The sequence below is a fragment of the Adiantum capillus-veneris genome, chromosome 7 (genome assembly GCF_014529385.1).
Source record: "Adiantum capillus-veneris isolate H3 chromosome 7, ASM1452938v2, whole genome shotgun sequence".
NCBI lineage: Eukaryota > Viridiplantae > Streptophyta > Polypodiopsida > Polypodiales > Pteridaceae > Adiantum > Adiantum capillus-veneris.
In genome coordinates, this window is record NC_140937.1 from 7,566,486 (window position 1) to 7,638,574 (window position 72,089).

The window sequence follows — 72,089 nt, forward strand, 5'->3', positions numbered from 1 at the left end:
ATTACTTCATAAGATCATAAAAGAGACTGTTGTTTGAAGCAAGTTACAAAGGGAAAGTATTCCAAATAGGTTGAAACTTGGTGAGTAGTATCTCAAGAGAAGGGGGAACTCAAATATATAAAAATAGTTGAAAAGCTGTATCCCAGTAACACTCTGGTGAGTCTATCGCGATAGACTCAGAAATTCACTGTAGAAAAATCAAAATTCAAATCTGACTTCATATTTGGGTTCAGAAGGCCCATTATACCCTGTACACAAAGTTTGAGTGCATTTGGACATCTGCAAGGGGTACTTGGTGAGCCTATCGTGATAGACAAGTGAGGAAAAAATTTTGAGAAAAGTTTTTGAAACCAAGTATACCACTGGGTTTATCATTGCCTAAGGAGTGCACACACCAATTTTGGGCTCAAACTGACCACTTGCAAAAACATCAGATAGAGCAACTTTCCAAATTACATCTCACTGTTTTGGTCATAAGTTTCACATACGGACTCCGATTCCAAAAAAAAATTTATCAAAACGTAGCTTGAGAGCAGCACTACAGATCTTAGAGTAAATTGATGAAAATTTTGGTCAGTTTTGAAAAAACACTGTTTAAGGCCTCAAAATGCATCCGGAAGTCAGGGGGGTCTAAAACCGACAATTTGAGAGAATTGTGAGAAAATGCTCACGGTTTTGGACATAGTTTTGGATTTTCCCTGAACAAAAAACTTGAACACACTAAGAGAGGTATTACTACAGCAAGCTAGAGCTATTAAGCCAAGAAGTCATGTCTACATCAGACTCAGACTCAGCTTATACAAGCACATGGATTGCAGGGATAGATGAGCACCCGCCCAAAATAGATCTTCCAAACCTACAGTACATAAAGACCAATTTTGTGGAGAGAGTTTGGACGTATAACCATGAAAGTGAAGGACTATATAGGTATATTAATGGAAATCAATTCAACCTTTACAGTTGCTTAGAGCCTTACCCAGATGAGTTGATAGAGTACAAGCTCTTATATGTCTATACATACGAGGTCGACCGACAATGGACATCTTTATTTGTTGACAAGTATGGACGAGAATATAGAGATGTAGAAAGCACAATCCGCGAACCAAATTAGAGATGAGTGGATATTTGGTCAATGAAGGACCTCAGATAAATCCACCAAACACAGGAACCTCTAAGAGAATTCCAAAGAGGGGACCACCACCTGGATTTCCTCTTAGAGCAATAACGAGAGATGAAACGATACTAGAGAGGAGTATGGTTCCATAATTTGCACCCCAAAGTATAAGACTATCTCAGCTAAGAAAATGGGTAAATAGAAAGTACAATGGCATAGGAGACCCATACACCCATGTCTCGGCTTTCAAGCAAGTCCTACACGAGTAGAGGACTTCCACACGCATTTTGAGGGTTTTGGACTTACATTGGAGGACAATGCACAAGCATGGTTTGAACTATTGAACCGGAGAGAGTTCACAACCATTGAGAAAATGTTGGATGAATTTGTTCAAGAATTCACCAAGAGGGGCATAAAACATAACACCCTTCCTAAGATTCAGGAATTTAAACAAGGCGAAACAGAAACATTGCGACATGCAATACTGTGTTTCAAGCAATATGTTGCTAGATGTCCTACCCAAGAGTTACCCACGCCAGAACGTCAGATCCTATGCTTCATCAGAGGGCTTAGGAATGAGAATCTCCAAAAGGGCCTATACGTGAAAAGATACCAAACCTTGGAAGATGTGACCAAAGCGGCAGTTGACCTAGTTGACAATTGCAAATTCTATGAAGATGGTCAGAAGAAGATGAATGATGCGAGTGAGAAAAAGAAAACCGCTGATCTTGAGGATCAAAGAGGGAATCTAGGACAAAACCAAGTAAATGTTGAGAAGCAAATCATAGAGAATGTGATGCAATGCATCAACCACTCTGACAGAGTACCATCCTATAGAGTTCCATAACGACGTAGGTGCATGACATGTGGATGGCACCATCCGACGCAACATTGTCTTGACTATAGACCTAAGACTCCACCAGGGTTTGAGCATGTTATGTCTCAACCGCCTAGATATCATCCTGTAGCGGAACAAGTGTTTTTAAGTGAAAAACCCATAGCTGCTAGAAATGCATATGAGAGTCATGAGCTTCAAATAGAAAGATATGTGGTAGATCAGAGGCCACTTCAAGGTCAATATCAAGTATTGCCACAACAACCAATACGTCCATGTGACAGATGTGGTACTAGTGATCACTTGATTAAGGATTGTCCACACCATGATATCATGATCAATGTATATTGTAATGAGTGTGCAATCACACATATGATTTTGGATTGTCCTAAGAATCCAAGAAAGAAAGGTAAAATGCAACCACATGTTACCTTTCCTTCTACCAGCAAATCATAGAAAGAACGAGCTGCAACAAAAGGAGAGACGACAACAACAACAGAGCAAGAAACAATTGCAAAAGAACAGGTGCTTAAAAAACAAGAAGATGAAAGTAAGCAAGTTGCTCCAGTAAACGTTGTCACAAGAGCACAAGCAAAAGTGCAAGAGCAGAAGCCTACAGATGGAGAGACTAGTAAGAGTTCCAAAAGCCGTAGAAACTCTAGACGAGCAAGAAGGACTAGAATGAAAGCGAGACTAGAAAGGGAGAAAGGAGAAGAAAAGGCTGTTACAGTTGAGTTGGAAACAACTAAAGAGCAACAGACACAGCAAAGGGAAGTTGAAACCCTTAAACCAGTTGAAGCACCCAAGAGTGCTAGTTCAGGAGGATCTGTCTTAGTGGACAAAGTGAATGAGCCTTTAGACGCAATTTTACAGGCTTATGAGGCTAGATTGGCAAATAGATAGACCTTAGAACAAAGATGGGTGACCCATCCTTATCCTGAACTAGAGAAGCAAAGGCTATAAATGTGTAAGAAGCTCATTAAAATTGCTCAAGCATTGCTAGAACCACCTCCACCAGAATTGAAGGATAGGATAGTCACCCCAGTGCACAAAGATGAGAGCATTAAAGTAGACGAATTGCCTAGAGAAGAGGTAGATCATAGGGAAGAACCACTGCCAAGGTCGCAAGACTCGAGGGTAGTCCAAAATACAACAGATGAATCAATGAGGGATTTCCCACCCTTTGTTCCTATAGTTGAGGAGCAGTGGCCAAAGGAGTTATGGAAGGTTGTCCGAGATGCCCAAAAAAGAGAAGAGGATGCTGGACCAGGACCATTTCCTGAAATCACATTAGATAAACCACAAATGAGTGTTGATGCGAGGTCATATCATGGTGACGTAGGATCGATAGCCTCCGAAGACAATAGACCTGCATCGTTAAGAACTTTGCCAGAGTACATGGGAGATTTTGAGGCAAAGTCTGAGATTGTGAGAGTTCCTTCATAGAGGCTAAGAGGGACAAACTAATTGGACACAAAAATTTTGACTGACTTGCTATCCACGCTAGTGAAGTGCACAATTACGTTGGCAGAACTTTTGAAAATTAGGCCAAGTATGTGGACAGATATAGGAAAATGCTTGGAAAAAATTGGGATCAAAAGCCCGTTAATGTTCCTGGAAAAAGAGCTAGATGAGATCAAGAAGCCTAAATCAAATGTAAGACAGGTACCTCTGAACAAAGTAGGAGAGTACTGTGAAGGAGAAGATGGTAATGCCACTTTTCCTGTCGAGTACAATGGGATTGAAACAAAAGCTATACTTGACAGTGGAGAAGGAATTTCCATAGCAACAAAACGAATATGGGAGAAATGGGGTAGGCCCGCCTTTAGAACAACCAGAATAAAATTAAAGTTAGTGAATGGGCATGTGGAAAGACCCATGGGATTGCTAGAAGCGATAGTGGTGTCTTCTTGTGGTATAGAGTATGCGCATAGTTTCGTCATAGTTAAATTTGGCAAGAAAAATAACTATGAAATCATCCTTGGAAGACCATTCATGAGGCAACTCAAGATGGTACAAGATTGGGGTTATGATTATCTATACTTGAGACATTTTGAAACCACAACACGTGTAAATATGAGAAATCATAGTTACCAAGATGTAACTAGAATGCCCGTGGAAGATTTTGATTCTGCAACACAAAGTGGATCAACAGACCATCCGTGGATGGGCAAAAAGAAAGAAATCTGGATGTGCGGAGCATCGGAGTGTAGTGACTTTGGGAGAAATGAGAATTCCTTAGAGAGGGTCTTAGAAGATGATTCTTACATAAGAGAACCTTTTCCGAAAGAGGGGTTAGAACCACTAGAGTGGACTCAGATATTGGCTACTTTGGATGTCTGTGTTAATGAGAGCACACCAACAAAATTTTGCGATGAGAATGGGTATGACATAATCCCCTACTACATGCTAAGGGTTATGTGTGAGACAGATGAAGAATTTGAGTATGAGTTCGAAATAGGGTTATCCGCTATGGGGATAGCACAAAACCAGATACCTAGCCCGAATACTGGTCATATAGAAATAGGTGCTCTTTGTGATCAGTGTGCGATAACACACTTGATTACAAACTGTCCAACTCGAATGCATAATACAAAGGAGGAGCATCAAGTCAACAAATCAAAGTTGCAGGAAGAAGGACTAAGATCCAAAGAAGATGCTTCAGATCCACCACCTAAAAACGAGCAATATGAAGACTTGGAATCGATCAAAGAAGAGATGCAGCAAGTGATAGGAAGTAAAGACACTATTGGTGACATTTCAACAGTTGAAGTCGAGGAAGAAGAGCCTATGAATCTACAGGAACCAAATGCTGATTTTGTCTCTCCAAAAGAAATATCAGAGGAAATGGTCGTCAAGCAGGAGCTAGAACACACAGATGAACTTAGAAGTGTGAACAATGAAGAAGAAGAAGACGACAAGGAGTCCAGGACAAAGATTGCTCAAGTCACTCAAGAGAATACATGCAATCTAGTACCAAAGAAGATCAACTTTTTGCTAAGTGCACAAGACGAAGTCAAGATGAATTTTATGGTAGAAATTGATACAAATTCCACGACTAATGTCATGTCATATGGCATGTGGTTACTTCTAGGTAAGCCAAAGCTTTATGATATTCAGATAAAGGTAAATCTCTCACCTGAAGTGGACCTTATAAGTATGGGGATTGCAGAAGCTACTCTCCAACTACACTCACAGAATGTCAAAGAAAAATTCTTGGTGGTAGATTCTCGACAAATGGGAACACACTTGATTTTGTCCAAGCCATGGGCACAAGTCTTTGAAAACGAGCCTGAATCTTCAACAATGGTCATCACGACAAGCTATCAAGTGGCAACAGAGGTCAATCCTACAACAGTTCAAAGATTATTGGCTATTGAAAAAGGCAAAGCTAAAGTAAGCCCACAATCTCTAGCCCAGCCAATGTAAGTGCAAGACAAAGCCTATACATCAAAAGCCAAACCATCAACAAAACAATGGAAACCCAAGAAAAAAGTCTATCAACCAAAGTTTCCATCGCCCGAAAGTCTCCAAAGGAAGTCAAAATAGGTCAACCAAGTGCTAGTATCCAAGGCACAGATTAAAGTTAATGATCCAATTTGGATACAATCACAGGAACAACCTCAACAAGAAAAGGTAACAGGATGGATCACATCAAGCAAGTCAATTATTGCACAAGGCTACAAGAAAGGAAATTCAGATGTTTGGGTCAACAAGCCCAAGATAACAGCCTGGCGATATCCATCCCATGACAACCACTCAGTCAGGAATCAACAAAGCCGTCAACGTCAATCACATAACTCAACCAAGAGAAAGGACAGGTACAAAAAGCAAAAGAGAAGGTCTTCCACTAGACAAACCATACGACAAGTCTGGGTAATGAAATCAAAATTCTACCAGACTATCCAACAAAGTCAAGTGAAGATCACCTCCAAGCAAGTCCAAAGATTCATTCCAGTCGAGTTACTCGAAGCGCCAGGATTCTATGAGGGTAACTTTCAAATATGGTTACCTAAGGTAGTAGCTTATCAAGGAATCACCCAGGAAAAGCACGAAACATCAAGAAATCAAGAGCAGCCACCCACTACACCCAAGAGTACTACAACCTATAGATGGATCCCTCATCAATTACTACAAGAGCAAGGCTTTTACAAAAGTAACAGCCATATTTGGAAATTAAAGACAAGGTACCATCAAGTCAAAGAAGAAACAAGGCAACAAAGGAGATCACACCAGGCCCAAGAACAATGTGGGTTCCAAAATCCACGATTGAGGCTCAACAACAAGAAAGATACACAACTCCTTTACAGCCTCTTAACAACAAAAAGAAAGCAACGGTAAATGCAGACGTCACAGTTTTGAAGAACACTATCTGGAAGAAGAAGACTTCATCAACCATTGCTTCAACATCAATACTTGTCTCATCAAGCAACCACAATTTGCTACCAAGGAATGAAGAGCAGATATATGACAATGTATTGGACAACATGGCATCTCAAACAGAAACCAACGAGAAAGGCCTAAACATCAAAAGCATATGGAATTGGATTTCAGGCCGTGATCAGGTAAGTCCAAGTCGCCATTAAACTTACATGGCATAAGAGTCTAGAGTCGGGCAGCTAAGCCACTAAATGAGCAAAGTGTTAGACCCAAGCTTCAAGTTAATATTTTTATGTGGTCTATGAGTCTAGATAATAGGTATAAGCTCAAGCTGGAGAGTTGAGCATACATAAAGTCATGTCGCTCATGCTGGAAGAGGTGAGCATAAGAGTCAAAGTCCATATAATATATAAGGTGGAGAAGGCGGAGTAGTCCAAAAAAAAAAAAAACACTCACGCACTTGAAACAGTGAGGAAGAGTGGAGAAACCTCGACAGCAAAAACCCTTCTTGTGAGTAGTGAAAGCTTTTGAAGCACTCATGCTATATGTTTTTCTCGCTACACTAACTCCATGAAGAACCCATCAATACTCTTCTCTCGCACCGCATCTTGTTTAACATGCATAACTCTGTGCAAGCATATAGATGTCCCATCATTGGACATATGCATTAGGCACTCTTTTTTATTCCACCCATGCACTTACACTAACAAATGACAATGACCAAGCGGAAATAGGTTTTATGAGTCTTTGCTCAACAACAATGACTCTGACTTCAAGCTGTTAGGAAATAAGACGTAGCTAAATAGATAATTGAGTAGATTACTTAATGGAGAGAGACAAATTTATATACACGAGATTATAGAGGAGAGAGAGAGAGAGAGAGAGAGAGAGTACACACGGTGTACGTGGTTCACCCAATGTGGGCTACGTCCACGGGAAAGCAGCCACTCAATGGCTTTAGTACTTCAAAACAAGAAGTAGTTTACAAAGGGATTATACCCTTAATGGAGCTCCCGCCTTGCTTCACTCTCACCACCTCACACTCACCTTGTTGCATCAACTTCACAATATGAAATGTGTGTAGAAATGGCCTCCTTTTATAGGCCAAAAGGGCTGCCCTCTCTTAGGAGAGACAGCCATGTGTAGCCGCCCTTGTGCGAATAAGTCCAAATCGGACCCTCCAATCCGCCCATGTGTGGCCGCCCTTGAGAAGACAAGTCCGCTTTTGAATTCGGCCACCGGCCATCGGCCATTGACCACCGGCCACCGGCCAACCGACCGGTTGTTTTCCGACCACTTTCCGGCCGCCGTCCGGCCATAATATTCCGGTGAAAAAGAATATTCCGGCGAAAAAAAAGTCTCGGGGGCCTCCGCTTCCGAGGCCTTTAAAGTTGCCCCTGATTCTTGTCCGTGAAAATTTTGGTTTCCGGTGAGTGATTTTCCTTCACGCACGATGGCTTCTCCTCATAATGGGGGCCTTACAAATGTGCGCTTTTACCACAGAAAATTACAAGGATAAATCAGGCTCCATACTTAACACAAGCTACTATACCCTTATCCATGTATATCAAGCCCATACTAGTGTCCATATGGCCATATGTACTTTAACTCAGCATAACTCTATAACATCAGAACCTAAGTATATATAGCTTCACATTTAATTATGACTAAAGACATTTTTTCCCACTCGGTTTTTCCCTTTAGTCTTATCCAGGTCTACAAGACCTTCATTTTGTATATACGCTATATTTTACTTTTACTCTTTTATTTTTTATAAACAACAAAAACAAGAAGAACCACGATATCCACACACTACTAATTGCAAATCTACTGACAAGTCAAAAGGGAGAGGCCAAAAAACAGCTTGACAAAGCTTCAAGTCAACTTACAGGTACGACTTCCAAATAACAACCACAGGAAAAGAAAACTAGAGCTACAATGACAACAACCTGCCGCACCAACAAGTCGATACAACCTCATGCAATTCAAGATACAACAACCAATCGGAGGGGGAGAGTTCCAGGCTTTAGATACACTACAGGTACAACTTCAAGGCATCTTTAATATCACGCAAAGCAACCAACTGCAGAAGAGGTTGCCACAACAACTTCAACCAACACCAAGACATCAAGAACTCGTCAAGGCCAGCAAAGACATAGGGTCTTGTCGGGGACGACAAGAATTCGGAGGGGGAGAGTGTTGAAAGGACGCCCTTTCAACAACGTTTCCATAAAGATTCCATTTAAGATTTCTCAAAGATTCTGTAAAGATTTCACATGAAGATGGTGATGAAGTAATGAAGATGAAGATGGATGTTGCAACATGAAGATACGAGTTCATGGACGTCATCGAATATCTCGTTATTATTATTTTGAGCCATTACGGTCACTTTTGTAATTTTTACGGGAACCTCATATTTTAAATCGACACTTGTATTTTGGCCGCAGATGCTTGTATAGTGAGTAAAGCCAACTCAGTTTCTTGTAATTAAGCTCTGTAGAAGCCTAGGGACAATTCAGGTCATTTGGCCGGACATTAGGTTTGAAGGCTTGGTATATAAGCTGAAACCTAAAGCTTTGTAAAAGACACATGACGTTATCTCAAATAATATACAGTTGCGGGTTTTGCAGCACAGAGTAGTGATCTTTACGCACGCACACTGTCGCGCACACTAATCACATTGCAGATATGAGAGTAGGAGCGTGTTAGCATCGAGGAGCTCTCCGCATCGACGCAAGCACTGCAAGCCGAGGACCACATCGGGAGCCCGCCTGCTTTCGAGCTATATTTGGTCGTAAGTACCTCGAACGACATCCGATCTGAATGATCAAGTAGTCATTAGAATCAGGGTGAGAAGCTCTTTGTGTTGATGTCTTTGTAGATCAAATCCAAAAACTTTGGAAATTGCTATTTTGAGTCTATCGCGACAGCGATTAGAGGTCTTACAGTTACGGTTTTCAGGGTTTAGGTGTTTGGCCATATAGGGTACATTAGGAAAAGTTTGGACTAAAAAATGGGCCTTGCAAGAATTGTTGATGTGGCATAGCTTTCAAAAAGTGGGGATTCGTAAATTTTTTGCAAATAAGATCCAAAATTGTCAGAGGTTAGATATTTAGAATCTACTCTTCAAATGCTATCTAGTGATATATAGCATGCATGTATCGGACATTTCCTTCGTGTAGATCTAGAAAAAGGTGATTTTAGATGACCGTAACGGTAACAAACCCTGGCTGAAAAATGGCATAACTTTCATAGAAGTCATCCAAACTTTTTGGACCTTGGCTCTTTTGAATCCATTTTTCAAGAACTTTCCAATGATAGGTCATATCATGGGGTTCTAAGCAATATTTAGAGGGATCTACCGGGTTTCTTTCTTTTGTACAACTTTGATGATGTGGCACTCTTAAAAGGCCCAAAAATGAGTTCAAAATTTTCCTAATGTATCCTTGTGAGTCTTGCCCTCCGATTTTGAGTCAATCCGATATGATTTGAGACTGTTTCGAGCTTGTAGTGTTTTGTAGGATGCGTTGTCTGTTTCTTTGCTTTATGGTAGTGTTGTGGTAGGATTAGTGACTGTAGAGTGTTGTTCATGTCTAGCTCAGGGTTGACAACCCAGAGATTTCCTCCATGCCCTAGTCGGGTCAGCTACGTCTTCGGATTGACAGTTTGTTGGTCTGTGTTCTCGCTGTGCTCCATCGTCCGTCGCGGAGTACCCACTAACACGGTAGCGTCGTCACTGCAGCATCGTCACAGCTCCATCCAGTCACCCAGTTACTGCAACCGTGGAGCAGCTCGAGACAGAAGTATATGCGCCATGGAGGAGCAACTATGCGTGGAGTAGCACGAGAACCCAGGGATGTAAAAGTTGTTGTGAGAGGTTCACTATAGCTGCTGTTGAAGTCGTCGAGAAAGGCGGGCGATGGTCTTACAAAGAAGCGAGGGAGGTGCCGAAGACGAATGTTGCCGCCGCTACTGCGTTGAGAGCCAGACGCTGTTGAAGTCGTTGTGAGAGGCTGTGATAGCCTTTCCGAGAAGCCAGGGAGGATACGACCATTACCGTGTGTAGGGGCCTACACTCGTGAGAGGTCTGTAGCGACGTCAAGCAGATGACACAGTAAGGTAGTGTAGGAGATTAGCAAGTAGAGGCAATAGGGGAACTGTAGGAGATGTGGGAGGTATGTGATTTGTGGCTAGCTATGGGGGAGATGGTGCACAGAGTGAAGGGGGGATGGTGGAGAGAGTGGGAGAGTTGTTGGATATGGTGTGAGGTGGAAACAGTGTCGAAAAAGGAGAGCAAGAGGCGAGCATGCTTGCAAATATGGGTTAAGGCGAGCTATGGTGAGCAGCTCCTTGAGGTGAGCAAAATCGGGGTGCGAGAATCCCTGTTGGGAGCGCAGGATGAACATGTTCTGAGCACAGGGGAGAGCCCGAGGCTTTTCTATAAAAAAAAATTATTTTTTTTATGTTGGTGAAGTAACATGGCTTTAAGTGGTCAGGGTTCTCCTTAATACCCAAAGTCCTCGAAAAAAATTATTACCCAAAGCCTAAAGCTTAGGGAAAGGCTTATAGTCAAAGGTTAAGGACTTCCCTTGAGATGGGTTCCTGCCGGTGAGAGACAGGAGCGGGGAAAAGGGAGGGAGGGTGCACGGGGGGGGGGGGGGGGGGTGGAGAAACAACGGGGAGGATAAGAGAAGTAGGGAATTGATAGAACGCAAGTGCTACGCTAGTCATCATAGAGGGATAATTGAAGCTCCTCTAGAACAAAATTTGTAATAAAACATTAGGAAGAGAATGGAGTCTAGGAGTGCCTCTTTATTTGGCAGTTTAAGGGAGTCAAACCTTTAATATTAAGAAAATAATCAAAGGACGGCTTTTGAATTCAAATAGGCAAAACAGCTAGTTTATTTGAATTCAAATTTCCCTCCCCAAAATAAAATTTAAAATCTAGCCGGCAAAAGTATATCATATAGCATACCAATGAAAGAGCTCGGCGTGTAGATTCAAGATCTATAATCTCCACTCAAATCGGAGATCATGCATAGGAGTTATGGAAGGCCAAAAATCATAAAGTTGTCCGCCTTCTTTTTGGGGGGAAAAGTACATCCTTTGACCATCCTTACACCTCTCTTACACACCCACCATTCATGCACACATGGTATACATCTATTATTCAAAATGTTAATCACCTCCATAATCTCATGGCAAATAAAGAGGCCCTTCTAGACCCCATCCTCTTCCTAATGAAGAAATCATAGCGAGCGAGTCTTACGAGAGAGGATACAACAAAGGAGGTGGGGGGTGGGGTGGTAGAAACAAAAGTAGTCTACACCAAATGTGTTTCGCTTAATAAGCTCTTTAGTGGTGTAAACAATAGGGGGATATGGAGGGGGTATAAATAGTGAGGTGTGGTGCAAAAAACTACATCTGGTACCATTTTGAAGAGCGGTAGTACCTACTGAAAGATAGGTTATGACCAAACTTTAAGTGGGTACTCTACAAAAAAAAAGGAGGGGGAAAGGAAGGGAGTTGCTAGGGTAATAAAGTTTGTGGAGGGTTTGCAAAAAGGAGTGGTCAAGATTGTACAAAAAAGGAAAAAACTTTAAGAAAGCTGACCCTGTCTAGGGAATGGGTGGATTTTTAGAGGGGTTGTACATATCCAAGAAACCACAGATCATCGAAGTTAGCTGCGGTACGGTTTAGTCAAAAAATAAGGGAGGGCGGAATTCTATCATGGGGAGGGGGGGGGGGGGGGGGGGGGGAGAAGGGGTGTAGAGAGTAAAGTGCTGAGAATGGGTGCATTCATCCAGCATATCAAAGGCTTAGATAAGTGTGCGAGGTCGGTGTTGGATTTAAGAAGCTTTCTGACGGGTTTGATAGTGGAACGGGACAAGTTGAGATGGCATATTAGAGGTGAGAAAGGAATTTTAATGATGGTTGGAGTGGATTTAGTTTTGGACACCGATTGGAGGAGAGAGGGTCGCAGATTGTAGGAAAGGTAAAGAAAGCAGTCTTTCAACAAGGGAGAGGGATAAACCTTAGCTCTTAGGCTAGAAAAGAAAAGGTTACGAATGGAGATAAATCCTAAAAGAGAGCTTTCTCTAATAATGTACCACTTAATCTTTGCGAGAATAAAAGCGATCATTTGGTGTGTAGTGTGCCACGATTGCCAAGGGATGTAATTGTAGGAATAAGGCTTTTTTGACAGCAACCGGTGTCAAGGAAACCACAAGCGACGAAAAAGGGTCCCTTGAAAAAATGAATATCCAAAATAAAGGCTTCATGCGAGGAGATTGCAGCGGAGATTTTGATATGCTCTTGGAGAGGGTGTCCATACTTATGGAGGAGCTCGTTTAGGCTAGAGAGAGGACCACCCCATATTCCGAAGGCATCATCTACGAACCTTCTAAAATAGAGAAGGGAAGGGGAAGATAGGAGATTCATGCCTTCCTCTAAAAAGCAAAGAAAGAGGCGGGCATATACAACCGCAAAGTTTGACCCCATAGCATTGCCCTTAATTTGGTGCCAAAACTCTCCATTAAAAGAGAGATAATGGTGGTTGAGGATAAGAGAGGCTAGGGATAAAATAAAGTGGGTCTTAGGGAAAGTGAAGAACCCCTTGATGGAATGTTTAAGGTCTAAGAGGCCATCATGTATAGGGATACTGGGATAAAGAGGCTCCACATCAAAGGTGAAGAGGATAATGTTGGGAGGAAAGGAAATAGAAGCTAGGTCTAGAATCAGAGTGTGTGAGTCTTTTAAGTGTTGGGTTTTGGACAAAAGAATAGGGTAGAGTTGCACATGGAGCCATTTAGAGGCGTTCTATAAAATGTAACCTTTGTACGAAAAAATAGGACGACCAACAAGGGTGGGTTTGTGGATCTTAGGTAAAAGAAAAAGGGGCAAGATTTAGGGTTTTTATGCGAGGAGGAGAGGATAAAGGTTCTTTCGTTGCTAGGAAGAAGAGGTAATTGGTGGTAATAGAGGAAAGGAGGGAGTGTACAAAGGGTAAGGGGGGTGTGGAGATTTTAGAGCAGGTGAAGGGGTCCATGAGATGAAACAAGGCTTCATTACAATACCAAGACCTACAGAGGATTACCAGACCTAAATTTTTATCCGCTGTTTTGATAATGATGCTACGATCATTTCTTAAGGAAGAGATGGAATTCATTAAAAGGGGATTCAAGTGAAAAGGAGGAAGAGAAGAGAGAATATTTTTAAGGAGAGGAAAGGTAAGCGCAAAGGTTTGGCTAAGAGATGTGGAGGAAGAGGGAGGATTCCAAAGAGGTTTAGAGATAGAAAAAGAGGACGGAGGAAGAGAAGGTTCATTTTTAAAAAACATTTTAAGTTGTAAACACCTTTCTAAATGGGAAAATGCTTGAAGAAAAGAGGAGAGGGGGGAAGGGGGAGAGGGGGGAATATAATTGATACCAAGGCCTACAATCCTTTGTTCGGAGGGGGAGAGAGAGCGATTGGAGAGGTTATGGTAGGAGAGGTTAGTAACCTTGTGCTCAAGGAAATACGTGGTAATTTTGCTAAGAGTCAAAATCTTAAAAAGATGAGGGTTAGTGATGGGGAGCCAAAATTTAAAACGCTTCCTACCTGAGAAGGGAAAGTGGGAAAGAAAAGGAAATAGACAAGGAGGAGGGGTCAAGATTTGGGGAAAGAGAGGGGCTTGTGAAAAGAGCAAATGGACCCAAGTGGTAGGGTGCCCATTCCCTACTTCACTCTCCTCCATTGCAAGTTTCTTCAAGTTCTTGGCAAACTATGCTTAGGGTGTAGAGGCTTGGTTTGTGGTGCGAGAGAGTCGAGGGGATAATTGGGGGTTTTGAGTAGAGAGGGTAAGAAGGTGGTGCTAGATGAGGATGAAGGTGGGAAGGAGTTTTTGGGGGTATTTAAAACCGGAGGATTGTAAGAGGGAGAGGTAGAGTGAGGGTGGCCTCAAGGGGGCAAGGTTTTAGGCTTTTTAAAGGGTTGATGGGCATTGTCCTCATGGGGGGATTCTATTCAAACGGAGGGGCTTTTTGAAGGTTTGTCGTGTTTTATTTCCATGTGAGTTAACCTTTGGAGGAGAGGGTTTGTAGGAGGTTTAATGGTGAGGGTTGTTAGCAGGTTTCTTTCGGGGGACGAAAGTAGCTTTTTCATTTGGGTGGTGACATCGTGAAGCACCAATTCCCCCACTGTCTCCTCCTTAGGTAAAGACTCCACTTCTTCCAAGATGGAGGATTGTGTTCTTTTCCTAGCATTGTGTGCCGCTACGCTTAAGCAGGAGGCTAAATGGGCTTGGAGAATCTTGTTTTGAAGATGTGCATCAAAATTATTGAAGGAGGTTTGCTTCCAAAGTAAGAGTTGATTTGCCCAAGTCGCGGGTTGCACTCTTGGGAAAGAGATAGGTGCAAGCTTTTTGGTGAGGTCCTCAAGTCTCTCTTCCACAAGATTGTGGTATTCACCAAAAGATTTTTGGAGGTTATTGACAAGTAACTCTTTGGCTTGGATGTAAGCTTTAGTGCAATCTAATTGGAATTGGATATTGAGAGTGTTAAGCTTGGCGCTTAAAAGTGCTTGAGCTTGAGAGTCTTCTATGGTAAGGCGAGGCGGTTTCATACAAAGGCTATGTGGTGCTTTCTGAAAGGAATGAAGGTTTTGTAAGTGAGAGAGGTGCGATTTGCCTTTGCTAAGCTTGTGGTTGAGTGCTTTAAACTCCACCAAGGAGAGGGAAACAATTTTATTGAATTCTAAGGGTTTTTCGATTGCTGGTAGAATGGGAGAGAAAGGAGAGGGAACTACTTCAAGGGAGGAAGAGCTTGTGGGGAGAGAGCCAAAAGAGGAAGGGAAGGCAAGGGGAGGACTAGTGAGGAGGCCGCATTGAGAGGTGCTAGAGAAAACGCCACCATGTATATGTTGTGGATAGTAAGTAAGGCCGGGATGATGTGAGGGAGAGGGGTAAGTGAAGCCGATGTTTTTAGTCACGGGAAGGGAGAGTTGATCAAGATCTTCAAGCGGTAGGTTAGCGCTGAGGCCTAAGATTTCTTCCGGGCTAAAAAGGGTCTTTTTCGAGGAGGTAGGAAGAGATGACATTGGAGAGGGTAGGTTGATGAGGTTTGCCGCCGTGGTAAGGCCGGGGAAAGTAGATTTACCCTTAGAGACGGTGTTGGGTTTCACGGGAATTACAAGGGCCGGGGAAACGAATGTGAGTGTTCAAAGAATTGTGGTGTGGGCCGCCATATTGGAGATAGGGGAGGCCAGAATGGATGTAGCCGGAAGCGAAGGAGACGAAAGTGAGGCATTGGGGTTACCGTCTATTGTCATTGGGGTAGGGTTTGATACCAAAGCCAAAGCCGAAGCGGGGGAAGGATTCTCCATAGGGATTATATAAAAAAGAGGAAGGGTTTGGTAAGGAGATTCCTTTGCACCCTAGTTACGGGTGGGAGATCGGAGTGCCCGGGTGGGAACGTGGCCTATGCTTACGGGTGCTCAAAAAATTGGATACAGGAGACTTTGTAGAAGAAAGAAGCACTGGTGGCCTTGGTGTGTGAAAAAGAAAGCTTCACAAAAACGCCCATGGCGTGCCGCAGCCTGCACAAGGGGTGAGGAGGAATGATGGAGTGGTCGATTGCTAATCAGTGGCCTTGGTGTCTGAAAAATACAGCTTCACAAAGTGCCCATAGCGTGCAGCAGCCTGCAAAAAGGGGTGAGGAGGAATGATGGAGTGGCCGATTGCTAATCACCAGTCCCAATGGTGGAGGTCCAATTTGCTGCTATGTGTAATGCTAGGGAGACTTGCCCGGAGACTTTGTAGACAAGTCGATCTGCACAGCTGGCTATGTCGTTGAAGCTGCATAGAATGTCGGAAGGTAGCTCGGTGAAGACCACACGGATGACTGCCTGGGATAATACCGGGCGTCTTCACAGCTCTGTCGCAGTAGCGTCGTCACAGCTCCGTCCAGTCACCCGGTTAGTGCAACCGTGGGACAGCTTGAGACAGAAGTATATGCGCCATGGAGGAGCAACTACGCCGTGGAGTAGCACGATAACCCAACGATGTAAAAGTTGCTATGAGAGGCGCTCTATAGCCGTTGTTAAAGTCGTCGAGAGAGGCGGGCGATGGCCTTACAAAGAAGCCATGGAGGTGCTGAAGACAAATGCTACCGCCGCTGCCGCGTTGAGAGCCAGACGCTGTTGAAGTCGTCATGAGAGGCTGGGATAGCCTTTCCAAGAAGCTGGGGAGGATACGATGGTTACCGTGTGAAGAGGCCTACACTTGTGAGAGGTCTATAGCGACGTCAAGCATATGACACAGTAAGGTAGTGTAGGAGATTAGCAAGTAGAGGCAATAGGGGAACTGTAGGAGATGTGGGAGATATGTGATTTGGGCTAGCTATGGGGGAGATGGTGCGCAGAGTGAAGGGGGGATGGTGGAGAGAGTGCGGGAGTTGCTGGATATGGTGTGAGGTGAAAATAGTGTCGAAAAAGGAGAGCAAGAGGCGAGCATTCTTGCAAGATGGGTTAAGGCGAGCTATGGTGAGCAGCTCCTCCTTGAGGTGAGCAAAATCGGGGTGCGAGAATCCTTGTTGGGAGCACAGAATAAACATGTTCCGAGCACAGGGGAGAGCCCTAGGCTTTACTAATGTTGGTGTTGGTTCTCCTTAATACCCAAAGTCCTTGGAAAAGCTTATAACCCAAAGCCTAAAAGCCTAGGGAAAGTCTTATAATCAAAGCTTTAGGACTTCCTTGAGATGGGCTCCCACCGGTGAGAGAGAGGGGCAGGAAAAAGGAGGGAGGGAGGGAGGGAAGGAGGGATTTTTTGGTAGCAATGGGTGTCAAGGAAACCACAAGCGGCAAAAGAGGGCCCCTTGAAAAAATGAATATCCAAAATAAAAGCTTCTTGCGAGGAGATTGCAGCAAAGATTTTGATATGCTCTTGGAGAGGGTGTCCATACTTATGGAGGAGCTTGTTTAGGCTAGAGAGAGGACCGCCCCGTATTCCAAAGGCATCATCTACGAACCTTCTGAAATAGAGAAGGGAAGGGGAAGATAGGAGATTCATGCCTTCCTTTAAAAAGCAAAGAAAGAGGCAAGCATATACAACCGCAAAGTTTGACCCCATAGCGGTGCCCTTAATTTGGTGCCAAACTCTCCATTGAAAGAGAGATAATGGTGGTTGAGGATAAGAGAGGCTAAGGATAAAATAAAGTGGATCTTAGGGGAAGGGAAGAACCCCTTGATGGAATGTTTAAGAGCTAAGAAGCCATCATGTATGGGGATACTGAATAAAGAGACTCCACGTCAAAGGTGAAGAGGATAATGTTGGGAGGAAAGGAAATAGAAGCTAGGTTTAAAATCAGAGAGTGTGAGTCTTTTAGGTGTTGGGTTTTGGACAAAAGAATGGGGTAGAGTTGCTCATGGAGCCATTTAGAGGCGTTCTCTAAAATGTAACCTTTGTACGAACAAATGGGACGACCAACAAGGATGGGTTTGTGGATCTTAGGTAAAAGAAAAAAGGGGCAAGGTTTAGCGTTTTTATGCGAGGAGGAGAGGATAAAGGTTCTTTCGTTGCTGGGAAGAAGAGGGTAATTGGTGATAATAGAGGAAAGGAGGGAGTGTACAAAGGGTAAGGGGGTGTGGAGATTTTAGAGCAGGTGAAGGGGTCCATGAGATGACAGAAGGCTTCATTACAATACCAAGACCTACAGAGGATTATCGGACCTAAATTTTTATCCGTTGTTTTGATAATGATGCTACGATCATTTCTTAAGGAAGAGAGGGAATTCATTAAAAGGGGATTCGGGTGAAAAGGAGGAAGAGAAGAGATAATATTTTTAAGGAGATGAAAGGTAAGCTCAAAGGTTTGGGTAAGAGATGTGGAGGGAGAGGGAGGATTCCAAAGAGGTTTGGAGATAGAAAAAGAGGAGGGAGGAAGAGAAGGTTCATTTTTTAAAAACATTTTAATTTGTAAACACCTTTTTAAATTGGAAAATGCTTGAAGAAAAGAGGAGAGGGGGGGAGGGGGAGAGGGGGGAATATAATTGATACCAAGGCCTACAATCCTTTGTTCGGAGGGGGAGAGAGAGCGATTGGAGACGTTATGGTAGGAGAGGTTAGTAACCTTGTGCTCAAGGGAAAACGTGGTAATTTTGCTAAGAGTCAAAATCTGAAAAATATGGGGGTTATTGAGGGGGAGCCAAAATTTACAGCGCTTCCTACCTGAGAAGGGGGAGTGGGAAAAAAAAGGAAATAGACAAGGAGGAGGGGTCCATATTTGGGGAAAGAGAGGGGCTTGTGAAAAGAGCAAATGGACCCAAGTGGTAGGGTGCCCATTCCCTACTTCACTCTTCTCCATTGTAAGTTTTTTGAAGTTCTTGGCAAACTATGCTTAGGGTGTAGAGGCTTGGTTTGTGGTGCGAGAGAGTTGAGGGGATAATTGGGGGTTTTGAGTAGAGAGGGTAAGGGGGCGGCGCTAGATGAGGATGAAGATGGGAAGGAGTTTTTGGGGGTGTTTAAAATGGGAGGATTGTAAGAGGGAGAGGTAGAGTGAGGGAGGCCTAAAGGGGGCAAGGTTTTAGGCTTTTTAAAGGGTTGATGGGCATTGTCCTCATGAGGGGTTCTAATCAAAGGGAGGGGATTTTTGAAGGTTTGTCATGTGCTATTTCCATGTGAGTTAACCTTTGGAGGAGAGGGTTTGTAGGGGGTTGAATGGTGGGGGTTGTTAGTGGGTTTCTTTCGGGGGGGCGAAAGTAGCTTTTTCATTTGGGTGGTGACCTCGTAAAGCACCAATTCCCCCACCATCTCCTCCTTAGGTAAAGACTACGTGGAGGTTATCTCTAGGGGCTGGATATCTTTGAAGTTGATTACACTAATAATAATACCTGGAGACAAGATGGTTTACAACATGCAATTTGTCATGTATTAGTATTTCAGGCTAATGTAAACTATTGAAACAAATAGGTTACATGGTGTTATATACATGTATTTATCTTTCTGCAGAGTATCATTGTCCTTGTCCATGCGTCAAGGACCTTGTCCAATTTTCAATTTTGGTCTACTCCATTGTATGGTTCAATAGTTTGTATAATCAAACTATTGTTAGATTTTTCATTTCAAACAAACACACACACACACACACACACCCAAAAAAGTCACAAATCACTCCAAAAAAGGTGCAATCATGTTTTCGGTGGATTGCTCCAGTTTTTCATTGTTTTGGCCAAAGAAATAGCAAAAGACAAGCTAAAAAACACTACTATATACATATTTACACGCACGTAGGGGCTCATGTTTATCATTAAACCCCATATCTTTGTAATGGAATGAGTTTTATGGTGGTAATTGTGAATGAACCTTCACCACAAATACGAGAAGATCATGTAAATCAAAGTTTAGAGGATGAGTTAGACTGAGCCATACATTCAAATAGGTTTGGAACATGATAACATCATTGTTTATGTGCTTACCTTGATGAGAGGAGTTCTTTAAACCTCATTAACTTTGAGACATGGAAGAAAATTGAAAAAGGAATTGTTAGAAAATATTAAATAGAATGGATTTTTGTTGGAAGACCATGGATGTGAAAGAACAATGTCTATGTGAATTGGACTAAACAAGGATGAGACTTCCAACGTACATGTGAAACTCTTTTCATTCCATTCATTGAACAAATTATTGGACAACTAAAGATGGAGTCAAAGGCTTCTGTGTTGATAAGACTGATTTGACCCTCTTCAAAGACATTTTACTTGGCACATCTCTATCAACAACGAGAGGGATCCAGCTGTTACCTGCATCCATACAAAAGCATTCAGTTAGAACTGGCTATGTTTGTGTGTATTACGGGTGCCAGAACTGGGTCCAGTTGTTATCCATGTCACTCCTGTAAAATCAGTTTGCAGCTTACCCTACGGACCATCATTTATTTTCAACTATATGTCCAAGTCAAATTACATCAAATATATCAATAAAACCAAGTAGTATCCCCCTTTTTTAAAAATTGAACAGCATCTTGTTTGTACTATGGAGAAAATGTCAAAAAATTGTAGTAATTGTCATTTCTTTGGAGACCCTAACAAGAGGATTAAGGCTTTTAAACAAAATTGAGAACTCTTAAATAGTCATGTACTCATAATAAGTCTTCATTATTTTTAAACTTATTTAACTTCATTCACCATGCAAGATATCTGAGAGAAATAATCTAATCACCATGTTATAAATCTAAGTAAAAGCTGGCTGTGTAGCTTTTTAAAAAAAACCATAGATTTAAAGAATTAGTCAATCAAATCTACAAAAGGTTAGAGGGCTTATGGTGGGAATTAGAGTAGGTTATCTACCAGTTGAGTCAAGCTTAGTGTGTTTTTGATAGAAGCATTACCCGTTTGAATCAAAGTAACCAAAATCCTAGTAAACAAAACTAATATTACTTGCCTAACAAAAATCGGACAGCACCTTGCCTGTACTTAAAGAAAATTATCAAAAAAATCAGTTTATGTCATCTCGCATGTGAGACCCTCCACGGGAGATTTATTGTTTGCCAAACATAGTGGGTATCAAGTGTGAGCAAATAAACTAATTTCACAGTAAGCGTCAACCACATCCAGCCACATAATAAATTATCTTGCAACCATATCAAAAAATTAAGGCATAGCATCATAGCAACTGTCATTTGTGTTCCGGTGTTCCTCCTGTATGAATTCAATTTTCATGGACAACATTACCTCAGTTTATGCCATCACATAGAGAGATCTCGCACGGGAGGGTTACTTCTTGCCACCTATAGTGGGTATTAAGTATGATCAAAAACCAGTTTCCCAGTAAGTGTCAGCCCCATCTAGCCATATAAAACATTACCTCGGACCCATATCAAAAAAGTAGAGCATAGCCTCATAGCAACTGCTATTTGTGTTTCGATGTTCATCTTTTATATATTCAACTACATTATATAGCATTATCTTCATGAATTTCAAAATTCCATTCTTAACTAGATTTTTTAAGAGAACAATTACAATTTAGGTTATCTGCAGAATAAGGTATAATATCTTGTATATTTGAGAAACAGTTTACAAGATCTCACCATCCACAATAGTCCAAAAGGTCAAAAAGTCCAGATTATTTGGATATGACTCAAAATTCACAGTTTTGTTTGATCAATTTCCCAAGTAAAGGATAACCACAGCCATTCTCAGTAGATGCAAAGCACCTACCTGGTGATTCTTCATATGTATATATGAGAGGTGATCCCTTGTCAATTGGTTGTATGCTGCTAGGTTGAGAGTCCTTTCTATGGCCATGAGGTACAGACTATATTAGTGCGAATAGTGACATCACTACTGGGTCTACTTTCGCTCTCCATTAATTAATTAGACCCGGATATTCCTTCTCCCAGTCTTCCCAATTTAAGTGTCGGACTTTCGCCCTAGTTCCCGCGTTCCTATTTGCACCACTTTCCATGCACGACTCCAAAGATTCGTTCTACTGGTTCTGCTCTATGCAGTGCAGTGCTTCCATGTCCCATGCTCCTAGTCTGTCTCGCCTCTAGCTGCCAACTCCCATCTCTCTCTCTCTCTCTCTCTCTCTCTCTCTCTCTCTCTCTCTCTCTCTCTCTCTCTCTCTCTCTCTCTCTCTCTCTCTCTCTCTCTCTCTCTCTCTCTCTCTCTCTCTCCACGCAACTCTGTATGTCCATGACGCAATGCTTACTAGGCTTGTCCAGCGAGTCGCCCTGCCTCTTGTACCAGATTTTCACTCAATGAATGCAAACAAAATGAAGCAGGGTGCACACTACCGATGGTCTCCCACACTTGCACCTGCATCTGAATTGCCTTGCAGTGCCAACACTCTAACAACCATCCTCCTAATTTCTCAGGCTGAAAAAATGTCACCCCACACCTTAGCTGGTTCGGCGCATGCGTGCAACAAGTTCCTCCATGTGCCCTTGTTGTTCTTGATCGCACGCTCTCCCACATAACCACGTGACAGACATACAAAATTCCTTTCCTTGAATTTGTCAAGAGGAAATTTTTTGCCAGAATTTGTCCTTTTCCCCTTGCCCTCAATTGGCATTAGCATGATAAGCTAAGAGATGATTTAAGAGATACATTTCCAGGTTTTCTTCAATGCAAGCTCTCTCTCTCTCATCCACGTGCCATGGTGCCACTAGTCCAGCACCCAAGTATTCAAACAATCAAACAAACTCTTAAGCTAATACAAATGCACAAAGTATTCAATTTGAACTTTTCCTTTGCCTTTAGTTCGTGGGGGAATACATCAGTCTTTTCCTTGAAGGCAAACTAAGCATCTTGCTAGATTCTTATCAAAACAAATGAAAAAAAACGTTTTGGCCACCTACTGGGCTGCCAATATACCATGAATCATTTACACTATTTGTTATTCCAATATAAGAAGATAATTACCCATTGTTTTATGGCAGTGATCCGAGAACGGAAAGGTGAGATGCATCATACATGTGTGTGTGTGTGTGTGTGTGCACGCGCGCGCGCGTGTGTGTGTGTGTGTGTGTGTTCAAGATGTGTGTGTTCAAGAGCACGTTCTCGTGAATGAGAGCTGTACCAAATATAGAACCTCAAGGGCACAGACTCCAGATGTGAGCCATCATGATTAGCATTCAGTAACACAAGTAGGCCGGCATGCTTTTGTGACACCCTATACAGTTACGACACCAAAGCATTTGTGTGTGTGTGTGTGCACGCGCGCGCGTGCTGAGTAAGGTACCTTTTGTACATTTGCACATAGCAATAGAGATTCCCAAGGAATTGTGAGCAACACAATACGAAGGTGTTTGAAGAGATTGAGCATGGCTGCATGTATGCAGCTCGCAAGAGAGAGAGTATGAGATTGAGCATGGCTGCATGTATGCAGCTCGTAAGAGAGAGAGTATGAGCTTGAACACGCCTGCATGTATGCAACCCGCACGAGAGAGAGAGTATGGACACCAGAAGATCACCTTAGCATGCCAGCAAGGGTTGTGTTGGATATGAGAATTTGTAGTACAAAAAAGGATGGCCGAAGGTTATGGGCAAGGAATCACCCTAGAAAGCTGGCAATGACAGGCATATATCTATATGCTAGATGAGGGAGAGAAGAAGTGAGATAAAGAGAATGAGCCAAAGGTTTGGTAATTGTTATATGCCAGCACATATTTAGGATAGGTAAGAGAATGAGCCAAAGGTTTGGTAAGTGTCACATGCCAGCACGGTGGTCTACATATTCAGGATAGGTAAGAGTATGAATTTAGTGAAGAGGCCTTAAATACTCTTCACGTTACATGTATTGCCCGAGTAGGGAGTGCTATGAATGAAGATTCATGAGAGAATGAGAAGAGAAGATTATCAAAAGGTCTGAAAAAAATAGAGGTTATATAATACCTTGAGTTTTATTTAATAGGAGACACATGTAGTGTATCCCCAAGATTATTAAGTATCCTACAATAGGATGTATTAATCCAATGTACTACAAATCAAACGGAGGATCCCATGTGAGATAAGAAAGGTTTAATGGACTACCGAGCACAAATTAATTTAGAAGGTATCTGACTGTAGAATCTTAGGGTATCTTCTTAGTTAGAAATTATTACTCTGCACTCGATAGATCCTCATACATAAATGTGATGTATCCATAGAAGAAAATTGTGTAATCATGTTTTGTGTGTGTGTGTGTGTGTGTGTGTGTGTGTGTGTGTGTGTGTGTGTGTGTGTGTGTGTGTGTGTGTGTGTGTGTGTGTGTACCCGCCCTATCCTAGGCGCCGTACACAATAGGTAGCCCATTGTGTATGGGCCTACTGCCTTGTGAAGTAGATGAGAGTAACAAAATTTGAGTATTAGTAGAGATGTGCCAAGTAAAATGTCTTTGAAGAGGGTCAAATCAGTCTTATTATCAACACAAAATCTGATATTGTCTTCAAGGAAGACATTACTCCTGTAGGAGTTTTAAGGCTTTGGCAGCCAGTTTGAAAAAATTATGGTTGTCATTCATAGTCTATCAGCAATATATTTTATGCATTTTCTCCTGATCCCAAAGGAAACCTCATATGTGTAGGTTGTTAAATGTAACCAGTTCCTGAAATCATTAGAAGATAGCTTAGCTAACTCCCCTATGTGAGTAAGTATTAGGGCAGGAATGTTTTACATGAATTTAAATAACTCTACCCCTTCCATAGAGTTGTTGGGCAAGGGTATGGACACACTTAATCAAATGACATGGTTTGAACCAAAGAGTTGGCTATATCAATTGAAGCCCCTGCTATCATTTCAAATGCCATAGGCACATGAAAGCATCTAAGTACCTGAAGTGATACTTAAAGGCATCACAGTAGGAAACTCTATCCTTTGAGATAGTGCTAGGTTTTGCAAAGCCCATAAAAAGTTATTTAGAGAAATATATACCGCCAACGGTAAGAACCGGTAGCCTCTTCAGCCTTCAACCAATCAGGGGATCCTATAAGGGCCGTGTGAAGAGAGTCCCATCCCTCAAAGATTGGTCCAAGGTAAAATTATCTAGGACAAACATTGAGGGATTAAAATATAGTAACTAAGTCTTTGAATAGTATCACTACTACCCGACCATCAAATAGTTCGGACAACAATCCATTTCAATGCCAAAAGTCACTTGAGAATGAGTTGGAGCAGCAAACTCCCTAATAGCTTGCTTATCCTTGCTCTTGCCATAGATCCGACACTTATCACTACCCCTTTGCAGGTAAAATCCTCACAATCCTATAGTACAGACACTTCTCCCAAATACACACACCACTAATGCTAAGTAAGCATATAAAGCACACCCTTTTTTAGGTTTTGGAGCAAGTGGCCACCTTCCTTCTTAGCCATATGGCGGGCTCGGCTTCAAGAGGGGGATGGTGTAGCAGCACCGCCATGTACACACACACACACACACACACACACACACACACACACACACACACACACACACACACACACACACACACACACACACACACACACACAGAGTGTGTGAACACTTTAGAGGGTACTATAGCACGGACCTGTCAGGAGGGAGCCACCGTGAAGCTAAGAAAAAAATGACAAGAGTCTTCAGAGCCAGGAAACCCGCCGAATGAACATGTGTGTGTGTGTGTGTGTGTGTGTGTGTGTGTGTGTGTGTGGTGGCATTTAAGGTGTCAATTAGTGTCATTTAAGGAACCTCCAAAATCTCAACTACTAAATTACCTACTATATTTCACCCACGTCTCCCTAGGTCAATTAGCCCAAGAAAATAATGTCCAAGGAATTTAACATATTATCCTTGCATTATCCTGGCCAGGCAGAAGGACCACCCATATTTACACCAGTTCCAGAATCATCAATTGCAGTATCCCAGTACCAGTACCAGTACCAATGCAGTATTAGTGCACAAGTAGCACGAGTATTAGTACATAAGTAGCACCAGTTCATTATATTAAAGTACACAATCCGTACTAGTACCAATACCAGTAGTATAGTACCTGTACACAAGTAGTATCAGTACCAGTATCACAAGTAGCTCCAGTATCTGTCTAGTATAATATTGTACACAAATAGTACCAATTTCAGTACCAGTATATCACATAAGTAGCAGCCGTCCAAGTTCAGTACAATACAATCTTAGCACCAGTATCATATAGAACCTGTTCATAATGCCTATATTATCCCTTGGAGTAGCCAAGGAATGGAGTGCTCACACTTTGAATCAAATGTAGTCTACTTAAGAAATACATGTCATGGAGGTGGGAGGAAAAGAAGCAATTCTTTGCATGAGATGCTCAACTCATTCTATAGAGTCTTAGCGAGAAGAGAGAGGAAGAAGACTAGAGTCAAAATCAGTCTAAGATGCAGGATCACAAAAGTGACTAACATGAGGCAATCACAATTGTATCATGCCTCAAGTGCAAGAGATCATCTCCACAACAGTGGCTAGAAATGAGGCAACAAAACAGAAGGTGTTATATAGAAAAATGACAATTTTTTCTCAAATTTATCATCTCTGTTGTAAACCTGCATAGTAACACCAATTCCTTTTTTTGTGGCACAATTGGTGGTTCCATGCACAAAGTTTCCTCTTTTTTTTGAGTTTTTTAGTTTTTACAAGTTTTATAAAAAAGATTACTTTTTTTGAGTTTATGTACTACACAAGTCAAAACTCATAACTTAAAATTCATTTCTCACCACACGTTTTAGCAAAATCCTCTCAAGCATGCAAGAGCACATTCTCATATTGTTACAATATATGTGGTATTGATGTGTGTGAGCACACTTAGGATCGACGAGGCACTTTTTCCCTCACTAGGAGGTTTTTTCTTTAGTTTCTACTACAAAGCCACATGTTTGGTAGTTTGATAGTGGTTCTACAAAGCACATTACTTTTCATCATGACTTGTTCTCCCCTCTCCAGGTTGTCCCTCATGGAAATATGGTCACTTGTGCCAACCATGCCTCTTAGCTGGTCAAAGGAGTTGGAAAGATTGCGTTGATTGCTACAAATGGTAGTTCTTTCACACTTGTTGCTTTTTCACATACCAAGGATCAAAAAGGACCTTTTGTCTATATCTACACTTGCAACACTTGGTCTTGTTGCCAAATTTGTGGATGACACATGTACAGTTTATGATCTCAGTTTTGTTGATGAAATTGTTGCATTTAGAATTTTGTGTCATGGTCTATATAAGCTCACTTTGTATGAATAGAATGGAAAAAAAAATTGCAAATGCAGTTGTGGATTCAAAGGCTTTTCAAATACCAAGCTTTGGCATGCACGCTTTTGGCATGATTTGAATTTTTCTAGTTTGTTGCGTTTGCAAAAAATTGATATGGTCGCTTCTTTCCGACCTCTTGAAGCACCTTCTGAGCATGTTTGTGAAGGCTATATTTTGGGTAAGATGCAACGTTCAAAGTTCCAAAGGATGGTTCAATAAGGGCTACATGCAAGTTCCAACTTGTGAATAGTGATGTTTGTGGGACTATGCAAACTTCATCCTTAGGTAATTACCTGTACTTTGTCACTTTCATTCATGATTACTCTAGACATGCATGGGTGTATCCGCTTAAAGCTGAGTTCAAAGTGTTCATGTGGTTCAAGCAATTTTTGGTTATGGCTCAAAAATGTCTCTAAATGTACTATGGACACCCTCCATTTTAGATCAAGCAGGGGGGAAAGTCTCATGAATTTATTGCATTTCTGGCTAGTTGTGGGATAAAAAACCAATGTAAAGTGTCTTATACACCTCAAAAAAATAATGTTGTTAAAAGAAAAGACAGGTCGCTTATGGACAGCATGATGTATGGTCAAAGTCAAGCTTTACCACATTCATTTTGGCTTGAGGCTATCATGTGTGTTGCTTATGTACTTGATAGGTGTCGTATCAAAGCCTTGCGTTCTATGACTCCTTATAAAGCATGACATGATAAGAAGCCATCTATTGATCACATATGTATTTTTGGTTGTTTAGCTTATGCTTTGATGACACAAACACAACACTAAAAATTGGATAGCAAATGCATTTTTGTTGGTTACATTCCTAAAACACTACAGGTTATACTATCTGCAAACAAAACATATCTTGCTTTCATGAGATGTTGTATTCGTGGAAGATTTCATTCTGTCTTTGTTATCATGTACTAGAGATAGTAATGTAAGCTCACATGACATTTATGACACCTTATTGCCCCTTCTTAGTGGTGGAAATTAAATGTAAGTTCCAATGAGGAAAATGTATAGCCTAAAGGGGTTTCCAAAAATGTTACGAATCAACCTATTTTGATGTAGATGTATTGATGTACTTTATGTGGAAAGGGCTAAGAATTATGTACTTGATGTGGAAAAAGCTAAGAATGAAGACGCTAGGGGTATGCCAAAAATGGCTAGTGCATACTTTGCATGACAATAAATTGGATGCACCTTTGTCTAGTTGTGCTCGCTTCAATTCTTCCCGTCCATCATATGCATCAAATTTTTATGCTTTATCTATTTTTAGCATGTGTGATGAAGAGGAGCCCCAACTCTTTATGAAGCACAGAGTTCAAAAAATTGGATGGCTAACATGCAATCAAAATATGACGCACTTATAGAAAATAACACATGGACTTTATGTGAATTTCCTCTTGGAAAAAAGGTCATTGAGATAAAGTGGGTTACAATTTGATACATGAGCAGAATGGTGAGATTGATCATTACAAGGCTAGACTTGTTGCAAAAGGTTATGCATAGCAAAAAGGCATTGACTACTATGAAGAGACTTTTGCTCCCACATTTCGTATGACTATTGTTCATTTTCTATATGCATTGGTAGCTCTTTTTGGATGGTATGTACATCAATAATACATTTCTACTACTTTCTTGAACGGTGATATTTTTGAGGAAGTATAGCCATGGCGTCTTGTCAAGAAAGGCCAAGAAAATAATGTATGCAAATGTAGGAAAGCTTTGTATGGGTTGAATCAGTCTCCTCGTGCTTGGTATGAGAAAGTTGATAGTCATTTGGTAAACAAAGCTTTCATAACAATCCAAATGAAAGCAATTTGCATGCCAAACATGAGGGTGATGTATTTCTTCATCGTCATTTTGTATGTAGATGATCTGTTGATTACTAGTCCTCAACTGAGACACACATTGTTGAATTCTCTACTAGTGTGTACCTTGAAGTTCTTCATCTTCTCTAAGTTGTGTGTGCATCCCTACAACCATAATTCCAACACGTATCTTGCATGCCATGGACAACGTACACCACAAAACCACTATGTGCACCAATGGCACCACCACCGCTCATACCATTTTATATCCACAATCAACCTCTCATGCAAAATCTACTACATCAAATCCACAACCTCAATTGCATGTGGAACCCACCGTCACCATGGAGATCCTCCTAGCTCCACCACTATCACAACCCACTTCTAAAGCCCAAGTGCCTCTGCAACCATCAAATTGCAAGGATCAAACAACCATGTGTCAAGTTTCTGGTGATCTACCATTGCTAAATCATGTCACCCATACACCTTTGTTGGATACGCCTCCCCTAGATACTCAACAAATTGAAGAAAGAGTGGAGCAAAAAACAAGGGCCACCAAATAAGAATATTGAGACCCTCTTCTTGATGTAGAAATATTCCGCATTGTCCCATAGCCTATAGCACAAACTATCACCCAAGCTACAAATGCAAGTTTTTCCCCTGCATCAAACAAAAGATCCACAAGTTCATACTAGGTGTCCCTAAATCCGAAGCACAAGAAGCCAAGCAACTGAAGAGAGCTAAGGAGAAGTAGAGGAAAGAGGAGAATGAGAAAGAAGTATGCAAGATTCAACAAGAGGAGATAAGGCAAAGAGACCAAGATGAGTGTTCAAGGGCATAAGCCAAGAGAGCCCACCTTGCCAATTTACAAGCAATGGTAAACGTTGAAAAGAAGGTGGCAAAAGATACAGCTCAAACCACCCAGCAAGGTGCTACTGGGAGTACAAAACCTTCCAAGTTTTCACAATGTACCAAGCAACGTTCCAAGAAGGAGAAAGGCAAGTTAATTCTTGAAACGCAATAGGCACAAGACGAGAAGAGGACAAAGTATAAAAATGACGCTCCTCAATGGGCTTGACAACCAACTCCACTTCTGCCGTGACAACACAAAAGAAACATAGATGGAGGCTAGGAGTGGTGGCTCTAAGGGAGATTAGAAACTATTCAAAGAACACCAAGCCAATCATTTCAAAAGCTACCTTTTCTTGAGTTTTTAGCGAGATAATGGAAGAGTGCAATGAATCAATGACAAGGATACAGCATGCTACCCTAATGGCACTACAGGATGCCTTAAAAGATATACTAGTGCAACTGTTACCATATACATGTGGTAGTGATGTGTGTGAACACACACATCACTACCACACTAGGACCGCTGGGGCATTTTTTCCCTCTTTAGGAGGTTTTTTCCCCCGTGCATTGTATATACGCCCATCACTCTAGGGCTATCTATCTTTCCATTGCACACTAAGTTATAAACTCTCTATTGTGTGCCTTGAGCTTCCTTCGTCTTCTCCAAGTTGTGTGTGTCTCTCTGCAACCCTAATTCCAAGTTGTGTGTGTCTCTCTGCAACCCTAATTCCAACAATTGGTATCAGAGCAGGTTGCGTCCTCCCGGGCCTAGTCGTACATGCATGCTCACTTTCTCCGATTTCAATGAGCTTTGGTAAGCGTTCGCAGGTCGACAAATACTTCGAAAAACCTGGTAGAGCTTGGTCTGCTAAGATTTTTGAGTTGGGCTCATTTCGGCCTCCGTTTCCACTATAGGCAGGTCTGCACAAGCAATTTTGTCATTTTGTGCAGAATTTCTGTCAGTGCCGTTTTCTGCATAACATGTGCCTTATAATCTTCTACGGTTTGTGGTATATAGCACGTGTTGTTCTCGCTCTGTTTCTCCTATTTTCGGGCATTTTTCACATCAGGTGCAGCATTTACCATGGCTGACAACAACAACACAGATGTGTTCAAGATGTTTGCTGTTGAGGACAGAGTGGATGGGGACAATTACCCTATGTGGGCTTATATGATGCAACATGTTCTTGTGCCAAAGGGCATCTGGAACATTGTGCAGGGCATTGATGTACGTCCTGGTTCTGAGGATGTAGGCGATGTTGAGGATGTTGCAGGTCTTGCTGCAAGGATTGCTGCTGTTAGAGTTTTTTTTCCTATGGCAGAACAACCTCATTGGGATCTTAAGGATGCGCATTCTCATGCATTGATTGTGTTGTCGATGAAGCGCACCATTGTTCCTCACATCCGTTCAACAAAATATGCAAAACAGGCTTGGGATATTCTAACAGGTCTTTATGCAAGTCGCAATGAGGCTAAAATTGCTTTGCTGCGTAAAGAGCTGGAGTCGAAGATTATGCATGAGGAAGATGATATGGACACTTTCCTTGCTAGTGTCAAGGATATCAATGAGCAACTTATTTATGCAGGTGAAGTCATTTCAGACAGTTCCCTTGTGCAGACTGTTCTTGATGCCTTACCAGATTCCTACCACACTTTTCCTAGTACTTGGAGACTGATGACCCAAGGAAATCCTGAAGTTGTCAAGTTTGATGCAGTATGCACATTGCTGTTGCAAGAGTCACTTTCCAGAAAAAAGAGGATTAGGCAGTGTGCAGTTGAACAGGCTTTTATTGCTTCTCAAAGAAAGGGTGGTAACAGCAATGTAGCCACGTCTTATGGTTCTGCTGCGAGTGGCAAAAATTCTGTTCCTAATGCTTCTACTGGCAGCAATTCATCTTCAAATTCTGGTGATAAGGGCAAAAAGAAGATGCGCTGCCATTATTGTAAAGCTAATGATCACTTGACCAAGTCGTGCCCTAAGTTGAAGGCCAAAGAGGCTAAGAAGAAAGAGGGTGGTTCCACTGCAAATGCTGGTTCCACTACAAATGCAGCCATTGTTGTGTCTTTTGTGAAAGGAGACTATGATGATGATGTTGATGTAGAATGGGCTTTTAGCACAGAGTGCACTTACAATCCTGTTGTCCATGATGCATGCTTGTCAGTTGCTGCAGATTCACATGTGTGGTATTTTGACAGTGGTGCTACAAAGCACATTACCTCACATCGTGATTTGTTTACCTCTCTCAAGTATGTCCCTCATGGGAATTCAGTCACTTGTGCCAACAATGCCTCTTATCCAGTTCAGGGAGTTGGAAAGATTGTGCTTACTACTGCTAATGGCAGTTCTTTCACACTTGTTGATGCACTTTATGCACCTGGGATCAAGAAGAATCTCTTGTCTATATCCGCACTTGCTAGACTTGGACTTGTAGTCAAATTTGTGGATGACAGATGTACAGTTCATGATCTCAGTTTTGGTTGATGAAGTTGTTGCATCTGGCCTTTTGTGTCGTGGGCTGTATAAGATCACTTTGTATGACAAGTGTGGACCAAATTTTGCAAATGCTATTGCAGATTCAAGGGCTATTTCATATGCAAAACTTTGGCATGCACGTTTTGCTTATCTGAATTTTGCCAGTTTGGTGCGTTTGCAGAAATCTGATAGGTTGCTTCTTTGCCGCATCTTGAAGCACCTGTCAAACATGTTTGTGAAGGCTATATTTTGGGTAAGATGCAGTGTTCAACGTTTCCAAAGGATGGTTCAGTTCGGGCCACATGCAGGTTGCAGCTTGTGCATAGCGATGTTTGTGGGCCCATGCAAAATCCGTCCTTGGGCAATAACCTGTACTTCATGACTTGCATTGATGATTACTCCATGCATGCATGGGTATTTCCGCTTAAAGCGAAGTCTGAAGTTTTTATGTGCTTCAAACAATTTCTGGCTATGGCTGAAAATGTCTCGAAACATACTATGGGCACCCTCCGTTCCGATCGAGGGGGGGAGTATATGTCTCATGAATTTAATGCATTTCTACTAGTCGTGGGATAAAACACCAATGTACAGTGCCTTATACACCTCAGCAAAATGGTGTTGCTGAGAGGAAAAATAGGTCACTGACAAAAATGGCATGATGTATGGTCAAAAGTCAAGCTTTGCCACATTCTTTTTGGCTTGAGGCCATCATGTGTGCCACTTATGTACTTAACAGGTGTCCTACGAAAGCTTTGCAGTCTATTACTCCATATGAAGCATTGCATGATAGAAAGCCTTCTATTGAGCACATGAGTGTTTTTGGATGTTTGGCATATGCTTTGGTGCCACAAGTGCAGCGCAGAAAATTGGATGATAAGGCTGTCAAATGTATTTTTGTTGGTTATAGTGCTGAAAGCAAAGGTTACTGGTTGTATCATCCACAAACAAAACATATTCTAGTTTCATAAGATGTAGTGTTTGTGGAAGATTCTGTTCAGCCCTTGCTGTCATGTACTAGAGACAGTAATGTAAGCTCACATGACATTTATGACACTTTGTTGTCTCTTTTCAGTGGTGGAAATACGAATGTAAGTTCCAATGAGGAAAATGTACAGCCTATGGGGGTTTCTGAAAATGTTCTAGATCAGTCTATTACTGATGCAGATGTGCATGATGTACTTGATGAGGAAAGGGCTAAAAATGAGCAGGCTAGAGGTATGCCAAAATGGCTGGTGCACACTTTGCATGATAGTAAATTGGATGCACCTTTGTCCAGTCATACTCGTTCATGCTCTCTCCATGCATCTTATGCATCAGATTGTTATGCTTTGGCTGTGTCTAGCTTACATGATGTTGAGGAGCCTCTATCATTTGATGAAGCAGAGAATGCAAAAGATTGGATGGCTGCCATGCAATCAGAATATGACGCACTTATAGAAAATGACACATGGACTTTATGTGATTTGCCTCCTTGCAAAAAGACCATTGGTACGAAGTGGGTTTACAAGTTGAAACACAAGCCGGATGGTGAGATCGATCGTCACAAGGCTCGACTTGTTGCAAAGGGTTATGCACAGCAAAAAGGCATAGATTATGAAGAGACTTTTGCTCCCACTTTTCGTATGACGACTGTGCATTTTCTATGTGCATTGGCAGCTCATTTTGGTTGGGATGTACATCAATCACACATTGTTATTGCTTTCTTGAATGGTGACATATTTGAGGAAGTTTATGTAACGCAGCCTCGCGGTTTTGTCATAAAAGGACAAGAGGAAAAGTGTGCAAATGTAACAAGGCTTTGTATGGGTTGAAGCAATCTCCTCGTGCTTGGTATGAGAAATCTGACACTCATTTGGTCAAACAAGGCTTTCGTAACATTCCAACAGAAAGCACATTGTATGTAAAGCGTGAGGGTGATGTACTTCTCATTGTGGTTCTTTATGTTGATGATTTGTTGATAAGTGGACCAAATGAGAGACATATTGCTGAATTTAAGGCTGATTTGAATGCTACTTTCAAGCTGAAATATTTGGGGTTGTTGCATCATTACTTGGGTATACAGTTTAAGCAGTGTGATGGTGGTATTGCCTTGTGTCAGAAAAGTTACATAGAGACATTGCTATGTAAGTTTGGACTTGAGGATTGCAAACATATTGCCACTCCCATGGAAATAGGTTTGAAGTTGAGTCTACATGATGGTGGCGATCCTGCTGATGTCACTCTTCACCAAACTGCTGTTGGGTGCCTCATTTATGTATGCAGCATGAGACCGGATATTCAGTTTGCAGTCTCACAGGTCAGCAGATTTATGCATAGCCCAGGGTCTAAGCTTGGCAGGATGTCAAGAGGATTTTCCGCTACCTTAGTGGCACTTTACATCTTGGCTTGTTTTATCCCAAGGGGGGATCATTTCCGCCAAACTTACATGCTTTTTTGGACTCAGATTGGGCTGGTTGTTTTGACACGCGAGTGTCCACAAGTGGTTTGTGTTTCATGCTTGGCAGTTCGTGTATATCATGGTTGAGCAAGAAGCAACCTACTGTGCCAATTCGAGTTGTGAGGCTGAGTACAAGGCAGTCTTCACAGCTACGGTTGAGTGTGTATGGCTCAGACGCCTTATGGCTGATTTGGGTGTTGGACAGGACACTGCCAACACTATCTACACTGACAGTCAGAGTGCATTGGCAGTTGCGAGGAACCCAGTTTTTCATGCTCGCACAAAGCACATTGAGGTGCATTACCACTATGTCAGAGAGAGGCTCTCAACAGGAGAGATCAGCTTGGCTTATGTGCCAACACAGGACAACCTTGCAGATCTTTTCACAAAGGCACTGTCTCATGAGAAGCTTGAAGCTTTCCGCAAATCTTTGGGCTTACTCCCCTTTGTGGACTGATCATGTCCTTAGGGCATGGCACTTCCCTTTACTCATGTGCCAGCTCTCGTTCACCGCATCACTTCAGGGGGGACTTGTTACCATATACATGTGGTAGTGATGTGTGTGAACACACTATGATCGCCGGGTCATTTTTTCCCTCTTTAGGAGGTTTTCTCCCCCGTGCATTGTATATACACCCATCACTCTAGGGCTATCTATCTTTCCATTGCACACTAAGTTATACACTCTCTATTGTGTGCCTTGAGCTTCCTTCGTCTTCTCCAAGTTGTGTGTGTCTCTCTGCAACCCTAATTCCAACAGCAACTATTTCAAGAGTCTGACTATGTTTCCTATATTGTACACTCGAAGAGGGTCACGCTAAAAAACATTGATTTGGCCTTGCTATCAATTTACAAAATGAGCATTGCCTCCATGAGAATTAGATCTCCCCATGTAAACTCTCTTCTGAGAATTGTAATCTTTTGATAAAATATCAAATGGCTGAATTTCTACCATTTGTCGCAATTGCACAATTTATTATAAATTGTGAATTATTTGCAATTTTATATATCAAGTTGTTAGATTTAAGTGATCAAGTGTGGTATTTCTTATCAAATCATGCAAGTTAAAAATGGAATCGAGCATTTGTCGTCAATTTTTCATCAAAACGAGGCCACAGGGGGGGTCAGTCAAAGTGCACAAGGGACCGATGATGCACCCCATTGCCCGACAAGGCAACGCAAGGAAAAAAAGGCCCTATGCACTAGGGCAGAAAAGTCCCATTTTGACCTAGAAATGCTCGACCTTGTGCCCTCTACCCGTTGGGTCCCCCTGCGGCTCGATTTTGACAAAAAGTTGGCCAAAAAACGCCTAACTCTCCCTTCTAGACTATGATTGGGGATTTTTGCAGAAACCGTGAACACATCTTGCTTTAAACAAGGTTGTACATATGTAGTTTGAAAATATAAAAATATACATTACAAAATGAAATATAAATGCAATACAAAAGACCAATCTATACTATTGTATTTTCTTTTATTATATTGTATTTGCTTTTACAACATGGACTGTGTGTCTTTCTACGAATTACATCAGTTGGTATGGGATGAGTGGTGAGACTCATGCCAAGGGTTTTTACAATCCCTTTGGGTTTTGTCACCCCTTGACCTAGGCTAAGGGCACAATGGGATAGGACTAACCATGGGTGCTTGCCTACAAAGTCATAGAAGATGGCCTCGGATCCACTAGTATAAATTTGTTGGTATTTAGAGTGAGGGAATCTCCACAATGTACAATGCTCAGCTCTTTGGGCTTGAGTTTCTCTACACAACCATGATTCAAGAAATCTTTGTGAGCAAATCAAAGAATGGATGGTGCCAAGTGGCTTAGGTAGTGCCACACGGACCTATCCCTGGCAAGGGCACACCACGAGAGTCTCTAGTTCGCATACTAAACTTATCAATGTGGTATGTAGTTTGCAAAACATTTTAAAGAACATTACCATTAATTTTAAGAAAAGTTTAGATAATCATCTAGGTCTAGGAATGATTTACCTATACGTACTCATCCATTTCTTCAAGATCTTTCCTGTTGTGAGGTCGATGCACGAACAATCATCTCCACCCATTGGAATTAGTAATTTGTATGGATGAAGAGTGCTTTTGGGCACACTTTTATAAAAGTAAGCACACAATTTTTATCTCCACTACGGTGCTTGTCACCATTTCCACCAAATTCTGCTCATTTTCATTGGGCAAGTAGGAGAGCCTTGCTGAGAGACTTTGGTTTTCAGAGTCAATTTTGAATTTTGTCGACGCTTCCTTTCTACTTAGATCCTTTATGCCTCCATATATAGAAATCACCAAGAGTGATTTTTCTTCCCTGAGTCCAAAAGTCTTTGCAATGTCACTTGAGAAAACAAAATTGACAATCTTCCATCATCACTACATGCAAAGTGAGTAATTGGAAGTCGGGGACTTCCTCCAACACTTCATATCCCTCTATCATTTGATCTTCCTCCTTGGTAGAGTTGGGATCTTGTAAGGGAGAAAGTGTCATGGATGCTTCCATCTACTCATTGACCTCCTCTACATCTTCATTTGCTCCTTCACAATGGTTACATGCTCCTTTTTGCTAGCCTTTTCTTTTGATGTTTCCTTGTCCATGCCCTTGAGCACAAGTTTAAGAACCATATTCCAAGCTATGAGTTGGGTGCTTATACACCCCATGCCCAAGTTTATGAGGTCATACTCCTCCTCCTCTATCTTGTAGTCACGTTCAGTGAACCCTTTCATGAACCTCAAAAGACATAAGAAAAAGTTCTTGTTTGCCCTGTAGAGGTGTTTGAGGAAATCCAGTGAAACCCACACCGTGTCAAATCCCTCGACCACAATTGCATGTTCATTATGGTGCTCCTCCATGTAGTTGAAAAGCTTTCATAGGCCTCTATATATAAGTTGGTTGTGGCCTACATGTCAATTGAGCCCTCAATCACACTCACCAAGTCATGTACTTGATCTGCAAGGGCAACCTTTTTGAGTTGTGTGAGGAGTGTATCACACAACATTTCCATGTGTTCGTTTGCAAGGAAGATACCAAGAGAGCTTAGAGCTAGAGCGATGAATTAAATTAACTTAGAAAAAGTGACTTATATACCCAAATCCACTTTAAAAACTTTTTTAAAAACCTTAAATTTAACTAAATTCATAGATTAAAAAATCTCGTGACAAATCAACACAAGAAACCATCTGAAGGCGTTGGCGTTTGCAAACAATCAAGTTGAACATTTTCACTCAAAAACTTTTTAAAAAATGAAATGCTCCAAAAAAAACTCAAAAGTGAACAAATATGCCCAGAGATGAGATTCAAAACACATTATATATTAATGAGAGAAAAATTTGCATTACTTACAAGCTTTTACAGTAATACATCATGGGAACACAATATCCTTACAAATAAATTTTTTTTGTTTTCTAGACTGCACAACCTTGTCATTGACAACAAAGAGGTATAGATTGGGCAATGTATATCTCAGATTCAGATACCCATGAAGATGGTTGAGGTGCCAGTTGTTATTCATAGAGATGTCGTGAATCTCATCATCATGGAGACGTATTTGAAGGTTAACGATTTCTCAAGTAGCAACATCAAAGTTAAGTGCCTCGTATATTCCCATTGTTTGCTTCTATTGTCTATAGGGAAAGAACATTGACAAGATTTGCTTTGAAATATGGTGTTTGAACACCAATTTCTTCCCAAGTATATAGCACTTAATGTTATCTCCTTGGTGGTTGACCACCTTGGTCTCCCCCATCCAACTGCAAGAAAGTTATACACAATACCATTCCCTTTGCAAATCCACATTGTTGGTGTCCTATGAACACTCTATAATCGAAAGATGTACACAAACACACGAAGAGACATAATTCATGTTATCATTGCTTTGTGGGACATGTAGGTAAACTCAATGATTGCATGCATATCTACATTAATTTTCATTTTGGTTTATGCTCTCACTGCGTTGTCTAGTGTAGGCCATTCCAAACTCTCTAGGCTTGGTGAGTGAATGGGAGATAGATTACCATAACCATTTTGCCTAGGTGTGACGTTAGTATGTCTGTAAAAAAAGATATATGTGAGGCAACAAGCTCAAAGAATAGATAACCAACATATAGTAATTTTCCAAGTTCCATGTAGATGGCTTCAAAATTCCATGTGAAGTATTCTATTGACTCCCACTCTACAAAATAAGATGGAAAAACATCTACAAGAATGAACAAACAACGTATATCACGCACACATTATAAGCAATGTAAGAGGTGAAAGTAGAAAATAGACAATCCTAAAAACTTTATAGAAAAGTGGAATTACAATTTACAAGGAACCTTGTTTAATTCAATGTTGTCCTTAGCTTCAATTGTGAAGCAATATGCACATCATGCACCTTCACTAGCCGCCTACCATCTTCAGCTTGCTTGAAGTCCATGATTCTTTCCTTCTAGTGGTGTGCTCAAGAAGCTACATATCACCTTGAGACCTTGTGTTCAAGAAGCTACATATCTCCTTGATACCTTGTGTGCACCTCTTGATTGAGCTTGGCTACATGGTCACCCACGTAAATCTTTTGTACTTGATAATAACCCAACATCCACTATCATCTTGTACATTGCTGGAAGAAATTGAGTCAATAACATTCCTAGGTGTTGAGCTCCTTCTCATTACATGAAAGGAAGTGGCACCATCTGCACAAAGAAATTAGTTTATGCACACTCATGATCTCAGTTGCATAAAGAGAAAGGCTAGAAGGTATACAAAGACATTCAATGGCACCACTATGCCCCTCCACCTACAAGTTGGCTAAATAAGGAAGGAGCAAAGAATTGTTGAGGAAAGTAAATCCACTCTGGAGAGCTAAATGGGGAAGAAAGAGCAAGGAACCTGTTTGAGAAAAGTAAATCCACACGAGAGATAAGCTCTAGGAGTAGGATAAGGTGTAGATCTATAGCTTTAGGGATGAAGTGAGTTTCACAGAGCAATCAATAGGTGGTGACTACCATGGAGGAGAATGTCACAAGCTTGAGGAGGGAAAGAAGGTTCAAACCTCTGCTACAAGAGACTTTTGGGAGGGATAAGTGACATTGAAGAAAGAGATGCAATTTGCAACGTGGAGTGAAGAGAAGATAGAGGTGGCACAGTAGAGAGAGAGGTAGGGAATGACTAGCATGTTTTTGGAGGGACCCCTATTAGTAAAGAGGGAGGGAAAAACTGGCAGCCACTAGAGAGAGAAAATATTGGTTTTCACCACAACGTTTTAGTACTAGAGTGCTTCATTAGTTGTGTTCACACCAAATTGAGATCGAGCAAAGTATTGGAAAACTATATATGTCATATTAAGTAGAGGAGAGACATTAAACTGAAGCAGAGAGAGAGTTTCTCATCAAAGCTTGCTAGATTTTTTTACTTCAGAGTGTGTTTTGGATACCAATCGTAGTGTTTCAGAGGTGTACCTTGCAAAAAACCACAAGGAGGAATAGAGTTTTATCTAGCTCAATGTTCATAATTATACAAGACGCCAATGTTATTAATTGTTTGTTGTTCCTCCATTTTATTTTTAAAAAAAAAACATGCAAGTCACCTTGCGTGGGGGAGTTTAAACAGTCCTCCCTAATTTGTATAATATGAGGGAACGTGCCATTCCCATGGCAACGTGCAATTTAACGTCCCTATTCGGGTTGAGATTTGGTGGATATGGGGCCCACTGTCAGAGCTATGTTTAGTGCGCAGATTGAGGAGAAGGTTCAGCTGTTGACAGCTATTGATGTGTTGCTTCTTGCATTAACTGTCAGTTCGACTTGTGTTCAGGAGAAACATTTCTACATGCTGAGGGTATACATTGCCTTCACTGTCTGGAAAGCGATGATTGGAGACTTGAGCAATCTTTCTCTGTGATGATGTGTAGCATTGGACGGCTTGTGGAAGGATAAATGCACAGAAGGAAATGAAGGTAGCAGAACTGCACCTCCCCTGCCCCAGATCTCGACCGAGCCTTATCTAGTACCAACAATTCTAGAGCATATAAATCTTCAGAAATTTTTCTGGCAGCATATGATATTAAGTGAATTTGAATAGATTTTCCTTAAGAACATCGTTGCTGCCAAAGGAAATTTTGCCAAAAGTGATTTTTCAGGTTTATTTAAAACCAATATAATTCCAACCCATACGATATTGGTAAATTTGTATTGCCTCAAGTAACAAAAGGATAAATAGCTTACATTACGAAGACTTATCAACACCAGTCCCATCCCGAGTTGTATCCCTGTGAAGTTATCTTCAGCGTAGCGTAGAGTAAACATAGAACAAATACAAGTCGTCGAACGTGCTTTTTCTTTATGTTAATTAGTGTGCAGATGAAAATCCCATGGCAACGTGAAATTTAACGACGTTCTCAGTGTCAAAAATTTAAAAATATGGTAATGCTTACTCACCGTGTGATTGAATTACTATCGTCGATGCACACAGGTTGCATTTAAGCTTCCATATATGACCGCACTGGTCGTAACAAACATGATGGTGGAGGCGGAGTGGACATTGCAAATCCTGAAGCTTCATTACCAAGCTTTGGTATGGAAGAGCCGAGAGGGCACTTTTACAATGGTAGAGGACCATTTTGCGTAGGCTCTTCAAGGTGAAAGCATGTGTGAATGCATTTGAAGAGAAAAAGGCTTTCCCTTTGTATTTGGTTAAAACATCCCAAAGCTTCCTTTCCATAGCCATGTTATTGACTCCTCATCATGTCGTTCATGTCTACGCTTGATTTGGGTTGCAAGTATTGCTTCTTGTTAACCCTCACACACATTTCGGTCACCTACAACAGACGCCATATTATTTATTTGATAGAGTCAGGTACTAGGCTTGTCGGTTCAATAGGAAAAGGGTAAGAGTGATCGCCGATGAGAGGCGCACTCTAACTGGAACATTCAAGGGTTAGTTGGCTTTGCATGGGCGCCAAAGTGTGAATGGGCGAGCTCATATAAAAGTCACCTAAACCTAAAAATCACTCATTCTCTCATTTGTGCAATTGAACAGTGCTCTTGCTCCATCTCCATCTTCTTCTTCTTCATCTCCTTGTGTGTGTGAGTGTGTGTATGTGTGAGAGAGAGAGAGAGAGACAGTGTGTGCGATCGAGCATTGTGACGATGGCACGACGGTGGCGAAGCGGTTGAGCACGGCGCAGCGGCGGCTCCTTCTTCGCAACAAGGAATCCTCCACAAAGGTGAGCATAGGGCGGTGAGTGACACACCCTTGCTCTCTTGAGCTTGCTAGATTAGTCTAGTTGTGTGCTTGGAGCCATTTGTGGCTCGCACACAGTGTATCAGGAAGTCCCTTGCATTGACACGTGCAATAGACACGCACATTTTTGGCACTATTGACGGGAAAATGCCTTGCATTAAGCTTGAGTAGCACTCTTTGCTACTTTGTGGTGCATTTTGAAATGTAGTAAAGGTAGAGAAGGAAGGTGTGTGTGTTGAGAAGGAGTTTGTTTTGTTGCTGTGTATTGTTAATAAGGTATTAAAAGGTACTGTGTTTTTTCTGTTCATAAGTTGTTTTGTCTGTGATAAGATGTTAGGAGTAAGGTAGTAGATCCATAATGTTAGTTCTGTGTAAAGTACAGTAAGTAGTTTTGTTAGCTAATGAGTTTCTATAGTAGTGTGTTAGTGTGTAACAGTAGCTATATTATTTGTAATTAGGTAGGTTAGGTGTGTGTGTTCTCGCGTGCACAGCACGGCCGTGGTGACCCTATCCAAAAAAAAAAAAATTTAACAAATCAAAAAAATTAACAAATTAACAAATTGAAAAATAAAAAATGAAAAATGAAAAAAAAATTAAAGGTAGAACCGGGATCGGGAATATCCCCCAGACCAAGCGCAAACACAAGCTCAAGCCCACGCTCAGGCTCAGGCCTTAGTCCTCCTTTAAAATTACGTATTTTAGCCTCACGTGTAGGTAAAAATCGACCTTTTTGATGACCAACGGAGCTTCGGGTAACCGAACGCTGTGTTCTAAAGCTTAACACGATCCTCTGAGCGAAACACTCGTTTCAAGCTATCACACGCTCTAATCCAAAAATCGATCATTAAAAAACATTAAAAAACATCAAAAAACGCGTGAAAACAGACGCCTAAAAAAGTAAGTGGTTAATCTTCGAGGTTATTTGCCGACGCTTGTAGGGTGCCAAAGGCACATGCATCTGCACTCTGGTCGTGTGCTAGAGACCGAGCAACTAGCGAGCATTTTGACTTACACGAGTTCTCAATATCCACCTACCTTAGGTTCTGGGCCCTCACCGAGGACCCAAGGTAGTACAAACCAAGACCCAAACATAGCGGCTAGTGACTCTTCCTCTGACTACGACGTCATGGAGGGTTTCCCAATGCCTAATCCCGATAGCTAAAGCCAAGACATGCATGCCATGGGTCCACGGTTCGGGCCGAGTCTGCTTAGCCACTTGAAGGAAACCTTTAGTAGAGCCACTCACTCCGAACATGGAGCTAATGATGTAAATGAGGGGGGTGGGGAAGTAAATTCGCCATTCATGACCAATGTAGACCCTATGCCCTTAGAGAATATGCACGTGAATACTCTATTCACTGCACCCCTTGACTCTTCAGAGCTATTCTCCTCCGAGGTTATATTACCTAATGGTAGAAGCCTTGCCGAAGTGCAAGAGGTTGAGCGATATATCATTGCGGCTAGGAAAAAGGAAATCAAGAGCTTACACAAGGCGGAGCAACGAAGAGAGTTAAAAGTGAAAGCCCCTATGTCAATATTCTTGCTAGGAGAGCAATCAAGTGTGCCTGACTTGGCAACCACTAACGGCCAACCCATAGAGAGCAACATTGCATCTAACTCAAAGGACACCCCTAGCACCTCAAGGAGCGTTCCTAACTGAGAACTGGGAGTACGAACTACAGATGAAATTTCTAACCAACCTATACATAGGTCACACCTATCACGTGGGTTGGTTAGATGTCCTACAATCCACAACGGGTGCTACTAGTGTGGAGGATCAACAACAAAGAGTTTGTGAGGTCATCCATAGGGTTATTGAAATATAGAGACAGAACAAGGGGATCCACATACCTTCAACGGGTCTCATGAGATTCTTGGATACAAGGAAGGCTAAACAACCAACCTTATTGCAAATGGAGACTCTCTCGGTAAGTCCAATGGATCCCCCATATGTTGTTTCGCCAGGGGTATCAGTGCAATGTGAGCCCACAAGTGATAGCTTTACCTTTCCAAGTCTATCTCATCTTTCCCTTGATGACGCCATGGCTACCATCCCTATCCCAATGATGGGCATGCCAAGAAACACGCCATGGACCTCATTTGTTAGTAAAGCACCACTACATGGTAGCTCACTGCCGACACGGCCCCTACAAGTGTGTACCAATCGTACGAACCTATGGGTCATCACACTCATGTAGCCCCTACCCCTCCCATTGTTTCAACAACCTATGCTCCACAACCACAACACCCAAGCTCTTATTTCCATGGGACCATACCGGCTAGCACTAGCATGTCACATCCGACGTCTGCTATGCCTAGGGCCACACATATGAACTTTGGACTGCCACATGGCACAACACCGTACCAAACGTGGAACCCAAGGGCTTCCTATGCGCCAAGCCCAATGCCAATACCTACTCCACATGTAGTCTCTGGAGCACCTCCACCCACGGTTCCTGCTCACTTAGGTGACTTTGCAACATTTGCTAAAGCTATCGGTCGATCTATTGCCGAGAATATGCGTAACACGCCTGATAGAGAACCTAGAAGCAAGTCAATACAAATAGCCAAGATCACACAGAAATTCAGTGGAGACGGGGATGTGAGAAAGCGTATCGAAGTGTTTGAACAAATATGCGATTCTCTAGGAGAACACAATGACGTGCATAAGAGTAAGGCTTTAAGCCTAACCTTAAGTGGAAACATTGGGGATTGGTATAGAACCCTAAGAGTGGAAGAAAAAACAAATTACCCTACTCTTAGGAGACTGTTCTTAAAAGAGTACATATTAGAGGAGTGAATTGGGGTGTAGCCTCTCAACACCAGAAAGCCCAACGAGAGGAAGGAGAGTCGGTGAGAGACTTTATCATTCGCTTGAAGCATTTGAATTCTCATTGTTATCCAAATGAGTGCTTCAATAATAATCAATTGCTTGATAGATTCAATAGGGATTACGACATGAGGATATCTACAATGCCTAGTCATTAGAGGTATCACCACTTGGGAAGCAGTCACCACCAATGCAATCCAATTGGAGGATAATTTAAGGAGAAAGAGTGTCTGTTGAGCCTAAATCTATTAGTTCGCAAGCATTGGGGCATCAGCCAATGACCCTAAAGCCTACTGCTAAGGAGCCAAAGATATCTCAGATGACTTTAGCAAATCTCACCAAGGCCATTCAAGAGAGTCTTAGAGACAATCGTGCTCCACAAAACAATCATATGTATCCAAGAAGGGAGCAACAATGGTGCTCAGTATGCTACGGACCGCATAGTACAAGTGAATGCCCTACTTTTAGAGTAAAATTCAATGGGAACTGCAATGCCTGTGGGAGGTATGGTCATCAAGCTAAGGATTGCATAGTATTTAAGCGTGTGATGGCCAATGGACCAAACTTAGCATGGACAGACACACCTCGAGTGCGTGCATTGATGTCGGCCCCACCTCTTGAACAAACGTCACAACACATGGTCCTTAGGGCCCAAAATGTTGTTCAAACAACACCCTCACCACCTCCAGTGCTAGGACTGCAACCACCACATCCAAGAATCACTTCTATGAATCAAGTGGGTTGTGAGTCATCCATTGCTTGTTTGGAAGGTTGTGTGGGATGGATGCGCTTGAAGAAAGTCCACAATACTACATGGAGGACTATTGGGGAAAATTCAAACCTGTCTATCAAGTAGCTGCTCTTACTGCAAGAGGCCAAAATATCAATCACACTGCTAAGAGACCACCTCTTCAATGCTATGAGTGTGGAGGTCTACATCGTGTGGCCGAGTGTCTATTAGGCTACAAAAGAATGCCACACTAATGCAAACCAATCAAGCGAGCATGTTTACAACGCCAATATTCATGTGTAATCAATGTGGCATAGATCATTTGATTGCCCTATGTCCAAATAATCCAAATGCACTGAAGATCACGCCATTAAACTTGATTGAGGTTATTGAGGAGCCATCACAAAGTACACATGCGGTACCAGTAAACGTAATCACACGATCGGTGCTCCAAAAACAAAATTATATTCTTGAGGAAAGAGACACGGCATCAATTGCCCAATCTCAAAAAAAGAAGAAAACACAAAGGAAGAGATCGCAAAAAGCAACAAAGTCAGACCCCAGTTCAAAGACCAACATAGGTACTGGTGACGACCCCGTATATATGACCGACGCTGAAGAGGATTCTGATTCATGTAAAACCATGGAGAGCAAAACGACCACTAAGATAGAAACCAATAAGGAAGATCTTCATGAGCCACAATGGCCAGGATCCAAGAAGAAGATAGGAACTTATCCAAACCCTATAGAGGAGATCGAGCGAGTCAAGCAATTAAGGAGTTTGGTAGAAGATACCCAAAGGGATCTAGAGCCAGCACCTAGGCAGATCCAGATTACAGACATCGTGTTCCCTACACAACAACAACCTCACCAAGTCCATAGACCCTTAGCCATACCTAGTGTCATCCAAGAAGAAAATTATTTAAAGTCATGGGAATGTGGACGTACTCACTTGTTGATGTAAAGAACGTTTACAGAGGGACTACCTGATCCTATTGAAGAAATGGAGATCCCATCTTCCCCACGACAAAGGACAGAAGCCCAAAAGGTGCCATTAAACATAGCCAAATGGATGGATTTCATGTCTTCAGAAGTTAGAACCACCATCATGTCCAAACTATATAAAGACCCTGAGCTAGTCTCAGTTCTTCGAGCCTTCCTCAATGGAGAACTAAAGTTTGGGCTACCACAATTTGCACAGATGGATGGAGCTGGGGAGATTCCAATAGAGGAGGAACACTTAGATCCACTACCCAACCTAGATGAGAACCTTGTGGTAGAAATACCTGTTAACAAGTTGGGACAATACCTTGAAGGTGATGAATCCAATGTGACCATGCCAATCACTACTAAGGGATTAATTGTGAAGGGAATCCTGGATGGTGGCGTTGGGGTTAGCATTGTGACTAAAAATTGTTGGGAAACTATGGGAATACCTCAGCTTACGACCACAACCATAGTAGTGAAGATGGCCAATGGGTCTATTGTTAAACCTATTGGGATGCTAGAATATCTCAAGATCAAGGTCTTTGGACATAAAATAAGACTTACCTTCATTGTTATGGATTTCTCTAAGCACACTATGGCATCTGAGATGATCTTATGACGTCCTTTCATGAGGGAAGCAAAAATGGTGCATGACTGGTCTAAAAACCATGTCTACTTGCAGTTCCAAGATTCTGTCATTCAAGTGGGTCTGGTAACTGGTCGAGCACATCCTCTAGGAAACAGGTTATAATTGATCATAATTCTGACACCACAGTTCACTCGGTCCCATTGCAGTATTGTTACACGTGTAAAGCGAACACTAATGTTGGGAAAGATTCTCCTTATATGGATGTACTACCTGGGATGACTAAGTCAGACAATGTGGATTGGGTCCACCTAACAGCAACCATATACACTTGGGGAAACAGGGGGACGACCTAGGTAATACCTGAGGGGGATGAAATGCCACCACTCGTATCCTTAAATGCTAGAAGCAATTCATATATCTTCTGACAAGACTCGTCCTAATGTAACAAAGAAAACATACTAGTGGGTCCCTAAAGCTTCTTTAGCGACCTTAGCTAGTGGTAAAAAACAGAAGCCTTGTAAGAAACATCCACTCACCATAAAAAATGTAAGGAAAAGTGGCGGTGGATTCCTAAATGACTATTGGAAGCCCAAGGCTACTATCAACGAAATGATCAAATCTGGGTGCCAAAACGTAGATTGTGTTCTTACCTGTCACCTGACCCATGTGTGCTCAATCCTATAGCTCCAAAACAAATTGGGCGATTGTGGAAAGAGAAAAATCACAGAATGCTACACACCCGCTCCAAGGCTAGTTTGGGTACCGAAGAAAGAACAATCTGTTCCACCTAGTTCAGGAAGGGGGGAATCCCATGAAGGTTCTAGCTCCTCATGTAATGCATCCACAGAGATAAAAGCTTCTCCATAGCCTCCACCTACAATAGTGGACCTCCATAAAGCTACAAAGAAATCCACATCTCCCAGTGTTCAAGAATCACCTGATGAACCACTTCAAGTTCTATCCTGGGAGAGTACCTTACCACCCTTGCAACTCGATGAGGCACCTAAGGTAATAGAAAAATAATGGAAAAAATCCTCACCTATTACCAACTGGAACAATTGGTTTCAAAGAGTGGCGAGCACATTTCAAACAGTATGACCTACCCAAGGAACGAGGGAAGTCTTCATTCACATCAGCCTATTGAATTATTTCCCTCTTACCCTTCTTTCTCAATCATCAATCTTAGGGAATGTATATATAAAGCCTTATACTCACAAAAAAGAAAAAAAGTAAAGAGCAGGAGCAATTAGCAAACGAGTATGCACAATAAAAGTCAAAACATTGACCCAGACCTACACATTCACATCCGGTACACTGAAAATGAAACCAATGTCATCAAACACCTTTGTTCCTCATCACTTGAGTGATGGAGGGTAGGTAAGATTAGTACGATAGGAGTGTTTTTGTTTTAGAGTTTAGTGATTAGCAAAGTTCTTTCTTTCCACTGATGTGCCTCCTAGAGGTATTGTTTGTGTTTCATAGTGTGTACAGGAACAATTGCTATTGTTAGGATTTGGATCTTCATGGAATCTTTCTCTCATTCACACTTCAAATCAAGTGCAACCATCAACACAAACAGGTGTTTCTTGTCCATTTAGCATTGCCCCTTATCTCTTTTACATCCGTGTTTGTCTTAATTTTGATTGGTAGCATAATATTCAACGCGTTTTCTTAGTATCAAACATTAAATTCAATGTATTTTTTGTCATAATCACTTGTCTAAGTTTAAAAATCGACCAAGCTAGTTTAACAAAGCTAGGTGTTAGATATCTTCTCTTAATACCATGGGGAATGCATTCCTAATAATCAATGTTTACTTAGGTTCTTAATCTGATTTAGGCAGCATTGTGTGAAATGTACTAGGGCTTTCTAGTGGGCTTAGTCCCTATTGACCTTTAGCTTAAGTATTATAAAGGGAGTTTACTAGTGTGATGAGCATGGGGAGGGTAACAGTGTTATATGACCCCCCAAAGTTACCAAATTAAAATGCTAAAAAAGAACATACAAAAAAATTAAAGTGCCACAATGTAAAATCCAAAGTTGGAAGAGAAATCTCAACCTGATTTGGTACTCCACTCACATGTATCGCCTATGGTACTAGAGCCCTAGAGGTTCCCAGTGTGGGCACTTTTCCTTGAAAAGCAAAAAACCCAAGGCATACAAAATAAGCACGCACAGCAAAATTGAATCACTGTGAAAAAACTTTGGGGGGTCAAAGAAAAGTAAATAAGTCAGGCGATCATTTCATGAGAATTCCTTTTATCATAGCTTAACTACAAGGTCTTCTAGGTATAGCCTCTAGTCAACCCTCGGACATGAAATACTTGGCTCTCGCGATTCAACAGCTTAATTGACCAGAGAAAATTGACCAGCTTGCCCATGGTATTAATAGTTGATCTTTAGTGTCTTTTGACCGTTAAATGAGCGACCCCAGACTTGTTTAGTTTTTTACCTTTACAACTGTATATGTGTTGGGTTATATTACAATTTAATATTTATTACTGATAAATGGTTTAAAATTTTGTTGCCAATCAATTTGTCTGCCTACAACTGCATATGCTTTTTAATTGTATATGAGAATGCAATTACAGTGCCAATGTTGTTTGATTTTACAATGACTGAACAAAGCTAAGGACATTCATATCAAATTCTCTTCCACCTCGATGAATGAGTTTCAACTCAATAGCTTCCGAGGATGGAATCTACATCAGGAAGGGGGGCATGTTAACCCTCACGTACACTCCGGTCACCTATGATAGACGCTGTATTTGGTAGAGTCGGGTACTAGGATTGTCAGTCCAATAGGAAAAGGGTAAGAGTGATCTCCGATGAGAGGCGCACTCTAAGTGGAACGTTCAAGGGTTAGTTGGCTTTGCATGGGCGCCCAAGTGTGAATGGGCGAGCTCATATAAAAGTCACCTAAACCTAAAAATCACTCATTCTCTCATTTGTGAAATTAAAGAGTGCTCTTGCTCCACCTCCATCTTCTTCTTCTTCATCTCCTTGTGTGTGTGTGTGTGTGTGTGTGTGTGTGTGTGTGTGTGTGTGTGTGTGTGTGTGTGTGTGTATGCGTGAGAGAGAGAGAGTGTGTGCGTGCGATGAGCATTGCGGCGATAGCACAGTGGCGGCAAAGCGGCAGCTCCTTCTTCTTTGCGGCGAGGAATCCTCCACAAAGGCAATCATAGGGCGGTGAGTGACACACCCTTGCTCTCTTGAGCTTGCTAGATTAGTCTAGTTGTGTACTTGGAGCCATTTGTGGCTCGCACATAGTGTATCGGCAAGTCTCTTGCATTGACACGTGCGACAGACGCGCACACTTCTTCCCTAGAGTTAGTGGATTTTTTTGCCTCTATGGATATTTGATGGCACCACAATTGGCATACATATCGACCAACGTGCACACTTACCAGTATGATCCTAAACATTCTAATGCGAAGCAACACAGCTCACTGTTGACTTGGTACAAGCCCAATTGGTTCACTTTGATGCAATTTTGGTCTACAAAACCCACATAATGTATACATTCTAATCATCTCCTTGTATCGTGATAGAATCTGGCCTAAATCCTTCTTATGAGCACCTGCTTCTAGTTCAAATGCACGAAGACCATGCATGATGAGGACTCAACTTTTTATGCTTTTTGAAGTGCACCACATGTGGCGTACATATCGACAAAGGCAATACCAAGCACGACATCTCTTGCATAGAGCCACATGCCTTCAAGATGCCCTAACTAACAATATCAGAGTGAATTTTGAAGATATCGGCATCTTGCATACAGCAACATGCCTTCAAGATGCACGCATATGTGATTCCATCTGGAGAGAGTCCCTCGCTTTGCATCCATTGGAAATAGCCGAGAGCTTTCTAGCCCTGCTCCTGTTGTGCATATCTTGCAATCAATGCACTCCAAAAGACGGCGACGGGAAGTTCCTCAGGCAAGTTTCGTGCTTTTTGAAGTGCACCACATTTAGCATACTTTATTGACCAAGGCATGGCCAAGCATGACAATTTTTTGCAACAGTCCTTGACTAACCATATATCAGAGTGAATTTTTAAGCACATATCAACATCTACCATAGAGCCACATGCCTTCAAGATGCACGCATAGGTGACTTTTGCTGGATAAAGGCACTCACTTTGCATACGCTAAAAATAGAGTTTGATCCCTGCTCCTGTTGTGCATATCCCGCAATCAATAAACGTCGTTCCAAATAGTAAACTCCTCAAGCTACTGCCAAAAACATCCCAGAGCTTTCTGGACCGGCCCTTGTTGGGAATATCCTACAGTCAGTGCGTTCCAAAAGACAACATCCCGCACCACATTTGGCAGACATATCAACCAAGGCATTGCCAAGCACGACAATTTTTTACAACAGCCCCAAACTAACAATATCAGAGTGAATTTTTAAGCCCATATTGGCATCTTGCATATAGCCACATTCCTTCAAGATGCACGCTTATGTGATTGCATATGGAGAGAGGCCCTTGCTTTGCATTCAGTAAAAACAATCAGGAGCTTTCTAGCCCTATGTAGGGTATTACTGAGATGAAATATGATATGTATGAGGAGATGCATGAGCCTATGTTTGTTGCTGATAGCATGCTTGCAGGTGTTGATGTCACAGGGCAAGACAAAGATGCTATTATTGATGCTTCTTTGTCAAGATTGGAAGAGGAGGATGCCACTATTGATGTTTTCTTAGTAGGTTGTGATACCTATGAGCACAATAATATGGGTGGATTTTTTTATGTAAGTACCTATTCAGAGGGGGTGTAGGAGGAGCCTTTTTAGGGTATTTATGGATCTTTAGGTACCTATTTAAAGGGGGTGTGGGAGGAGCCTTTACAATGTATCCATGGACCTTTAGGTACCATAAAATCATTTGAAGTAGAAGAGGATAAAGGAACATATGAAGATTGCATGGACAAAGTTTTTGTGTGTCTGACATCTCTAGAATTGCTAAAGTGCAAGATATCCAAAGAGTTTTTCCTTGTATGCATTCGTGTTAGTTGCAAGATACAAGTTATAGCACTTTGACAGATGATGAAGATTTTTTGGGCTCTACCACTCCAAAGGGGAGTGTTGTGGATGAAGATTTGCAAGTTAAATTTGTTTTTCATGATACAAATATAAATTGTTCAAAAGTTTATGATGGATATAACGTTAGAGGTTTGATGATGCTAAATCACCATGGATAATGCAAGGATGCACAATTACCTTAACTTTCTTAGACAGCATGTTGGTAATGGTTGGGTTAGGATGGTTTCTCTATTGCTAGTTATGTAAGCTATGTTATGGATGCTAGTAAAAGGGAGTCAGTGCTCTTTTATGCTTGCTTGTAATGAGCTAAAGTTGCCCAATTCTTTTGGGATTTGGATTTTGGATTGTGTTTCTCAAAAAACAAAAAGGATTATGTGATGCAAATTATGCATGTTTGTAGTGTATACCTTGATGGGACATGATAACAAGCAAGTTTTAATGTGAGATGTGGATTTTGGGGCCAATAGGTGTGTTTTGATGACTATAATCCGGGATTCTTCAAAGTTACCAAAGTGAAAATTTACGGGCTCATTATGTGGTGCTCGAGTGCTCTCCATGCGTGTCTTTATATCTTGTTGCTTGGAGTCTAGACAGGGAAGTTATGGGCACTTTAAGAATTTTCAAGGACCAAGTCTGCAGTTTTTGGGTCAACTCTACAATGTATGTCTAGGTGATTGTTTTTAGTTTGCCAAGGTTTTAAGTGATACTTCTAGTATGAGCTACAAGGTGTGCTTTATAATGCTTAAATCATATTCTGTTTGGACAAGATATGCTTGTTTCAGTCAAATATTGAATAGCTCTATAGTTCTTGGGTTTTATTAATCAAGGACAAGGTAGTGTGAGGGTGTGCGGGTTGAAGATTCATAGCTATATTGATGCTTGGATTATGGATGATGATTTTTGGATGTGTTTAGGTTTTAAATAGCAAAGTTATGGTCAAATTAGAATGTTATCGAACAACTTTATGGGATTTTGGGATTCAAGTGTGTGAAACTTAACTAGCTAGCAAGCTAAGCTTTGGAGCTCGAGATAAATTTGGCATGTTTCCAATAAGAACATGGATCGGACAAGGTTTTTGGGAGTTATTTGGTCTCCTCAAAGCTCGCATAGAAGACCACCTTATTAACAATTTTTCCTTGAGTAGGTTTTTTTAAAGGAGTTAAAGGAGCTTCGGGGAGGCCCAAGGAGGAAAACTATGTATGGTTTCAATGTGGTAACTCAATTTATTCCACGTGCATTATGGAGCAAAGCATTCATAGTATGTAACATACATACATACATATATATATATATATATATATATATATATATATATATATATAGTGCAATTGTACATTGCATTGAGCATCCATAGCAGAGGAGAGGAAGGCTCTTGAGCTACGTGGGCATGATGGGACTTGTGACTTGCTCAGGTGTGCACACGGTTTGCTTATGCTTGGATTTTGGGGGAACAACAAGAGCTAAAGAAGAAGCTAGAGGAGGAAGAAGGTGAAGCAGGTGGGAGCTTTTCCTTGAAATCACTCTCTCATGAAAATTCTTTTGCTCAAGTGGAAGAGATGGGAATCTCTCTCTCTCTCTCTCTCTCTCTCTCTCTCTCTCTCTCTCTCTGTGTGTGTGTGTGTGTGTGTGTGTGTGTGTGTGTGTGTGTGTGTGTGTGTGTGTGTGTGTGTGTGTAAAACTTTTGGGTGGTAAGAATGACGACAAGGGCAAGCGCGAAAAAGGGAGGGATATCTCAACACCTCTCCTGCTCTCAAAATTGGAGTGTGCGCATGTTTTTGAAGGTCCAGAGGAGCAAGGAAAGCTAGTGAAGCTAAAGTGACTATAGAAGCTAGGGGAGAAGGAGTGGAAAGAGGAGGATTACACCCTCTCTCAAACTCTCCTTTGTCAATAGCTTCATTTCTCTCTCTTGCACTCTGGATCACAAAGAAGGGAATGGGAGAACATCCCTAGTTTGGGTTAGCCTTTGTGACTGGATTTTAAATTTATCTAGCATTATAGTTTTTAAAAAAATTCTAAAGGTGTCTATTGAGAAAATTTCTTGTGTCATGCATCCTCTCTCTCACATTTCCCATATACAAAGGCCATATGCCTTCCTCACTTTCCTCTCAAGCCCCTAATCCCTTGACAAAAACAACTTGGTGGGAGATTCAATGAAATAAACCAAAACCTGTTGATCAACTACATTGTCATACCGATGCAAGTGTTTATGTAAATGACTTCCACGAATAATTTAACGAATATGAGAGTGCGCATGTAAAGAAAATTTATTGACCATATCACCAATTTGCTTGAGTATTTTGAATGGGCCACAATATTTTGGAGATAACTTAGGTGTAATACCAATATTTAGACTTTCAGAATGTTGTGGAACATGTAATACATCCGTGAAAGTGACTTGCCAATGCTTGTCGTCAACATACTTCTTGTATTTGTCATGTTCTTCGCTTGTATTTGAACATTTGGATGACCAATTATCAACATATCCATATGATCTTGGACTATCTTGGATAAGCTCCTTGACTTGCTGAATTTTCTCAGTAACCAACCACACCATGACTAGTGACCTAGGTTGAAAAACGTACATCAACATGAAGGGACTAAAACAAGTAGTAACATGCTTTGCACTATTATAAGAAAATTGCAAAATAGGAAAATAGTCTTCCCAGCAAACACAAGCTACCTGATGAACTAGTGGATGTCGCCTACAGTCTGTGTGTAGATGTGTTCGTGTCGTATGTGACACGCCTCCAAGAACTGTGAGCCGTCCTTCGATGTGTAGACAGCCACAAATCAGCACTCTGGGAGTGCCGATATCCTCGGCACCTGTAGTCGTAGGCCGAAACCCCAAATTTGCAGAGTCGGATCCGCACCCCCCTAGACCACATAGTCAAAAATGGCCTGCGTAGAACTTTGTCGAAGCCGAACGGTGGCCGAGATGACCTCAGAATGAAATTCTAAGAACACTAAGCCCTTTGGGCTTACCCACAGGATTTGGGGCCATGTCTTCGCCTGTCGAATCTCACTCCAATCTGAGCAGGTGACTCTAGCTTCCTGCAATGCTGCCCTGAGCCTCGATCTGAGCTCTGATACCAGTTGAAGGAGAACGAGCGGAAGTGCGACACGAGAGAGAGTGCGAGAATATGTAATGTGTAGATCATAGTGAGTTCTTATTAGGTTTTTACAAAAGAATATGTGTACATAGCTGGCGGCCCGCCCACTTACCTGGGCGACCACATTGGGCTTTATACCCCAACATAATGTATCCATAGAAGTAAAAGCTTCTCCACAGCCTCCACCTGCAATAGTGGACCTCCATAAAGCTACAAAGGAATCCACACCTCCTAGTGTTCAAGAATCACCTGATGAACCACTTCAAGTTCGATCCTGAGAGAGTACCTTACCACCCTTGCAACTAGATGAAACGCATAGGGCGATCGAAAACTATTGGTTAAAGCCTTCACCTATTACCAGCTGGAACAATTGGTTTCAAAGGGTGACGAGCACATTTCAAACGGTATGATCTACCCAAGGAAGGGGGGAGTGTTTGCTGATATCCATCATTCATTTGCTTCCCTTTCAACCTTCCTCCCTGACCTCTCAATCTTCCAATCTTAGGGAAAGTATATATAAATCCTTATACTCACAAAAAAGAAAAATAGTAAAGAGCAAGAGCAATTAGCAAACAAGTATGCACAATAAAAGTCAAAACATTGACTCAGACCTACACATTCGCATTTGGTACACTGAAACAGATTCCTATGTCATAAAACACCTTTGATCCTCATCACTTGAGTGATGGAGGGTAGGTAGGATTAGTACAATAGGAGTGTTTTTGTTTTAGAGTTTAGTGATTAGAAAAGTTCTTTTTTTCCATTGATGTGCCTCCTGAAGGTATTTTTTGTGTTTCCTCGTGTGTACAGGAATGTGTTGATGTGGTTAGGATTTGGACCTTCATGGAATCTTTCTCTCATCCACTTTTCAAATCAAGCACGACCATCAACACAAACATGTGTTTCTTGTCCATTAGCATTGCCCCTTATCTTTTTGCATCCATGTTTGTTTGCTTTAATTGTGATTGGTAGCATAATATCCAATACATATTCTTAGTATAAAACATTAAATTCAATGTAATTTTTTCTCATAATCACTTGTCTAGGTTTAAAAATCAAGCAGTCCGACTAAGTTAGTTTGACGAAGCTAGGCGTTAGAGATCTTCTCTTAATACCATGGGGAACATCTTCCTAATAATCAATGGTTACTTAGGTTCTTAATCCGATTTAGGCAGCATTGTGTGCAATGTACTAGGGCTTTCCAATGGGCTTAGTCCCTATTGACCTTTAGCTTAAGTATTATAACGGGAGTTGACTAGTGTGATGAGCCTGGGGAGGGTAACAATGTTATATGACCACCCAAAGGTACAAAATTAAAATGCTGAAAGCGAAAAAACAAAAAATTAAAGTGCCACAATGTAAAATCTTAAGCTGGAAGAGAAATCTCAGCTTGATTTGATACTCCACTCACATGTATCGCCTATGGTACTAGAGCCCTAGAGGTTCCCAGTGTGGGCGCTTTTCCTTGAAAAGCAAAAAACCCAAGGCATACAAAATAAGCACACACATCAAAATGGAATCACTGTGAAAAGACTTTGGGGGGTCAAAGAAAAGGAAATAAGTCAGGCGATGATATCATGAGCAATTCCTTTTATCGTAGCTTAACTACGAGGTCTTCTAGGTATAGCCTCTAGTCAGCCTTCGAACATGAAATACTTGGCTCTCGCGATTAAACAACTTAATTGACCAGAGAAAATTGAGAAGCTTGCCCATGGTATTAATAATTGATCTCTAGTGTCTTTCGACCGTTAAATTAGCGACCCCAGAATTTTAGTTTTTTACCTTTACAACTGTTTATGCGTTTGATTATATTGCAATCTAATGTTTATTGCTGACAAATGGTTTAAAATTCTGTTACCAATCAAATTGTCTGCCTACTACTGTATATGCTTATTAATTGTATATGAGAATGCAATTATTGTGCCAATGTTGTTTGATTTTGCAGTGACTGAAGAAGGCTACGGACATTCATCTCAAATGCTCTTCCACCTCGACGACTGAACGAGCTTCAACTCAATAGCTTCCGAGGACGAAATCTACATCAGGAAGGGGGGCATGTTAACCCACACGCACATTTCTATCACCTAAGATAGACGCCGTATTATTTATTTGGTAGAGTCAGGTACAAAGCTTGTCGGTCCAATAGGAAAAGGGTAAGAGTGAGCGCTGATGAGAGGCCCACTCTAATTGGAACATTCAAGGGATTAGTTGGCTAAGCATGGGCGCCCAGGTGTGAATGGGGCGACTCATATAAAAGTCAACTAAACCTAAAATTCACTCATTTGTGCAATTGAAGAGTGTTAAGTATGGAGCCTGATTTACCCCTTGTAAATTTTTTTTGGGTAAAAACGCACATTTTGTAAGGCCCCCATTATGAGGAGAAGCCATCGTGCGTGAAGAAAAATAACTCGCTGGAAAATAAAATCACTTGCCGGAAACCAAAATTTTCACGATCGAAATATTCCTTTTCTCCGGAATATTATGGCCGGACGGCGGCCGGAAAGTGGTCGGAAAACGACCAGTCGGTTGGCCGGTAGCCGGTAGTAATTGGCCAATGGCCAGTGGGGCCAAATTTAATGGCCTGTGGCCAAATTCAAAAGCGGACTTGTCTTCTCAAGGGCCACCACACATTGGCGGATTGAAGGGTCTGATTTAACTTATCTACACAAGGGCGGCTGAAGGAGTACGAGCGGAAGTGCGACGCGAGAGAGAGTGCGAGAAGAAGAGCACAACGATATGGTGAACTCGCTCTACTGTAATGTATAGAGCATAGTGAGTTCTTATTAGGTTTTTACAAAAGAATATGTGTACATACCTGGCGTCCCGCCCACTTACCTGTACGACGACATTGGGATTTATACCCCAACAACCTCCCACTTAAAGTCCAATGTGGTACTTTAAGTGTGAGAGAAGCTACTATACAAGCTAATATACAAGAGATGTAGAGAAGTGATGTACTACCCTACACCTAATTGCTTGCGAAAATGCGCATAGCTCTCTGAGGGAAGTCCTTTTGTAAGTAGATCAGCAGGATTTTCTGTGGTGTGAACTTTGACAAGCTGAAGTTGCTTATCCTCGAGCATTTCCCTGATGAAGTGATACTTCACATCCACATGCTTTGTCTTTGAGTGATAAACTGGATTGCGAGCCAATTGTATAGCACTTTGACTATCACAATATAACACAGGCATCTCTTCTTTGATTCCCAAATCTGTTACTAGTCGATTAAGCCAAATCGCTTCTTTGCATGCCTCTAATGCTGCAACATATTCAGCCTCTGTAGTAGACTGAGTAACACAATCTTGTAATCTAGAACGCCATGATACTGCTCCACCAGCCAATGTAAATACATACCCTGACGTAGACCTTCGGTTGTCTAAGTCACCTGCATAATCTGAGTCTGTAAAACTTTTACACTTAGCTCCTGACTCCCATAGCATATACGCATACTCTTTGTAGCTTTCAGGTATCTCAATATTCCTTTCACTGCCTCCCAATGTTTCTTGCCTGGGTTTGACATGTATCGACTTACTACTCCCACTGCAAATGCAATGTCTGGGCGAGTAGCAAACATTGCATACATCAAAATACCCACTGCAGACGCATATGGAATCTTATCCATTTCAGCCTGTTCTTCCTCAGACACAAGACAATATTGTTTGCTAAGTTTCACATATGGTGGCAATGGCACACTCAGTGCCTTTCCCTTCTCCATATTGAAACGTTGCAAAACCTTGTCAATATACTCTGTTTGAGATAACCAAATCAACTTCTTTGATCTGTCTCTCTCAATGCGCATACCAAGTATATGACTTGCCTCACTCATGTCTTTCATGTCAAACGATTTTTCCATCTTTGACTTCAAAGCTGAAATTTCTTCCAAGTGCTTGCCAGCAATCAACATGTCATCCACATACAAAATAAGGATCAGCCAACTAGCATCCTTAGCCTTCTTTGTATATAGACAGTGATCGAACTCACTACGTTTGTAGCCTTGAGAAAGCATAAACTTGTGGAATTTATGGTACCATGCCCTCGGTGATTTTTTTAAGCCATAAAGACTCTTTAACAACTGGCATACCCAATCTTCCTTGCCTTTCTCAACAAACCCTTCTGGCTGCTGCATGTAAATTTCCACATCTAAATCACCATGCAAGAACGCTGTCTTGACATCCATTTGGTGCAACACCAAATCTAATATGGCAACCAATGCAAGAAAGCATCTCAATGTAGTCATCTTGACCACCGGAGAGAAGACTTCATCAAAGTCAATGCCTTGTTCTTGCTTAAAGCCCTTGGCAACAAGCCTTGCTTTGTACTTTGGCTAACTATCATGAGCGGTGATATTACCATTTTGAGGAGGATTGTAAGGAGCACTAAGTTCACGTTTTATACCTTTTGACTCACAAAAGTCCTGAAGGGCCTTTGAAACATACTCTCCACCATTGTCAGTGCGTAAGCATTTAACCTTCTTGCCACTCTGATTCTCCACAAGTGTCACAAACGTTTTGAAAACACTAAACGCTTCATCCTTGTGCTTGAGAAAGTAAACCCATACTTTCCTCGAGTAATCATCTATAAATGTCATAAAGTAAGAAGCTCCCCCTAGAGATAGGTTAGGCATAGGTCCACACAAATCACTATGAACAAGTGCCAACTGTGTATCTCTTCTACTGCTTCTATGCTTATGTGGCTATTGTGTTTGCTTACCATAGAGACAATGTTCACAGAATTCAAAATCATTAAATGAAAAGCCAGGCAAATAACCAGAACGAGACAAGATTTCCATTCCCTTCTTGGACATATGTACTAACCGGCTATGCCACAAAGAAACGTTCGGCTGCTCGGTTACATTGATTACATTTTTAGAGACATTTGATACATAAATCATGTAAAGTCCTCCAGACTTTACTCCATGTGCTACTGTCATAGAACCCTTGGATATCTTCCACATGTTCTGTCCAAAAGTGGTGACGTAGCCAGCATCATCAAGTAAACCTGTGCTGATCAAGCTCTTTGTAATTGCGGGAACATGTCTCACATTCTTCAGCGTGAAAGAAGAGCCATTCTGAAACTTCAATTGAACATCTCCAACACCTAAGATCTCACATGTCTACCCATTGCCTAGCCTAACATGATCTTTAGTGGTCACATAAGAAGTAAACCACTCCTTGTTTGGAGACACATGAAGTGATGCCCCTGAGTCTATAATCCAGTCACTCAGTGCATTTCCATCAGATGCTGTAAGAAGAGCTGAGTCCATTGTATTCTTCAAGAAGTAGATGTCTCCTGACACTAGACTGTCATCCTCTGCAACAGTGTTTGTCACATTTATTCCTTGAATCTTCACTGAGGACTTGTTCTTCTCACCATGGTCTTTAGCTTTATCTTTGCCTTTTTCTGCTTTCCATTCTCTGCAATCTCTTTTCATGTGACCCTTCTTGCCACAATGGTAGCATTCTATGTCACTCTTGCCTTTAGCACTGCGGGACTTGCTACGAGACTGATTCCTCTTTCCACCTTTGTACTTTTCTTTTGTCCTTCCCCTGAAAACTAAGGTTGTTCCTTTGCCTTTGTCCATTGTCTTTCTATTGGTTTCTTCAGTAAGAAGACTTCCTTCTACACCTGCTATGTTCAAACCATCTGGAGGTGCAGAATTACTCAAAGTTGTGTGAAAAGTGTCCCAACTTTCCGGCAATGTGATCAACAGGAACATAGCTTGAACAGGTTCATCAAACTTGACACCTTGAGCTGACAACTGACTGTAGATTGTGTTGAATTCATTCAGATGATTGGACATAGGTGTCCCTTCTTTCATCTTCAAGTCAACAAGATTCTTAAGCCAGTATACCTGTGAAGCTGCACTTTGCTTCTCATAAAGATTACTCAGCTTTAACCATGCTTGATAAGCCGACATCTCATCTGCTACATTGAAGTAAACGCTTTCTGCCAAAGTCAGCATAATGGTAGAAAGTTCCAATTCATCCATTTCGCTCCATTCATCTTCGTCCATATCTTCTGGTTTTATCCCCTTGAGCTTTATAGGTTTTATCTGCTTCTTTTGTACCAACATGTGCCAAATCTGCTTCTTCCACAATGGGAAATTGGTTCCATCCAACTTCTTGATATTGTAAAGAGCTCCTGTGATCCAGCCATAGCTACGCTTCACAGTAGTTTACTTTCTTGGGAAAAATTTGGCAGAGTTTCCCCTGTAAACTGACCTCTGAACCAATATCAACCTGCCAAATGAACCAAGAAAGCTTCAGATTCTGCATAAATTTCGGCAGAGCCTCCTTTGTAAAATGGCTCTGGTGTACTCAAAAAACAGACCAAAAAACAGTTCAAAAAACACTGTCTCTCTAACATTGTAAGCTGTGGGTAAACCTGTCCTGCACCTGTACTGTCTCTGACTGTCCTGTCACTGTCCTGTAAGCATAGACTGCGACAATGCCTCAACGGCAGTAAAGCAAAGATGCAATCCCAACTGTCTAACTCACAGTCAATACATCCTAGCTGCCTATCTAAGGGTGCTCGAGGGATCGCTCCAAGACCTGTATCACCGAAGTCATACATCCACAAATTTCCCACTGCATGCTGTAACCGCTGCGGCGGTTGTTTGCTGCGTGACTCACAGCCAGCAAACCCTCAACAGACATACATCATCTCTGACAATACATCCCATGTGGAAGTACCTGCAATGTCAGGATGAAATCTGGAATATCAAGCAACAAACACAAGCTACCTGATGAACTAGTGGATGTCGCCTACAGCCTATGTGTAGATGCGCCTGTGTCGTATGTGACACGCCTCCAAGAACTGTGAGCCGTCCTTCGATGTGTAGACAGCCACAAATCAACACTCTGGGAGTGTCGATATCCTCAGCACCTGCAGTCGTAGGCCGAAAACCCCAAATTTGCAGAGTCGGATCTGCACCCGTCGAGACCACGTAGTCGAAAATGGCCTGCGCAGACCTTTGTCGAAGCCGAACGGTGGCCGAGATGACCTTAGAATGAAATTTTGACAACACCGAGCCGTTCGGGTTGTCCCACGAGATTTGGGGCCGTGTCTTCGCCTATCGAATTTCACTCCAATCTGAGTTGGTGACTCTCGCCTCCTGCAGTGCTGCCCCGAGCCTCGATCTGAGCTCTGATACCAGTTGAAGGAGTACGAGCGGAAGTGTGACGCGAGAGAGAGTGCGAGAATAAGAGCACGACGATATGGTGAACTCGCTCTATTGTAATGTGTAGAGCATAGTGAGTTCTTATTAGGTTTTTACAAAAGAATATGTGTACATACCTGGCGGCCCGCCCACTTACCTGGGCGACCACATTGGTCTTTATACCCCAACAGCGGCTACACATGGTTGCCTCTCATGAGAGAGGGCAGCCCTTTTGGCCTATAAAAGGAGGCCATTTCTACACACATTTTGTAGTGTGAAGTTGATGCAACAAGGTGAGTGTGAGGTGGTGAGAGTGAAGCAAGGAGGGAGATCTATTAAGGGTACAGTCCCTTTGTAAACTACTTCTTGTTTTGAAGTACTAAAGCCATTGAGTGGTTGCTTTCCCATGGACGTAGCCCACATTGGGTGAACCACGTATATCGTGTGTACTCTCTCTCTCTCTCTCTCTCTCTCTCTCTCTCTCTCTCTCTCTCTCTCTCTCTCTCTCTCTCTACTCTATAATCTCTTGTGTGTGAAATCTATCTCTCTCCATTAAGTAATCTACTCAAATATGTATTTAGCTACGTCTTATTTCCTAGCAAAGAGTGCTCTTGCTCCATCTCCATCTTCTTCTTCTTCATCTCCTTGTGTGTGTGTGTATGCGAGAGAGAGAGAGAGAGCATTGTTTCGACGGCGAAGCGGTTGAGTGCGGTGGCTCTTTCTTCTTTGCGGTGAGGAATCCTCCATGACAGCAAGCGAAGAGCGGTGAGTGACACACCATCGCCATCTTTGAGCTTACTAGTTTAGGCTAGTTGCATGCTTGGAGCCATTTGTAGCTCACACATAGTGTATCGGCAAGTTCCTTGCATTGAAACGTGCGACAAATGCGCACAATGTACAAGGTGAGAATGATGAGGGAACCATCATTCAACCTCCTTGTGTATAAGCAATGATCCTCTTCGCTTCGTACATAGCCTTGGGATCTATGCCTTTCTTTTGCTTGTAGCCTTTAGCAACCAATCTAGCTTTATACTTAGGCTCAGAATCTTGTGCCATGTACTTCTTCTTGTGCACCCATTTCAAGGCAATGCATGTTTACCTTATGGTAACTCTATCAATTCCCAAGTTTCATTGGCTAAAATTGAGTTATACTCAGATTATTGCATAGCTTGCTCTACTTCACACTTGATATTCCAGATTTCATCCTGACATTGTAGGTACTTCCACATGGGATGTATTGTCAGAGATGATGTATGTCTGTTGAGGGTTTTCTGGCTGTGAGTCACGCAGCAAACAACCACAGCAGCGGTTACAGCATACAGTGGGAAATTTGTGGATGTATGACTTTGTGGGAAGTCTATGTATTGTTAGATTTACTGCAGCCTTTGTTGAGGCTCGCGTGAGGTTTTATTAGGCTGGGGGGTCTCGAATGTTGAGATCCTTTCGGTGATACAGGTCTTGGAGCGATCCCTCGAGCACCCTTAGATAGGCAGCTAGGATGTATTGTCTGTGAGTTAGACAGTTGGGATTGCATCTTCGCTTTACTGCCGTTGAGGCATTGTCGCAATCTATGCTTACAAGACAGTGACAAGACAGTGAGAGACAGTACAAGTGCAGGACAGGTTTACCCATAGCTTATAGTGTTAGAGAGACAGTGGTTTTTTGAGCTGTTTTTTTGGTCTGTTTCTTAGTACACTAGAGCCATTTTACAAAGGAGACTCTGCCAAAATTTCTGCAAAATCTGAAGCTTTCTTGGTTCATTTGAAAGGTTGATATTGGTTCAGAGGTCAGTTTACAGGGGAAACTCTGCCGAATTTTTCCAAGGAAAGTAAACTACTGTGAAGCGTAGCTATGGCTGGATCACAAGACACTGCTCTTTACAATATCAAGAAGCTGGATGGAACCAATTTCCCATTGTGGAAGAAGCAGATTTGGCACGTGTTGGTACAAAAGAAGCAGATAAAACCTATAAAGCTCAAGGGAATAAAACCAGAAGATATGGACGAAGATTAATGGAGCGAAATGGATGAATTGACACTTTCTACCATTATGCTGACTTTGGCAGAAAGCGTTTACTTCAATGTAGCAAACGAGATGTCGGCTTATGAAGCATGGACAAAGCTGAGTGATCTTTATGAGAAGCAAAGTGCAGCTTCACAGGTATACTGCCTTAAGAAGCTTGTTGACTTGAAGATGAAAGAAGGGACACCTATGTCCAATCATCTGAATGAATTCAACACCATCTACAGTCAGTTATCAGCTCAAGGTGTCAAGTTTGATGAACCTGTTAGAGTTATGTTCCTGTTGATCACATTGCCGGAAAGTAGGGACACTTTTTGCACAGCTTTGAGTAATTCTGCACCTCCAGATGGTTTGACCATAGCAGGTGTAGAAGGTAGTCACCTTACTAAAGAAACCAACAGAAATACAATGGATAAAGGCAAAGGAACAGCCTTAGTTGTCAGGGGAAGGACCAAAGAAAATTACAAAGGTGGAAAGAGGAATCAGTCTCGTAGCAAGTCCCGCAGTGCTAAAGGCAAGAATGACATAGAATGCTACCATTGTGGCAAGAAGGGTCACATGAAAAGAGACCGCAGAGAATGGAAAGCAGAAAAAGGCAAAGAGAAAGCTAAAGACCATGGTGAGAAGAACAAGTCCTCAATGAAGATTCAAGAAATAAATGTGATAAACACTGTTGCAGAGGATGACAGTCTAGTGTCAGGAGACATCTACTTCTTGAATAATACAATGGACTCAGCTCTTCTTACAGCATCTGATGGACATGCACTGAGTGACTGGATTATAGACTCAGGGGCATCACTTCATGTGTCTCCAAACAAGGAGTGGTTTACCTCTTATGTGACCACTAAAGATCATGTTCGGCTAGGCAATGGGCAGGCATGTGAGATCTTAGGTGTTGGAGATGTTCAATTGAAGTTTCAGAATGGCTCTTCTTTCACGCTGAAGAATGTGAGACATGTTCCTGCAATTAAAAAGTGCTTGATCAGCACAGGTTTACTTGATGATGCTGGCTACGTCACCACTTTTGGACAGAACATGTGGAAGATATCCAAGGGTTCTATGACAGTAGCACATGGAGTAAAGTCTGGAGGACGTTACATGATTTATGTATGAAATGTCTCTAAAAATGTAATCAATGTAACCGAGCAACCAAACGTTTCTTTGTGGCATAGCCGGTTAGGACATATGTCCAAGAAGGGAATGGAAATCTTGTCTCGTTCTGGTTATTTGCCTGGCTTTTCATTTAATGATTTTGAATTCTGTGAACATTGTCTGTATGGTAAGCAAACACAGCTGCCACATAAGCATAGAAGCAGTAGAAGAGATACACAGTTGGCACTTGCTCATAGTGATTTGTGTGGACCTATGCCTAACCTATCTCTAGGGGGAGCTTCTTACTTTATGACATTTATAGATGATTACTCGATGAAATTATGGGTTTACTTTCTCAAGCACAAGGATGAAGCGTTTAGTGTTTTCAAAACGTTTGTGACATTTGTGGAGAATCAAAGTGGCAAGAAGCTTAAATGCTTACGCACTGACAATGGTGGAGAGTATGTTTCAAAGGCCTTTCAGGACTTTTGTGAGTCAAAAGGTGTAAAACATGAAATTACTGCTCCTTACAATTCTCCTCAAAATGGAGTTGCTGAGAGGATGAATAGGACCATACAAGAGAAGGTGAGAAGTATGTTGTCTAATGCACAGCTGCCAAATGGGTTTTGGGCTGAAGATGTATCAACAGCTGTTCATCTTATAAATAGATCTCCTAGCAAGGTTTTGCAAAAGGATTCAGTGGCAGAGATGGTATGGTCAGGCAAGGTGCCCTCATACAAGCATCTGACAGTCTTTGGCTGTGAGGCATATACTCACGTTCGAAAGGAATTTAGGAGCAAACTTGAGCCAAAGAGTAGAAAGTGCATCTTTCTAGGCTATGGTAATTCTAGTGAGATGGGGTACAGACTTTGGGATCCCAAATCCAGAAAGGTTATCCGCAGCAATGATATTCACATTAATGAAGCCAAATATCATTCTAAACCAGAGAGGGTTGAGGAGATTAGAAGAGTTGTCTTCCAAGAAGATGGACCTGCACGTGCAAGACAAAATGTCAGGGCTCAAGAGGAGCAAGGATAGGATAGAGTGGAACCACAGGTTGTGGCTAAGCCTGAGCCACCTATTTTGCGTAATTCAAGACGTATCACGCGACCTCCTGATCGGTTTGTTCCATCTATGAACTATGTCATGTTGACTGATTGCAATGAGCCTTCATGTTACAAGGAAGCAGTGCAAATGAAGGACTCCGGGAATTGGCAATTGGCCATGCAATCAGAGATGACAGCTCTGCATAAAAACTAGACATGGAAGTAGTTAAATTACCACAGGGCAAAAAGGCTCTACCTTGTAAATGGGTTTACAGGCTCTACCTTGCCAAGGGCTTTAAGCAACAACAAGGAATTGACTTTGATGAAGTCTTCTCTCCGGTGGTCAAGATGACTACATTGAGATGCTTTCTTGCATTGGTTGCCATATTAGATTTGGTGTTGCACCAAATGGATGTCAAGACAGCGTTCTTGCATGGTGATTTAGATGTGGAAATTTACATGCAGCAGCCAGAAGGGTTTGTTGAGAAAGGCAAGGAAGATTTGGTATACCAATTGTTAAAGAGTCTTTATGGCTTAAAACAATCAGCGAGGGCATGGTACCATAAGTTCCACAAGTTTATGCTTTCTCAAGGCTACAAACGTAGTGAGTTCGATCACTGTCTATATACAAAGAAGGCTAAGGATGGCCATTGGTTGATCCTTATTTTGTATGTGGATGACATGTTGATTGCTGGCAAGCACTTGGAAGAAATTTCAGCTTTGAATTCAAAGATGGCAAAATCGTTTGACATGAAAGACATGGGTGAGGCAAGTCATATACTTGGTATGCGCATTGAGAGAGACAGATCAAAGAAGTTGATTTGGTTATCTCAAACAGAGTATATTGACAAGGTTTTGCAACGTTTCAATATGGAGAAGGGAAAGTCATTGAGTGTTCCATTGCCACCATATGTGAAACTTAGCAAACAAGATTGTCCTGTGTCTGAGGAAGAACAGGCTGAAATGGATAAGATTCCATATGCGTCAGCAGTGGGTAGTTTGATGTATGAAATGATTGCTACTCGCCCAGACATTGCATTTCCAGTGGGAGTAGTAAGTCGATACATGTCAAACCCAGGCAAGAAACATTGGGAGGCAGTGAAAGGAATATTGAGAAACCTGAAACCTACAAAGAGTATGCGTATATGCTATGGGAGTCAAGACCTAAGTGTAAACGGTTTTAGAGACTCAGATTATGCAGGTGACTTGGACAATCGAAGGTCTACGTCAGGGTATGTCTTTACATTGGCAGGGTATGTCTTTACATTGGCTGGTGGAGCAGTATCAAGGCATTCTAGATTACAAGATTGTATTACTCAGTCTACTATAGAGGCTGAATATGTTGCAGCATCAGAGGCATGCAAAGAATCAATTTGGCTTAATCGACTAGTAACAGATTTGGGAATCAAAGAAGAGATGCCTATGTTATATTGTGATAGTCAGAGTGCTATACAATTGGCTCGCAATCCAGTTTATCACTCAAAGACAAAGCATGTGGATGTGAAGTATCACTTCATCAGGGAAATGCTCGAGAATAAGAAAATTCAGCTTGTCAAAGTTCACACCACAGAAAATCCTGATGATCTACTTACAAAAGGACTTCCCTCAGAGAGCTTTGCGCATTTTCGCAAGCAGTTAGGTGTAGGGTAATATATCACTTCTCTACATCTCTTGTATATTAGGTTGTAGAGTAGCTTCTCTCACACTTAAAGTACCACATTGGACTTTAAGTGGGAGGTTGTTGGGATATAAATCCCAATGTTGGGGCGGGCGGCCAGGTATGTACACATATTCTTTTGTAAAAACCTGATAAGAACTCACTATGCTCTACACATTACAACAGAGCGAGTTCACCATATCGTCGTGCTCTTCTTATCGCACTCTCTCTCGCGTCACACTTTCGCACGTACTCCTTCACATTACTTGAGGAGCTAGAAGCTTCATGGGACTCCCCCCTTCCTGAGCTAGGTGGAACAAATTGTTCTTTCTTTGGTACCCAAACTAGCTCTAGAGTGGGTATGTAGCATTCTGTGATTTTTTTCTTTCCACGATAGTCAATTTGTTTTGGAGCTACAGGATTGGGCGCACATGGGTCAGGTGACAGGTACGAACACAATCTAGGTTTTGGCACCCAGATTTGATCATTTCCTTGATAGTATCCTTGGGCTTCCAATAGTCATTTAGGAATCCAATGCCACGTTTCCTTACATTTCTTAGCGCGAGTGGGACGTTTCTTACGAGGCTTCTATTTTTTAGCACTAGCTATGGTCGCTAAAGAAGCTTTAGGGACCCACTTATATGTTTTCTTTGTTATATTAGGATGAGTCCTATCAAAAGCTATATGCAGTGATTCTAGCATAATTAAGGGTACGAGTGGTGGCATTTCATCCCCCTCAAGTGTTACCATCAAGGATTCCATTCACAATTAATCCCTTAGTAGTGATTGGTATGGTCGCATTGGATTCATCACCCTCAAAGTATTGTCCCACCTTGTTAACAGGTATTTCTATAACAAGGTTCTCATCTAGGTTGGGTTGTGGATCTAAGTGTTCCTCCTCTATTGGCATCTCCCCAGCTCCATCCATCTGTGCAAATTGTGGTAGCCCAAACTTCAGTTCTTCATTGAGGAAGGCTCAAAGAGCTGAGATTAGCTCAGGGTCTTTATATAGTTTGGACATGATGGTGGTTCTAACTTCTGAAGACATGAAATCCATCAATTTGGCAATGTTTAATGGCACCTTTTGGGCTTTAGCCCCTTGACGTGGGGAAGATGGGATCTCCATTTCTTTGATAGGATCAAGTAGTCCCTCTATAAACATTCTTTCCATTAAGAAGTGAGTACGTCCACTTTCCCATAACTTTAAGTCACTTTCTTCTTGGATGACACTAGGTATGGCTAAGGGTCTATGGACTTGGTGAGGTTGTTGTTGCATAGGGAACACGGTGTCTGTAATCTGGATCTACCTAGGTGCTAGTTCTAGATCCCTTTGGGGATCTTCTACCAAACTCCTTAATGGCTTGACTCGCTCAATCTCCTCTATAGGGTTTGGATCAGTTCCTATGTTCTTCTTGGATCCTGGCCATTGTGGCTCATGAATATCTTCCTTGTTGGTTTCTATCTTAGTGGTCATTTTGGTCTTCATGGTTTCACCTGAATCAGAATCCTCTTCAGCTTTGTTTAAATATACGGGGTCATCACCAGTCCCTATGTTGCTCTTTGAACTGGAGTCTAACTTCGCTGCTTTTTGCAATCTCTTCCTTCGTGTTTTCTTCTTTTTTTGATATTGCACAATTGATGCCGTGTCTCTTTCCTCCATAATATAATTTTGTTTTTTAAGCATCGATCTTGTGAGTACGTTTACTGGTACCATAGGTGTACTTTGTGATGGCTCCTCGGTAACCTCAACCAAGTTTAATGGTGTGATCTTCGGTGCATTTGGATTATTTGGATATTGGGCAATCAATGATCTATGCCACATTGATTACACATGAGTATCGGCATTGTAGACATGCTCGCTTGATCGGTTTGCATTAGTGTGTCATTCTTTTGTAGCCTAATAGGACACTTGGCCACACGATGTGGACCTGCACACTCATAGCATTGAAGAGGTGGTCTCTTAGCAGTGTAATTGATATTTTGACCTCTTGCCACAAGAGTAGCTACTTGATAGACAGGTTTGACTTGTCCCAAATAGTCCTCCATGTAGTATTGTGGACTTTCTTCAAGCACATCCATCCCATAGGCGATCTTAGGGTCTTTATCTTCTTCACAGCCTTCCAAACAAGCAATAGATGATTCACAACCCACTTGATTCACAGAAGTGATTCTCGGATGTGGTGGTTGCGGTCCTAGCACTGGAGGTGGTAAGGGTGTTGTTTGAACATTATTTGGGGCCCTAGGGACTATGTGTTGTGACGTTTGTTCAAGAGGTGGGGCCGACATCAATGCAGACACTCGAGGTGTGTCTGTCCATGCTAAGGTTGGTCTATTGGCCATCGTGCGCTTAAATACTATGCAATCCTTAGCTTGATGACCATACCTGCCACATGCATTGCAGTTCCCATTGAATTTTACTCTAAAAGTAGGGCATTCACTGGTACTATGTGGTCCATAGCATACTGAGAACCATTGTTGCTCCCTTCTTGGATACATATGATTGTTTTGCGGAGCACGATTGTCTCTAAGACTCTCTTGAATAGCCTTAGTGAGATCTGCTAAAGTCATCTCAGATATCTTTGGCTCCTTAGCAATAGGCTTTAGGGTCATTGGCTGATGCCCCGATGCTTGCGAGCTAATAGATTTAGGCTCAATAGACACTCTTTCTCCTTGAAACATTAAATTAAGGCTCCAATTGGATCGCATTGGTGGTGACTGCTTCCCAAGTGGTGATACCTCTAATGACTAGGCCATTGTAGATATCCTCATGTCGTAATCCCCTAATGAGTATATCAAGCAATTGGGTATTGTTGAAGTGTTCATTTGGATTACAACGAGAATTCAAATGCTTTAAGCGACTAATAAAGTCTCTCACCGACTCTCCTTCCTCTTGTTGGGCTTTTTGGATCTGAGAGGCTACAGCCCAAAGCACTCCCTCTCGTATGTATTCTTTTAAGAACACTCTCCTAAGAGTAGGGTAAATCATTTTTTCCTCTACCCTTAGGATTCTATACCAATCCCCAGCCTTCCCACTTCATGTTAGGCTTAAAGCATTACTCTTATGCAGGTCATTGTTTTCTCCTAGAGAATCGCATATTTGTTCAAACGCTTCGATATGATTTCTCACACCGTCTCCACTAAATTTTTGTGTGAGCTTGGCTATTTGTACTGACTTGCTTCTAGGTTCTCTATCAGGCATGTTACGCATATTCTCAGCAATAGATCGACCGATAGCTTGAGCAAATGTTTCCGAGTCACCTAAGTGAGGAGGAACCGTGGGTGGAGGTGCTCCGGAGACTACATGTGGAGTAGGTATTGGCATTGGGCTTGGCGCATAGGAAACCCTTGGGTTCCACGTTTGGTACGCTGTTGTACCATGTGGCGGTCCAAAGTTCATATGTGTGGCCCTAGGCATAGCAGACCTCGGATGTGACATGCTAATGCTATCCAGTATGGTCCCATGGAAATAAGAGCTTGGGTGTTGTGGTAGTGGAGCATAGGTTGTTGAAACAATGGGAGGGGTAGGGGCTACATGAGTGCGATCACCCATAGGTTCATACGATTGGTACACGCTTGTAGGGGTCTTCTCGGCATGAGCTACCATGTAGTGGTGCTTTACTAACAAATGAGGTCCATGGTGTGTTTCTTGGCATGCCCATCATTTGAATAGGCATGGTAACCGTGGCGTCATCAAGGGAAAGATGAGCTAGACTTGGAAAGGTAAAGCTATCACTTGTGGGCTCAAATTGTAGTGAGACCCCTGGCGAAACAACATATGGGTGATCCATTGGACTTACCGAGGGAGTCTCCATTTGCGATAAGGCTAGTTGTTTAGCCTTCCCTGTATCCAAGAATCTCATGAGTCCCGTTGAAGGCATGTGGATCCCCTTGTTCTGTCTCTCTAGCTCAATAACCCTATGGATGACCTCACAAACTCTTTGTTGTTGATCCTCCACACTAGTAGCACCCGTTGTGGATTGTAGGACATCTAACCAACCCACGTGA

General features: G+C 41.8%; 1 pseudogene; it reads left to right on the forward strand.

Annotated features, from left to right (window-relative positions):
* The first annotated feature begins 30,764 nt into the window (after window positions 1-30,764).
* Window positions 30,765-52,300, forward strand: LOC147453399 (uncharacterized; annotated as a pseudogene).
* The last annotated feature ends 19,789 nt before the right edge of the window (window positions 52,301-72,089 follow it).